Source organism: Perca flavescens, chromosome 11 (assembly GCF_004354835.1).
Source record: "Perca flavescens isolate YP-PL-M2 chromosome 11, PFLA_1.0, whole genome shotgun sequence".
In the NCBI taxonomy this organism is placed as follows: domain Eukaryota; kingdom Metazoa; phylum Chordata; class Actinopteri; order Perciformes; family Percidae; genus Perca; species Perca flavescens.
Window position 1 is genome coordinate 14,735,340 of NC_041341.1, and position 72,089 is coordinate 14,807,428.

Here is a 72,089-nt window from a genome sequence, read left to right on the forward strand (position 1 = left end):
AAAGGACATGTTGCATTCATGAAACAAACCAAGAAGCTGCTGCTCTATATGTTTTCCACTGTTCTGCTGTTTCAACTTTTGAAACCGGTAATTACATTATTGGTGCAGCTAAAATAAGTTGTGATGTCCCTTTATGTCAATGTTTTGTTCTTCTGTTTTAGTCCATGTTTCTGATTATGTCTCTTCTGGAGTTCAGTATCAATCGTATAAATATCGATTTCCTTATAGTCACTTTATACTTAAACCAGCCCTCTTGTTCGTGTCGGTAGAACAAGCAAATGAAGCAACTTTTAGATTTTTGACTGTGAATGTAATTAACAGTCAAATCTATCTTGTGTATTTGTGTGGAGTTAAAACATGAAATATTTTGTAAATTATTATAAATCCTTAGCTTTATCAAATATTCAATTATTCTAATAAAGGCCTGCATAGGCATTTATGAGCAAACAAATTGTCAGATTTGATTTCCTTTACATTACATTACATACTTTAAGCAGACACTGACAGGCAACCATCCACACTTGCTTATCAAAACGTTCAATTCTAAATTCCGACAGGCGCTGTTCAATATGAGACAGAAAATTGTCTAAAGTTTTAAATCACAAATCCCTAAATATATGGTTCATACTATTTTCCTGTTGGGATTTTGTCTCCACAATAAAACAAAAATGCTTCTATCTAATCAATGCTTGTACATGCTGATTATAGACCACAAGGCATTTTGTGCAGCCTGTGTTACCTTTGCAGTAACACAAGTCCTGAGTTTTGATTTGGCCATTCCATGATTGCTTTAGAAAGCCTGTTGCCGCATTCATCAATTACTTGTTTTACACAGTGATTCAATTTAGGGGGAATTTAATTACCCCTCTACAGTATGAGTAAAAAAAAAACTGGGATTAGACTAACGAAGGGGGTAATTGAGTGGACAGATGCTGTTTAATGATTCTCCTCGTACACATCTGCTCAGATCAAACACCCAGGCAGTCCCCGCCTCTTCTCTGCTTAACACTGCCCTCTCCTGGATACACGCTGAGCTGCCCTGATAAGCTGTTGAGCATGTTTTTCTGACTATGTGGTCCCAACTTAGTTTTTTACATTTCTTGTTATGTATGAAATGCAAGTAAGTGAGCAAAGGAGAATTGACTCAGTTCTAAGACTGCCGTGCAGGGCTGTTCTGTTTGATTACATTATATTGTGCAGTTTTTTTCCTCAACATTCTCTATGTTAAGTCATTGCTTATCCTGGTGCCCAGCACTTTTTTCCTTTTCACAGTGATGACCGATGATGACAGTCCTGCCATCACAGCAGCTTACTGTGGACATAGATGAGCTCACTTTCCAACCAGCCGCCCAGGTCAGCATGAATCTGCTGTCCACAGAATGAAATGTAGTTGATCCTGTAGACAGGCACTGTGAGTACACACACCCACTCACTCACACACACAAACAAATAAACTCATAAACAGAGGTGTGTGTGTGTGTGTATTAGTCTCTCATTTTACGCCTTGTGTTCCTTGATGATGTATTTCTTTATCCTTAATTTTTCAGACAATTGCCTCAGGTTAGATTTGAGCTAATTGACTAATGCACTCAACTGCCGGCTGCAGCTAAAGCATTTTTTTCTTAACAAGGGCCCTTGTTAGACACTGAATTAGCCTATTAAAAGAGACAGGGTCTTCATTTGTCCATTCAAAAGCCCAGTAAGTTTCACAGTTGATGGAGTGTGTATGGGGTTTGGCTGGATAATGAATGTGAGGGAAAGCAGAGAGAGTGGAGAGAATCAGCTGCCTGTGGGACGCCTACTTGCTCTATAGAAATCATGACTTACTCTCACGTTCCAGTCTCGATGATTGAGTGCCCCCCCCCTCCCGGCATATGGTCCTGTAGGGTAACAGTGTGACATCAGCCCTCTTGCCAATCAACTGTCTTTAATTTCTCTTTTCTCGTTCTTTCTTCTCCTCAACCATCGCCTCTTAAGCTCCACTTAGCTCAGAACTAGCTCATCAAAGGGCTTTTTTCTCTTTTTTCTCATTTTCGCCCTGCGTGGTTGAACACTTTTTGTCTTTTAATTGCCTCTGCATCACACTGGCTCTTACAGGCCCTGTTGTTTTTACCCTCTCTATTGTAATTTGCCCATCTCTCCCTTGTGCATGTCCACTTCTTATTTAGGGCCTAATTGAGGCACTTTGGTAATTGAGGAGGAAGTTCTTAAGAGCAGAGGGAGTAGAAGAGAGTCTGTGAGTCGAGATTACCTGTAATTAAAGTACATGATGGCTTTGATGGCTTGGTCCCCTCCTGTTGAGATGTCGCTTTCAAATCCTGGCAGCAGCCGCAGCATCACATAGACTATAAAATGCATTCTCTGCCTGAACTGCAGCACAAGACCACTACACAGACACACACACACACACATACTGTACACATGGATGCTAATACTGCAAATGCTGTATGCATGACAGACAGAGCCATCAAACAGAAATTCTTATACAAAAAGCATATACTTCACATACTGTACATCCCAAGTACAGTTGTTAATGGCTCTCGACCACAGCTTATTAAAAACTAGTTCTAGAGGAGGAAGTGTTGGAAATTAAATATAATTTAGAGCAAACTTGTCACCCTCCCACAGAAATGTTGAATGTATACCTCTGAGACTTCACACAGATAACCATGTTATCTGATTATTAAGCAGAAATGAGGTGTGATTGCCCTCAAATGTGTAAATGTTTCAAATGGCAGAGATGTAAGTGGTGAGAGTCCTCATGATCTGATTTATCATTGGCCGACAGATTCCAACACCTTTGCCAAGAGCATATAGGGTACTCAATGCTTGATTCACTTTTCATCTTGGCTGCAACTACTTTCCATCGTGTCTTTACTTAGAATCCGCTTCATTGTGTGTCTCTTTTGCTGATGTCAAAGCACCATGGCACCAAGGAGTGCGAAATAATGCACTCACTCCTTCACTCAAATAGAAACTTGCCTATAAACCATAAATTGAGCAAAGAGAAGTATAAAGGTGTTATGCTCTCAATCCATACAACCAGTGATGAGTGCCTCAACAGTAAGACTGATTAGAGTAAATATGAGGTGAAGCAGGTTAAAAACTTTCTCTCACTGAGTTCCTCATGGCTATTGTCCCTTCTAGACACTATTGAGAGTGTCTGTCTGCAGCCTTGAGCAATTAAGGGATACCGACAGGGGTTAAAGCAGGGTGAGCCTCATAAGGAGGCCATTGTTCCTCAAGGCAAAAATGACGTCTATTTCAAAAGATGCACGGGATTATCTGGCATGTGCATTTGTACAGAAGTGACTAGTCATTTTTTCGTTTTAGTACATGACTACATAATGAAGTGTGATTATGAATGAAGGCCCCTTTTTATATGTCTTTTGATGAATATTCTATTTTCATCATTTCAATGTAGCTTGCTCTCCATTTTAGATCCTTGTTGTGAATATTTCCCTCCTTTCCACACATTCTTGGCCTCATAAATAAGGTGGTGGCAGTGCAAATTAGCCGCCTGTATCTCATGTCAACATCCACCCCAGGTCTGGGCCTGATCCTGTCCCTGTGTTTTGAAACAGATGGCTACTACTACAATAAAAAAAGTAGCAAATTATTTTAGCAGCAGGCGGCAAAAGCAATTAACAACTGGCATAATGTGTTGATTAAAATCCATTCCAGTCTCAATGAAGGGAGAAAGAACTCTCATTTTCCACTCAGTCATTTGGCGTACATCCACCGCTCAAAGTCCACTCACCTTGACCTGACCACAGCTGTTGTTCACTTAGGACCATGATTCTTTGACCGCATTCACTTTCCACTGAAGATAGAAATAAGACCCACTCTTTTTATTACTCATGCGTTGGCTACAAAACGATTAAAAGTACAATTAAACTTTTTTTGTAAGTTACTATATTTAAGAAATTAAATGGCTCTTTCTTCCCCATGTGAACTTAAAGAACACTCGTTGCTCAAATTCAACTTCAGTTTCACTTTCCCACTAAAATTTTAAAGCTGTCATTTCATTTTCTCTGTGCTTTATAATCTTCACCATAACTGATCTGAGACTGGCTGTTTTCAGCATAATTAGAACAAACATCTTCTATTTTTCCATATAAGTTAAATTTAAATGCCTGTTTCATGCTTGAAATATATCTCTCAGATTTAGACTCACACTATGAAACTGCGGCTCCTTTGTAAATGTGATGAATGCAGGAAGTCATTTTTCAGGCCTTTACCTCCATGTTCCTCATCAACAGCAGTCAATTGCCACCCCACCGATCACCGAGCACCAAGTGAGAGGCTGTACTTTGTCTTTGAGCCAGAAAATCTCATTTTCACTAAACACCTAATCAGTCCCATTCATTTGGCTATGGTTCCCTAGTTCCCCAGTTCTACACCTGGCTTTGGCGTCTTTAATTACTAGAAGACGGGCTTTGTCTGATCTGTAGCCAAGACTGGAATATGAGTGACAAATGCGGAAGGAAATCATACAGGCTCAAACCAATTCAATTACCCACCAATCAAAGTAGAAAGGCCTGTAATTGCAGTGAAAGGGTAACAATGAGAGCCTCCACTTCAGTCTGAACATTGAGGGTATTATTAGCATGGAATAATGCCTACCTGCAGGGGGTGCTATGCTCAAACTATTAAATTTCACTGCAGCGAGCAATCTTACAGATCACTATAATGTGATTATAGCCCTCGGTGAGACATTACCTTATAATTTCATGTTTTTAACTCTGCCATTATGTCAAATTGTGCATGAATATGGTGTTTGCGAGCAAGGGAGCAGAAAATGGATATGACATTATGAAGAAGCAAAGCATTTACTCTGCAATGAGAATTAGGAAATTTGACTGTTATATACTAACAATGACAGAAGAAGCAGCATTGTGTAGGAATGATTTCACATCAGAATAGACAAGATGTCCTAAAGGAAAAATAAATAAACCGTTATCCATACCTTTCTAAACCGCCAACTCTGAACGAAATGACTGGCTACATCCCTGACTGTCTTGTTCTGTATTTCTACTCCAATATCAAACCAAGGCATTCTGTGAATTTTGTATCTGACCATACAAGTCTTCAAAGCAAACAAACAAATAGAAACCAGCATCATATGCTACAGTCAGGTCAAGCTGAAGAAGAATGGCTCTCAGACTCCATCATTGTGTGCTGGAAGAACATTGTGCATTCACACAAAAGAACAACATGCTTCCTCCTCAGCTCAAAAGGCATCCATACGTAGTTTCTTATTCTACTGAGATCAAAGACTGCCTTTAATTTCGGTCGGTCTGCACCTGCCAACATTTCCCTCCCCTTTCTCTGGAAATTGTGAATGATTTTAATGTATGTATTTGCCATCAGCCCCCTCCTCCCTCTGTGTCCAACCTACAGAAGTCATTTCAAGCCCCAGACCCAGAGATGTATAAAAGCCCAGACAGAGAAATGGAATGTCGGTGACAGAGGCAGAGAAATATAGTCTGCTGCCAACTGACAGAAACCCCCACTGGCTGCAGAATGGGATAGTTTGGGACAACTCAGGTACAAAGTGACAACTTCAATTTTGTCTTTCCTTTTGTTTTTTTTTGTTTTTATGCCTTCCTTTGTTTGGCTGCATTTGAAAATTGCCAATCACGATATCAAAAGAGAACGCTATTGTCATATAGTTTGTTTTCCGAACGTAACCTTTCTCTGCTCTGCAGTCACACTTCATTTTTCAGATTCCGAAAATTCAAACTCATGTGTGGGGTATGCGCATGCATGCCCGCACATACACACAGGCTGGCACGTGGGTACATGCGCAAAAGCAAACAAACAAAATCAAACAACATCAAACAGTATCAAAGTGAAAATCAGTGTCCTTCATGGAATGTGTGATGTTACTGATTATTTTCTACTTGGCTTGGCACAGTTCTGATTTTTTAAGACAGTGTAGATCTGATTTTAAAATAAGATTTTGATATTTGGCATGACAACTTCACAGCAATTAATTTCACACTGGGGACAGGACTTGCCAGGATACGTGTCTGGTCACAAGATTATTGGGATAAATCTGGTTTACTTGTTTGTAACCTGATTTTAATTATCCAAGGAAACCTAATTATCCCGCTTTATTTAGATAATAGCTGCAGTCATCTGACTTTTTAGCAGTTTAACTTGATAAGCTCCTGGGACACAGACTCAACATACATGTTCAAGCGACAGTAAGGATGCCGAACAAGCAAGTCAGTAAGTGTACCATCAAATGGTGTGCTGAGCTTGACCTGATAGTTGAGGATGAAGTTACAGTATAGTCTTCATGCTGCCAGAAACGGGCCTCTCCACTCTCCACACAATTCATTATTACTGATGTGGCTCTACAGGGAGTCTGTCTATGGGCACACACACAGATGCACACACAAGATGATACCAGAATTGTGGGATTACCAGAATGTTGTGTTAGTTTGCTAACTTAGTACATACTGTATATAAGTGGTGGGGAGTATACAGTGTTAGGGAGTAATGGAGGCCAAGGGATCCAGACTCACTGAAGTGCAGACACAGGCTTTTGTTGTATCAGTCTCTGGGTGAGAGAAGGGGAAGCATTCTGGAGTTCAGGCTGCCTCCATTTCTGTCCCTCGGAGTGCTCACAAACACACAAAAGTGCAGCATCTTGCCTGTGCCTCCATTTCTTTTGCAAGTTTGATCTTCCAAAGGGTTTATAATGAGACTGTAGAACACTGAGCAGACAGTTGCATATGATTAGCTCTGAATAGTTTCCATTTTTGTTTACATATCTGTACTGACAAAAGAGAATCTTAGTGATACCAATAAAATTAGCTCCACCTCTGGGATTTATTCATGTTTTATGGGTTTACAACTTTGCATCACTGACGAATTATTAAGTAGGAATGTCAAATGAAAAACAAATCTCTACAGACATCCAAAGTAAGTTCAAATAGTACAACAAGTATTTACTCCCTTTATGGTGCACCTAATCCCCACTGGTGGGGCCAGTTCCTAGAAATTGATGGAGATTACCTATGTGTAATAAATGTTTGATTAGGGATTTTAGGTCAGATACACCTGCTTCTGGAAGCTCCAGCGGCTGGTTAGTCTGTTTTCTGGCATGCACTCATGCATGTTGCCTTTTATGTCCACACAATGACACTCTCGCATGACCAGGGATCTAGGATCAGACTTTTAGGGGGGGCTCAGCCCTTAATGAGAATGTAACACGGATACAGTGCCTTGCTAAATCAGTAATTTCATTAGCCGATAATCTCTGAACTAGCTACTGAACAACAACGTCAGCTAACGTTTTTTTGACACATTTAACACTATGACGGAACTAAACCTGACACTTTATAAATCACAGTGATAACGACCAATTTGTGTGAAAATTGGCATAGAACACAGTGTTCTACGCCATGAAATTACCAACTTTTTTATTATTATAATTTTTTAGCCCCCCTAAAAAGGGTCTAAAATTGCCAATGCGTATGACCAAAAGGAGGAAGAGGAGCAAGAGATAGACAGAAATTAGCAGATGATTATCATTCAAAGGGGTGGCAAGTTTGACTTATATCATCAATTTTATTAAAACATTCCTGAAGACAAAGTCTACTACCCCATTCTCTCTATAGTGGTATTTGTTTCGTATTTGTGTTAAGTTAGGCTTATATGTTACATCAAATACCAGGGGGCATAATTGTTCATAATGGAAATATAAGACTAAAACAGGAAATAAACCAAATCAATATTGGCATTAAATGAATCATACTTCACAATAACTCCTGCAGATGTTTAGCCTATCGATATTTTTAGCTTTCGAAGAGTAGGCAGGAAGCATTTTTAATTTAAGATTGAGGGGCCAGTTAAATGAATGCAACTACTCTCTCTGGCTGCAGAAGGGTAATCTACAGTAAACATAGTGCAGGGGTCAAATCCGGCCCTCGCAAATTTTGATCTGGCCCACATATCAATATAGGTTCACAATAAATTTTGGCACGCCTAGTTGTGTGCCAAACCAAAACTTTTCAAACTGCAATTACACGACACTCAAAGCAGAATTTGGCAGACTTTGATACCCACAGAACCAGAGCGTTTGCATATTCAGGCTGTGAAACAGGTTGTTGTAAATCGGCTGTGTGGTAGCCTACTTTTAAATTGTAATAAAAAGGCGTTGTTTTGCTTGATTTGCTAAATTCTATGATGGCTAAGGAACATTTTTGCTGACATGTTAGGGCTTTATGTGGACCAACTTGTATGTGAGAAGGCTATATGAGACATGCAATAATACAGTCAAAAATATTTGACTTTCGATTAATAAAAGCATGTCAATAAACTATACATGTCTGGCTCTTGAGATGGGATTCTCATTTTCCAGTGTGGCCCTTTAGTGAAATTGAGTGTGACACCCCTGCATTAGAATATATTGTAAATCTGTTGTTCAAGTAAATGTAAATTGACTACATTAATATAGCACTTTTCTAGTCTTAATGACTTCTCAAAACGATTTTACATAGTACAGGAACCACTCTCTCTCACACACACACACACACACACACACACACACACACACACACACACACACACACACATAAACAGACATATAACATATAAGATTCAAACCCACAAAACCATTATCAGTTCTGTTTTATAACTGCTATCACGGTATTCTGAGCTACATCAGCTCCCAAACAAAAATGAACAATGTAAGGAATTAATTTATCATAAGTCTTATGCTTTCCACATTATCTTAGTCTACGTGCAATGAAGATTACAATTTTTGGTCATTTTTCCAGTGTGCCTGTGCTGCTTTTTGAATAAAACAAATAGCTAAAATAATGTGGTGAAAGTGCTATGAATACTAAGCTAAAGATTGATTAGGGTGAGTTTAATGGTAGTCTAATAATGGAAGCAAATCCCAGCATCTGCTCAGAGAGGAGTCTAACACACTATGAAAACAATACAATTTACAGATAAGTAACTAAAGAGCAATATTGTGTTTCACGCAAGTACCAATTAAAAGGGAGGTTGTCGGAAAAAAACAACCAGCATCACTAACAAATAAACAAGAATCTGTACAGGCAGGCAGCAGGGTTCAACCCATACTGCATGCACCATATTTTTAAAAGACAACAGTGAAAGTCATTAAACCACAGCAAAATGTCTGAAACTAAGTGAACAACACTACCAATATGCCAAAATCTGTTTGCAATATGACATGATGATTAGCCTAAGATTATGCACTATGTTAGCAGCCAAAATGACCTTAAATATATTCAGATTTAATCAAAAGTACATCTTTTAAAACAAGTACAACTTTAGTGGTGTTCATTTAAAGCCACCCCAAAACATCTTTCTCAATCAGTTTCTTTGAGCTATAGGATCCTACGTGAGTGGAAGTCACGAAGGCCGTTTGCTTGCACCAATTAGGATTTAGCTGTATTTGAATCAAAGTGTGATGCCAGTTGTGGGGTTATTTGCTTATTTGTGTTGCCAGGCAGCTGTCAATCAAATCTGATGAAACCACACCCAGGCCTGCTCAATCAGTACACTTTTGAGTGTTAAACTCTTAATTAATTATACATAAGAATGTTCTTTTTCTTATTTTTAATTTTGGTTGTTGCTTATTTTAGTCGTGAATAGGTAATGTTACAAACAAACTTACTAGATACAACATAAGTTTTCAGGAACTTTAACAAAGACTACATACTTTTTCTTTTCCTTGGGAATAAAACATGAAAATGTCTAAGGGGAATGGCGTAGAGAATAGGCTACTTTTTATAGGCACTGTATATGACTGTTCTTTTATGTTCATTGTAATATCTCTGTTGAATTCCCACTGCCTCGCATTGTTATTGATGGCAACTTCAAAAATAATTTTAGAATAAAGATGCACTTTAAAACACAACCTACATTCCTTAAATCAACATTTCTAAGCACCAACAACATGCTCAGAGCACCTAACAAGCAAACATTCTTATGGTCTGTATGTTTAATCTAGGCCAACTTCATCATATTCATAACAACGGCTGTGTTTGTGAGGAAACAAAATGTTGTAGAATGCTTCTCATCACTAGCTATTATTGGCAGCTATATAGAATACGTCACTTCCAATGTATATCTGTACTGTATGTCTAATATGGATTGAAACATAACTGAAAAACATTAGATTTACAGATTAAGCTAATTTTGTCTAGTCAGGAAGAAATGAATCAAAATGATTCAAATGTGTGCACTGAAATTTGTTATCACTGGGTGACCCATCCCTTGTAAATAATGCTGGGCAGATTTTTTTCTTTTGTCCTTTTCTCTTGTCCTACAACAACAGGAAATAAATACCTACTGTACACAGCACGACCTTTTTTGGACTATATCAGGGAAGGGCACGACACCTGCAACATCTATCACTCTGCATGGGCTAAGGTTGCTACAGTAACTGTGCCCCTGATTCTAAGCTCCTCTTTGATCCCTAATTTTTCTTTAAGTAACACTTTAGAATAGGGCCCTTAGGGTGCCTGGGTAGCTCAACTTGTAGAGTGTGCGCCCATATATAGAGGTGTAATCCTCAATGCAGCGGCCGCGGGTTCGACTCCAACCTGCGTCCCTTTGCTGCATGTTGTTCCCCCTCTCTCTCCCCCTTCATGTCTTCAGCTGTCTTATACAAATAAAGGCCTAAAATGTCTAAAAAATAATCTTACAAAAATATAGAATAGGACCCACAATGTACAGTGTAATTCTTCACATTTCACAGTGTCATTTTTTTCAAGTTCAATATGTTATGGAACGACACAGGAGGAGGGACCCAAAAGCAGACGGGCAACACAAAAAGTAAAGGTAAATGTTTTAATGCGTGAAATATATACAATAAATGTGCGGCTGGCACAAGAGGGGAAGTTGTGTTGAGGGAATCCAGTGGTGAGTGGTGGGTGCTATGTGCTCTCCAGAGCGTGCCCCATGACGTGGTGGGGGTGACCATGTGGTAGGCCTCCTCCAGAGTCCAAACAATTGAGTCCAATCCACAGAGAGAGAAGGGCAGGTGCGAAGAGCAAGCAGGCAGGCAGGCAGGCAAACGAACGAGCAAGGCAGGCTGCAACCTGAGACAAACAGAAAACTAAGTTAGCCACACAAGCAAGAACACAGGAAACACAGGGAACTAGAATTGCCACTATACCACGCTTGTAGACTGTACGATCTGGTAAGTACTGCAGGAGGGTGATGAGGGAATGAGCTTCACCTGGAGCCACCTGCCAGCTGAGCCACGCCCACAGCAATCAGCACAGGCTGTCATGATGACATCATGACACAATATGTACTGAAACCTACATGTAGGTAGAAGGTATGAGGAGAATAAGGAGGTAACATTCAGTGAACTTAAAAATAATTCATACTTTATGTATTTTTTAACTACTGGGTATCTATACAGGTACAATATGACCTACTAAGCAACAAAGCTGGAAGTTTGGGAGAAGATGTTTAGTTCTTATTAAAGGTTAAGTACTTAGTAACATTTAATAAATCTGTTGTGATTTATTTCAAAATTACTATATACTACTTACTTAAGAGGATAGGCAAAGTACTTTTCTTTTTGTTCGGGGTATTTACTTAATAACTTTGGAGTACATTTGTGGTTTTACTTTGAAACAAACAGAGGTGAAGGGGAGTAGAGTATTGTCAGGAACACACTGTAGGCCTATAGTCTATGGGCCCTATCTTGCACCCAGCGCAATTTAACTTTGTACACCGACGCATGTATCATTCCTATTTTGCACCCGATGCACTGCGCACTTTTCCCTCCACAGACTCACGTCGGTAAATTAGGGAATGAACTTGCACTCCCGGGGGCGGTACAGCGAAAAGAGGAGGTGTGTTCCGGCGCAAACTTTCCCTAGTGCTATTTTGCAGTTTCAGAAAACAATTCCTTCACAATTCAATCCCATTTTAGATTTGCGCCGGGCGCAAGAGTAATTTATCCTGCCGGTATAATAGCAACAGCGCCTGAGATCCGCCGACAAAGCTACTTGCTTTTGGCGTTTGATACTTGCGTTTCAGAACGTTAAAATAGGGCCCAACATGTCACTGTGTATGTTGGCTCTTAATGATAGTCATTCTTACATACCTCATTATAGTACTCAGTAGTTAAAAATCCTTACAGTATACCTTCTCTTTAAATTTATCCAAAATGCCAGATTGTTGCTCAGTAGTCCGTACTGTACCCTTTAATAATAGAATAGGTTAGTTAAAAAAGTTCCCAGATTGTTACCCCCCTTTATTCCCTAATTTCACATCTTGTTCCCTACCACTATCACTACATACACACTATATACTGCTACACTATTAGTACACAAATGTTTAATTTATGTTTACGGTTTACTTACTGCTACTGTAAATGTAACACTGCATTAGAATAAACAAATGACTTACTTTGTGCTGTGTGAAAGATGGACACAAAACACAATCAGTGTCATGCTCATTTCATGATATGTGGCAGTTACATGTGATCTTTACAAAGATTGCTCCAATTTACGGTAAAACGCGGCTGCAGGCTAAGGAACTCTCGACTGTACCCGAACACTAATGACTCATAAAGCCTCACTGCCACCTCAACTTGACAAATGGCAAATGTCAGCGGCATATTCTCCTGGTAGGCATAATTTTATTAAGTGCAAATATCACTGTGCTCCTTAGGAGACACTCAAAGGTTAGAACAACAGCTATAGCAGTTTCATGTGTTTTGCTGGGATTTTGCAGCAAGTCAGTCTCCCCTGAGCTGATGGACACAACCAGTCAAGCATGAGGATGGATGCTCTAACTAAATGCAATAAGGAGAAGCTCAGGCTAAGATCATGTTTATTTAAAAGCCTGGGACAATAACCAAATGGAGGTCAGTAAGGTAAGGGGGAAGGAGAGAGGGAGAAAAACAGTAAAGAGAAGAGAAGGGAAAAGAGAGAGAAAATAAGAGACTGGTGGCATATAAAGAGGAAGGTCATTTTTTCCCATTTATTGGCTGTGGTAATTTGTTGACTCACTCATCCATGCAGAGTCTTTATGTTTAATGCAGGCCTCCAGAGGGGAAAGGAGGGAGGAGAGGGGGGCAATAGGGGTTAGGGGTACCCTGAGAGATTAGTCTCCACCTCTCAGTGTGAGAGACGGAGGTGGATGAATATCCACCCTTAAAGAGGGCCTCAGATGCTAATGGCGACTTCATATTGGCCTGACTCTGCTCAATACACCTGCCAAATAATTGATGGGGAAAGATGAATGTCCCGATTCTCTGACAATGAGTGGTTTAGCTTACAGGTGGTGTATGAAATAAACATAATACATACAATTTAAATTTAACATATGTAAAATATCATATCATTATAGTTTATGAAAATGCATTTCACCGATAATAAAGAGGAACACAACAATTCTCCTTAACTCCCAGTTCAATGTCATCCAGCTGTCAGATGCTTGTCTAGTCTTTGATGTGTTCTGTTTTCTGACACCCATCATCCTCACCCAGCTGTTACTAGCATGCATGCCCTGACCTGGCCCTCGAAAGGGTCATACCCATGTGGACAAACATTGGTGGCCCAATGCTGGCAATGGCTCCCTGCGAATTCCATTTACAGAAAGAGTTACCACTGTCTGTTCTACTTAGAGACCTAAGAACATCAACCTGTCCTTAACAACTCCTGACGAAAACTGATGCCTGTAACATATCATATTTTTAGTGTTTTTTCGCGTAGTCACACTGTGAGGTTTCATGGTAAATAAACGTTAAAATAAGTTAGTTTCTGAAAATTGTGTGGCAGATGTTCAGAGCTACTTCCAAAAGTTGTCTGTTGAAAGTAAAGAGAATGCGTTGGCCTTGACAGCAGAGTTTGGGCCTGAGGGTTGAATATATACTGTGGCAAGGTGTGTGGAGAAGTTTGGGCTGAGGCTTTCGCTTAAACAGTCCCAAGAACTATGAAATTCCCCCAAAAAAAATTCTCATTTTCATCTTGGGAAAACAGTCATGACCAGTCGACGAAGAAAGCCGTGCAACCAGTAACCAGTAACATAGCTCAAACACAGCGCTCGTTGTTTGACTGGTCGTGACCGCTTTCCCAAGATGGCGCCCGCCTATATATGTGAACGGTATTGTCTTTATAAACTCCTTCTTTTTAATAAACTGTCTGTACACTTACAAAGTTCTCAATGCTTCGGTTTACATGTAGGGACCCTCATTATGCTACCGTGGAAGTGTGGTGCTACTTTGAGACTTGTTAGTGGTGTAGAAATAGCTTTTTTTACTTTACCCGTGCCCCGACAACTAGCGTTATAAGCTAATTAGTGTTTTTTAACTGCTAATTAACTGGTCACAGTTGATTAGTATGAAAACATATTCCAGAGAACGGTCGACTCAGTAATCATGTGTTATTAACCCCTAGGTTCATTTTGCGCCGGATTTGTCCTTTAAGCAATGCAAACTCCAACATGAGTTGCTATAGGCAATGGGAAAGTACTACAAAATGAGCAAAGTCTTCTTGGTTTGCTCTATCCAAAACCCAAACTAGGTTTTCTGCTGTCAAAATACAGGTGAAGTCCTAAAGGGTTCCTGGAAAACTTTTTGCAGTGGAAAAGGGCCAGTAGTGCTGATGTAGAGAGCGCATATGTTGGTGACTTATTACCTTCCAATTAAAGGCACAATTAATACTAGCCATTACATTCCTATTATTATACATTCCATTATACAAGATCATTTAGCATTAAAGGTCCAATGTGTAGGAATTTCTCCCTGCGTTGAGATCATATATCACAATCAACTCTCTCGCGCCACGCAGTTCAAAGTACGTATTACAGCTACGGTAGCCTTCACGCTTTTTTTCTGATGACACCGGTCTCTTGGTCTTTTCAATATCCTTTTTCTTTTTTTCTGGCCGAAGAAGAAGACTCCTGTTCCTGAAATTTGGATTTTGAATACATGTGGTCCTCAATGTTTCCTTCTTCAAACTTGCCGGGGCCGGGAAGCTACGATACCCATTAGCAGCATTAGCAGCACCTGTGAGTTTATCTGAGCAGTATGTCCTGTATGTCCCTTACCGGCTAACGTATTTCAAGATGGCGCATGAATATGGAGCATCTAAACCAGTTCATGCGAATGCAAATGTAAAATTTCAAGCCAAAAGGAATACTTGGAATTGATGGTGGTGGTAAATATTCATGAAAAAGGACAAGTTTGTCAACGGGCAACACAGATTTTGATAATGAACAACTAAACACGTTACACACTGGGCCTTTAATGCACATAATATAGTACTTTGCATGGAATATGCCCTCCTAAGCAGCAAGCAGTTTTTTTTTGTCAAATCTTCAATAAAAGCAGAATGTTACTGATTCAACTGCTTGTTATGAGTCTCCCATCATATTAAGATGAGATCAACATTTAACTCTCTTTGCTTGACTTTCATCTATTTTTAGACCTTGTTGTTCATTTACAACTCCTTGGTACATATGCCAGAGATGTTACATTGCTATAATGAATTGGTCTCTTGGGTATAGAATGACTTAAATAAAAGCCTGGAGCTACCTCTTGCCATAGAAACTGATGTTCATCTCATAAATGAAATCAGCAGACTGTACCATACACCCTGCTGCCTGAAATAGCATGTCTCTGCAACACGATGTACACAATGTGCAAAACATCTGCGCCACTCTATTACCTTGTAATAGAATGTAGCCTTGTGAATTCTGCCTCTAGAGCATTAGTACACACACACACACACACACACACACACACACACACACACACACACACACACACAATATACATGGCTGAGTTGTACTTCCAATGCCCAGCTTAAGTGTGTTGGAGCTCTTTAGGGTGCATTTGTGTCTACTGTATATGTATGCAAGCATGCGTGAGTGTGTGTGGGTGTTTGTGTGTGTGCAAGTCCCCAGCCACTTCCCAGTATCACTCCTCAGCACTCTCTCCCCACCAGCGCTGTCATAAGATAATGTGACAGGGTGTCAATCATGCTGGGGCCTGGGGTGCTATGGCGACAAGAGGGTTTTTGGCGGAACACTTTTGTGAGCAACACCAGTGAGAGGGCAACAGCAGGGACCACAGTACTGAGCAAATCAACCTAACCACTGCCAGGTCTCACACATCCTTTCTTTTTTTTTACAATCCCCCTCCGGCCACTCGATTCATCCAGCCATTATTCTGCTCTGAATTCTGACCCCAGTAAGAAAGCACTGTGGGAGTCACATACAGACAAAATGTTCAGCCGTATCCTAAAAGAATCATCCCAGGCATCTAGAGAATGATCTGAGTATCTATCCCATCTCCGTGCCCAGGGGCCCACACAGTACAGTAAGCTAGCTGGGTGCTGCCATTCTTCCACTCTGAGCTGTGATGTGTTATGATGGCTCCGTCACTCTGGGAGGCAGGGCCATAGACACCTGTGGAGGCACTGGGTAAAGTTGACACACTTGGACAGGACTTAATCTCTGAAGAGGGCTTATGACTGCAGGTGTTGAGGAATTGTGGCAGTTGTTGAATGCCTGGAGTTTAGTTATTATTAAGTAGATATTTTTCTCCATCCATCCATCCATCCATCTTTGTCCGCTTATCCGGTGTCGGGTCGCGGGGGGAGCAGCTCCAGCAGGGGACCCCAAACTTCCCTTTCCTGAGCAACATTAACCAGCTCCGACTGGGGGATCCCGAGGCGTTCCCAGGCCAGGTTGGAGATATAATCCCTCCACCTAGTCCTGGGTCTTCTCCGGGGCCTCCTCCCAGCTGGACGTGCCTGGAACACCTCCCTAGGGAGGCGCCCAGGGGGCATCCTTACCAGATGCCCAAACCACCTCAACTGGCTCCTTTCGACGCGAAGGAGCAGCGGCTCTACTCCGAGCTCCTCACAGATGACTGAGCTTCTCACCCTATCTCTAAGGGAGACGCCAGCCACCCTCCTGAGGAAACCCATTTCGGCCGCTTGTACCCTGGATCTCGTTCTTTCGGTCATGACCCAGCCTTCATGACCATAGGTGAGGGTAGGAACGAAAACTGACCGGTAGATCGAGAGCTTTGCCTTCTGGCTCAGCTCTATTTTCACCACAACGGTGCGATAAATTGAATGTAATACCGCACCCGCTGCGCCGATTCTCCGACCAATCTCCCGCTCCATTGTCCCCTCACTCGCGAACAAAACCCCAAGGTAATTGAACTCCTTCACTAGGGGTAAGGACTCATTCCCTACCTGGAGAAGGCACTCCATCGGTTTCCTGCTGAGAACCATGGCCTCAGATTTAGAGGTGCTGATCCTCATCCCAACCGCTTCACACTCGGCTGAGAACCCATCCAGTGAGTGCTGAAGGTCACAGGCCGATGATGCCATCAGGACCACATCATCTGCAAAGAGCAGCGATGAGATCACCAGCCCACCGAACCGCAACCCCTCTCCACCCCGACTACGCCTCGATATCCTGTCCATAAATGTTACAAACAGGATTGGTGACAAAGCGCAGCCCTGGCGGAGGCCAACCCTCACCTGAAACGAGTCCGACTTACTGCCGAGAACCCGGACACAGCTCTCGCTTTGGTCGTACAGAGATTGGATGGCCCTGAGAAGAGACCCCCTCACCCCATACTCCCGCAGCACCTCCCACAGTATCTCCCGGGGGACCCAGTCATACGCCTTTTCCAGATCCACAAAACTCATGTAGACCGGTTGGGCATACTCCCAGGCTCCCTCCAAGATCCTTGCGAGAGTGAAGAGCTGGTGATATTTATCTGGGTTTTATAATTTTCATAATAATAGAGTCAATTCTTTCTACGTATTATGTTGATGGTTTGTTGACAGAAGATCAAAAGAATTATCGGTGAAAGGTTTGATACTGGTGCCAAAACAGTATCTGAGCTTCAGTTCTGATAGCAATTTCATACCTTACTTTGCCAAGTACATTTTTCCACACCATTTTCAAACTACTAAATGTTACCCTTTTGTTTTGTTTTTGCAGCAGACTCACCACGGTCATCAGCAACAATTTCAGCAGCAGCGTTTTGTTTTAATCCAAAAAACCTCTGATACCGTAAACCCCAAAAACACTACCTGCACTAAATGTCTGACAAACAAAGTTAGTGACTACCTAGTATTTTTTCTTGGGAGTTAATGGAGACTAAAACAAATGGTGGCCAGAAATGTGACTTGGCTGCTAATGTTATGTCTGTATGTGTCTGAGTTCTTCTTTGCAAAAGTGGACAAATCTATTTAAGGTCCCATGGCATGAAAATATCACTTTATGAGTTTTTTAACATTAATATGAGTTCCCCCAGCCTGCCTATGGTCCCCCAATGGCTAGAAATGGCAATAGGTGTAAACCGAGCCCTGGGTATCCTGCTCTGCCTTTGAGAAAATGAAAGCTCAGATGGGCCGATCTGGAATCTTCTCCTTATGAGGTCATAAGGAGCAAGGTTACCTCCCCTTTCTCTGCTTTGCCTGCCCAGAGAATTTGGCCCACCCATGAGAGAGAGAGACATCATGGCTTTCAAACGAGCAAAGTGGCAGTCGGTCAAGGCCATAAATTAAGAGGGGTGGCTTAACGGAGTTTTTCACTATATGATGTTTTGACATTTAGGGTTCTAGTTAGAAAGACTTTTTCAGATGTGCTGTTGGTACTTGTGAAACAGTGATTCTCTATATTTGCAAATATAAATAAATACTCAAAGACCAAACTTTGGTTTAATTCTAAAAACGTCTTTATTCGTCTCATCGTGTGTTTTTGATGTACAACTCTGCTGCTGACAAGAAAAACTTCCCCTACAAGTGTCACTTTGCTATTAGCTTATATGTTCTAATGTAGTCTATGCATTTTTTTTTTTCTTGATATGTGGTCTTCTTTGGTGACTGGAAAAGGGCTCAACTAAATAAAATGTGTTATTTTTCAAATAAATTATTGTGTTTTTCTGTTTTCACTGATGAGGATGAACGATCCATAATGGTTGTCCTATAAGGTCAACATCTTTCCTGTGCTTTTAAGAATGGAATAAATGAACAACAATTAAATGGCCCCATCAGGTAGGCTGTCAAAAATAAGAAAGCTCTAAGTGCTAGTGCCCTTCACGAAGACAAGAGAACAGTCATACATGCTGTAGTTTTTACACAGATTTCACATTACTCCGGGATATCAGCAACAGCTCTGTTTTAAGTCCATCACATGTTTGTTGGTAGAGCCAGATGAAGACAGCATGTGTTGTCCCTAATACAACATGGATGTGACATTTGTGGCATGTATACAGAGATATAGAAACACATCACACAAGTAATCTGTGTAGGAGTACAGTCAGCACAAATGTGTAGCTATGTCATCACAGCAAAATGTAAATATGATGAGAACAGATGCCTGCCTGCAGAGGTCCTCGATGGTGACTCCGGGATGGACGCCAATCTCCTGGGTGCTCATCTTGATATGAAAAAAGCCCTTATCATAGAGGATCACCACTCCCACCTGGTTGTCCTTCGGTCTCATGTAGAGAACAAAAGAGTCCTTCCCCACCAGCTATCTACAAAGTCCACCGAACCAAACACACACACACACACACACACACACACACACACACACACACACACACACACACACACACACACACACACAATGGTTAAATTCAGTGTGTAGAAAGCTGAATCTATTTAGACACAGATATAAGGAATGACAGGGGCAATCATGAATATGGGAGCTGCATGATATATGGCTTTTGTGCATTTGAGCTTCAGACTAATGTTAACACATAATAGTGTAATCATTCCTTGTCTTATCTTTTAGACCGAAAGTACCACACATCATTGGATCCACACTGGGAATTGTATTTATTTCCGTTTGCTTCAAGATTAATCCTTTACTTCATAAACAAACACACACACACACACACACACACACACACACACACACACACACACACACACACACACACACACACACACATGCATGCACACAAAAAACTTCACAGTGGCATGGTAAAGTAATAAAATAAGGCATTCATATATATTGCTGGTCCAGAGAAAACACAAAGACAGCAATGCTAAGAAAGACCTTATGAAATATAAAAAGACTGATCTTCTTTTCTTGCCAACCCCCTCATCAACCAATTCCTTCTCTAGTCTTTAAAAGAATGAAGTTATATGTGACATCTTGGCAGCCTAATGAAGTTGCAAACTTTTCAGCAGAAAAAAATAATACTTCACTTCCAGTTTGTCGCACATATTCTTTAAGAACAAATTGACTTTGTTTTACTGTAAGATGCTTACTTTGCACTTATGCATCATTATTATAATGTGTCATCTCATCGTTTTTTCTTCTTCTTTTCTTTAGGCAATGGATATTAGCAGCCATCTTAGCTCTTTAAGTGAGTTTCTTTGCTCCTGCCTGCTGTGTTTCCCCTCATTAATGCAAGCTATTCTCCATCACCGTCCTCTGTGAAGGGACTCTCCTCATGCAGGCCACAGAACTCTGACAAGGACGAAATTACTTTTAGCTTTCACACCTAATTAAAGTGTATATGGATCACCTTCAATGGAGTTGACTGTATTGATGTCATTCTTTTACAAGACAAGGCTTTGACTGTAAGTAGCTGCACTTATGGTTGCTGGATGGATCCTGTACACGGTGCTTTTGAGGATGTTTCTCAGGTTGTCCTTCCGCTGCATCTGTCAGTCAGAGTCCAGCTGTTTTCCACTCAGCTGTAGAGTGTATAAATAGCCTAATGACGTGTTTCTCCACAGAACCAGAATATTATTATATCTACTGTATACATGAAGGTTGTAATCAGACTCTATTACACTTATTACATGGCATCCTTAGAATCTTTTAAAGAAAAAAGACAATCGGATATACACGTGTTAGATAACAGCTCTGTTCATCATGTTTGCCTGATAATGACTTTGAAAGTTGAAACATTGTATCATTAACCTGTGGGGAGCTTGCAGCATTCAGTGTGGCCTACCTCTGATTTTTGTTTTTAAATACAGAATTCTCTTTAAATCCCAATATCCCAATGTATGCTAAACCAGACTCTGTGAGCTTTCATTCGGCTAGAAGTTTTTTTTTTTATCTTTCAGTGGGCTTGTTATATAAAATATATTTCCACTGTCTGAAAGAACATGCTGTATTTTTCCATGCTGCTGAACAGAAGGAAATGAGAGTGAGCTGAAGAGAAACTGAGTATCCTCAGCTGAGAGATGAACACTCAGGGATATAAGAGAGAAAGGACAGGTATAAATAGGTTTCTTGCTTAAAGTCTGTGTCTACATCTTGTGTAATTCTGCACACGCTTTTGTGTGGGTTTATGTGCTGCATATGTGAGTATATAAGTGAATGACAAAAGGTGAGCAAATGAGTAGTTCTTACATGCAGGTTGGCAGGGGGAGCTTAAGAAGAGCCTTGAACATCAGCAGATCCTGATGAAGAGCTTGGAAGTGCTTGAAACAGTGTTTGATTTTTCACGTGAAGTCCCCATGGCTCAGCTCAATCGTGTAGACATTTGGATTCAGCACCTTTGAGGTGAACATTTTAAAAGGAGATGGTTCACTTCCAAAGCATCAGTAGTCGCTTACAAGAACTTTAGAGGAGATGAAACACATATAACAATACAATACTGTCTTTAAGGATAACTTTCAGGGATTGTGGTATTAAGAAACTTTTGATCGGAAAAGGTGACGCTTACAGCTTTATCAAAATAATGAGTGAAGAGCGCCTTTTATAGAGGTTCAGACAGGGCGCATGACAAGCGAAGACTCAGTTCCTGGTTTACAGTCAATTATATCTCACTCACCTTTGTTGTAGATGTCTGTTCCACCTCTGTTACCCAGACAAAAATAGGAATGTTTCCAAGAACACTTTGGAGTCCAGTGACTTTAATGAGGGGGAAGTTTATAGATAGTCAGAAAAGGAATGCTTCATGCGTCTAGAAAAAAAGAGACAACGAAGGCAAGTAGAATAGGTTTTACATTGTTAACTGGGCTGTAACAGACTTATGCATATTGCAAATAAAAAAAATAAAAATGGTTTTGGCTATCTCTGTTCTCTGTACTGACTATGTTTGATTGACCTTGTGGTTTGCCATCACAGCTATTTCCATCGCAGCAGCAGAGCACCATGTCCATGCACCGGGCAGATAGCAAAAGCCTAGATTGCCAGAGAAAGGAGTCATTGCAAATAGCAGCTTTACACACAACAGATATCCTGAACAGCTCCCATTCAAGGCAATCCTTAACATGTCACCTTCAGACCTGAATTTGCACCCACAAGATTTTTTTGGTCAGTTTATTTCCTGACCCTTCTTTTATGTGTGAATGAGGCTAAATCAAAAATGTTATGCCAAATAATGTCTTTATGTCCATTACCTAATGTTTTTTGTTACAATGTGAAACACTTGTTCTCATTTTAGGAAGTTTTTTGTTTATTGCAACCCCAAGAACCTCTGCAGCTGTCCCTAAGTAAAATATGATGGAACTGACTTGCTAACTTGTATTAAAATCTGATGATATCTTAAAATACTAAATATTGTAAAAGAAAACAGTATGTTTTAAGATTGAAATGACTCTCCTAACCTCATAAACCATCAGAGTACAATTTTTTTTATCAGCTTTCTGATTGTGTTATTAGAGACCAGATATTCAATGGGATAGAGATTCAATTTTGAAAACTTCCTGTGTTTTTCACATATAGAAAATTTTTTTTTAAACTAACAGTGGATAGCGTAAGTATGTCAATATTACTGCCAGTTCATGAAAGTGAGGTTTGCACACACATGCATATCTAAAAAGTTTCTCACTCTTTGAATTTGAGTTTGACTCTACTTAATAATGAGGCAGAAGTCAAATTTTAAAACAATGCATGTTGATTGGCTGAAAACCATAAATATTTCATGTTTGAGGTCTGAAGGGGATAAACACACATTAGCCCAAGAGATTATTTTGTTCCCGGGTGCAAATGTTGTTCTAGTACATCTATTTTTGCTACATCTGTAATCTTTAAAACATGTAAAATATTTCAGCACAAAGCATGTTTTACAAATATAAACTTTGCTCATCATTAGTAAACATTTTCTTTAATAAACAAGGCTTTGGAAAATATCACTGTATATCTCCCGCTGAGATCAGAGAAAAGAAAACTGTTCCAACTGTGATTAACAGCTAATGATGAAAAACACATGCAGACTGCATCGTTCATTTCAGGACATTGCTTGATGCTTAACCATTTCTTCACTTTCACGCCATTTGACCCTGACCTTTCCTTTCTGCTGTGATTCTATGTCAGACTGCACACAATCAATGTCTGTCACCTTCTGCATGATCACAAAACAGTGGACCCTCCCTGACAGGGTCTCCACTGGCAGCCCTGTCTCCCTGCATTTGGGCCACTAGATATTCTATTGGTGGTACTGGGACATCCTCCCTCATTATCTTCACCACCCCGCCCTTGCCAGCCCACTGGAAGTGATGCTAATAACATGAACACCAACTGACTGACATGGGTGAAGAACCAGGAGATGAAATCCATACTTCATGCATTTTGCATGGGGTGGTAATTTCAGGGGTACTAAATGCTTCTGCCTAAGTATCCGTGTTCCTGGTGTGACAGGAAAGATTCTGCTGTAAGCTTGTAATATCAAGACCAGATGCAAAACTCAGTAAATTAAGAATTATGTGAGCGCGCTGAACCAATTTGAACATTTTTAGTAGAGAACCAGCGACACCAATCTGAAAACCTTGAAGCTTCCCCAAACTGATAGCACCCATAACCATTGTATTTGACTGTGCAGATACCAAGGGTGATGTTTTGAAGCATGGCCTTAATTACATGTGCTTTCTTGCTGAATAAGTGTCTGCTTCTCTAACCAACCCTGAGACCCATTTTAAAGGTCTGAGAATGTGCCCGTGACAATATTTCCCCCCTCTCGTTGCCCTGGGCCCCTGGCTCTGGCCATTAGGGAGATTCCTTGTCTTCCCCAAGCAATGACAGGTGAAGTGGAGCAAAAAATCCCAAAGCCTGCCATGGGCCTCTCCACAACCTCAGCACCTCTAATTCTTACAGACAATCATCTTTCTATTAACACTTCTTTCTACTAACATATCTTATGACAGACAACAGATTACCAGTGTTTGAGACGACAGCCACACAGTCTGTGACAGAGAAATATATACACAATGTTGTTATTCCATGCACTGACAAAGGGAAGCACTACCAGACAGAATCACTTTCAGTTCAGGCCATGCCGATAATAAATGCACACCAAGGTTTTGCGTCCTCTGACAGTAAAGAAAAAGCTTACTCATCAGTTTCCTTATTTGATGGATTATTATGAAATTGAGATTGAGCTTCAAAGTTATCTTGCACGCACGCATGAAGGCATGCACGCACGCATGCACGCACGCACGCACGCACGCACAAACGCACGAACGCACACACATACTGTATATATATTTCAATGTGTATAATTAGTAACATAAATCTGTATGTGTGGATCTTTTTATTTCAAACAAACTTCTTAATATTCTAATAGAATGTAAAGTAACTTCAGATGCTTCACATGCATGACCAAATGACATGCATTTCACTTTGTCTAACAGTTACATTACATGCAGAAATGAATGCTCCTCCAGCTAGTTAGTTAAACTACTGTGTCATTTACATGCCCAAGTTATCCCACAACTCTCAGCACTAGAAACACAATTCAACTCAGTGTCAACCAACACTACGTATCTTGCTCACACCTTTCAAGGTGATCTCTTATAGAAACATGCATAAACCAAACCAAACCCCTCTATGTAAATGATATTGTACAATAGATGTTTCCTTTTTTATCCAAACAATATGATAGTATTTATAATGTGTATTTTTGGCTAGTGTTTGGGCCCCTATACACAAGCTTCAAATAGCTTACCAGGGCTTCCCATTTCACATATCTGCCTTATGTCTTATGATTGTGCTTGTCTTTTAACTTTTGTGAATAAATTAAACTTGAACTTGAGGGGAGAGGGAAAAGGGGTGGAGGATGAGATCCTTTTTAAAGCAAACAGTTGCATTGCAAGAACTGCATGATTCAACCTTTACAGAAATTTGAAAGAAATCACAGTTGAGGAAAGGCCAAATGAATAAGCCAAATGCATAAGATGCATTCAAGCACAAGGACAACCTGCATACTAAAAGGGGAGACAGTTTAAATAAAAAGTATGATCAGCAAAAGTTGTCATCAGAAATTCAAAATTAGCAGAAGAAAAACATAGCCTACATAGGCTACACATGCTTACATATAGAATGCATTTGCTCAAGGAACCTGTTGCTAAATCCAGTCTGCAGAATGAGTTTAAAAATCTCCAGATCTCCCTGGTCGAAGTGAAGAACATAGAAAGTAGGTAAAGAAAAGTAAAGAGCTTTTAACAGCTTTTTTTTTACCTCAGCTAAGTCGGTTTGTATTTTTTAAATAACTGTAAGAGCAATAAAGTTCTCAGAGAGACTAAACTGCATAATTTCTCTGTTTAACCTGCATATGGAATTTTGAATGAAACCTCTGTACCCCACTTGCTATTAACTTTACTTTGGAACAATCACTGCACACCAAGAAGAAGAAGAAGAAGAAGAAGAAGAAGAAGAAGAAGAAGAAGAAGAAGAAGAAGAAGAAGAAACAGCATTTCAACCATTGGCTGAAAATGAACACGTGACCGTTACGCTGGACAGGAAGTAATGTGGATTGAGCGTGTATATTTGTTTACAGTCGCGAGTTTTTCATTTACAACTCGCCGGGCCTGTCTTATGTGAATGAAAAGTATTTAAAATACATAGCGCGTAATATCGATACAGCTTCTACCGCGCGCCTGAAATGTTTATGCCGCATAGATGGGAATAGCACACGCTAAGAAGACATGCTAAAGTCACGCTTTAGTAGCCTGCTAACTTCCAAGGTAACGTTACCCCGTCATGTGTCACTGACAGGGTAATAATGTAACCTCTTTGTTACAAAGTGCAAATATAATCACCACGTTTGTGTGCATGTACGATTGTCGGCGCCTTCGGAGAGTTAACGTTATCGTTTGCTAGTTAGCCAGCTGGCAAAGAAGCTAACATGGGAGTTACACAGGACACGGTGACCTCTCACAACATGTCTCTCAAAAGATAAGGTATGAATCCACCCAGTGTATAAAGACCGTGCTTCCCTATTAAGCCTGTACTCAGTTTTTTTTTTACAACCCATGACTGTAGCAGTGGGCACAGTTTGACGCTTTCTCCCGGCTGTAACGTTACTCATCCTCTTTCCCTTTAGGGACTAACGTTAGATAATGATACAAAATGACCAAAGACCCGGTGCATCATGGTGTTATCTGAAGTTTATTGGGATCACCAGATACCCCTTCCAAAGCTTGCTCCAGTCCAAGCCAAGGCCACTGTCGCCCTGGTGGCACTCCTGTGCTTCATTAACAGTTATGACGGAGAGTTTGTGTTTGATGATTCCGAAGCAATTGTCAACAACAAGGTATTTTTGTCGTTCTAGTAGTTGATGTACCCCCTTTGTATTGCCTTTTGTGGCACTGGCATCTGTCTAATTTTGAGTTTCTGTTCAGGACTTGAAACCCACAACACCTCTGAACAACATCTGGAGCAATGACTTCTGGGGAAGCAACCTGAGTAGCAACTCCAGTCACAAATCCTACCGACCTCTCACTGTCCTTACATTTAGGTAAGAACTCAAACACTGATGTTAGACTATAGTTACAAAAATATGTTTTTCATCGTCTGGCAGGTGTTAACATCGTCTAACAGGAAACCACAACATAGTTCCTGTCAGCACTTTAACCATTAGGGTGCATGTACAGTACCAGGCAAAGGTTTGGACTTGTACTGTATATTAAAGGACTGTTTATTTCAACCGGGCATATTTCCTATACATGTGTCTAATGTGGCTCTATGGGTTGTGTTAAAGGAACACACTGACTTATTGGGACTTTAGCTTATTCACTGTATCCCCCAGAGTTAGATAAGTCCATACATACCCTTCTCATCTCCGTGCGTGTTGTAACTCTGTCTGACGCACCCTAACTAACTGAATGTGTGGAGAAGGGATCTATTACCTTAGCACTGCATAGTCTTCCTCTGCCACATATTGGCTGCACAGATTTGTTTAACTCAGGTGCAAAGGTAAGCATTCAGTTTTTAACAGGTACTTGTAGTCACTGGGATTTGGGAGGGGTGGGTTAGGTGTCATAGTGGTGTGATGCCACAGAAGAAACCCTTCCGTCTCTCGGCCTTGTCACCCAGGGCACCAGCTGGGGCCCTAACGGGCCATTCTGTCTCTGGCTGGAGGAGAAATAATGGGCCTTGGATTTACTGCAGCTCTGTCAGCTCTGCTAATTTCCTGCCTCAGCATATGTGGACTCTCCAAAGAACCGTGCAACCTCACCTGTCACCTGAGTGTGCTGACCTGTCAGCTCCTTGTGCCCACAAATAATTTTAAGATGCAGGATTCTGACTTTAACCATCATAACAACACTGGTTGGGTCTGACCACAGGGCAGTGGGAGGAGTGAGCTCATTTTTAAGTAGCTTACCCAGTTGGGCTCCATTTAGGGCAGCATTTAACTCAGGGCTTGTACTGTCCTATTTAACTGTGCCTACAGATACACACAATGACTGATAACACTTTTTTTATTTTTTATTTATTTATTTTTTTTTACACTGCCCCAACATTATCATGTCACATTAAGGCGCTGACACACCAAACCGATTATCGGACAGTCTGGCAAGGTTGGTGTATCGAGTCTGTTTGGTGTGTTCCGTGCCGGCATCAGTCAGAGGAGCCGTCAGCGTTCATCTCAAAATATCACGAAAATCTTTTAAACTGACCTTTGTCGATCTGAAATGAAGACAGATTCAGCAACTGCATGGCCAATTTCTTGCTTAAAATATTTTCAGAAACACGTTTTGGTGTACTATTTTCGTAAAATACGAGATCGTATTCCGAACGAGCCGCCATTATGGTCGGATTTGAAATCTGGGAGCAGCCAGACCCATGTGACGCGTTCGTCCAATCAGATTGCCGGTTTAAATTTTTTGGGCAACAATACAGATTAGCGCCGCCTGCTGTTATGGAGACGTATTATGTCTCGCGCACGCGCAGAACGTACGCTCAAGTCGGCGTCGCTTCGGTGTGTTCCGAGGCACTTTTTTGACCAACTCGGGGAGACTGATCAGTCCAACTGCCTTTTCTGCTGACGTTCGGCTGTCTGGTTGGTGTTTCAGAGCTTTTAGGCTTTGCAATAGCTCTTATCCCCCCTCACACACTTCTGTACTTTCCTACATCTGACGTACGTTTAGCATCAGGTATTTCCCCCTTTGACTGTTGCAGGTTGAACTACCTCTTGGCGGGAGGCCTGCACCCTGTTGGCTTCCATGTGCTGAACATCATCCTCCATGCTGTAATATCTGCCCTTATGATTGACGTGTTCGCTATACTGATTGGTGGACTGGCCTATGATGTGAAGGGTAGAATACTTAACCACGCTCCCAAGACCTCTCTGCTTGCTGCCCTCTTCTTTGCCACACACCCAGTCCACACAGAAAGTGTAAGTACAGTTCAAAAGTTTTTCTTTTTCCTTTCTATAACGTACAATTCTTACATGCTTGGCTCCCACAGTGACTTTAAGGCTACTACTAATATCTTTTGTTACGTTTACACTCACGTTCACACTGCTCTGGCTTTTCAGAGCCCTTAAACCGGAAAACCCTTCTGACCCCGTTAAGGTTTGGAATCTCCGGGGTTGTGTTGGCAGTCTCAACTGTCACAACCAGAGACCTTTTGGCAACTCCTACACAATGTTTCACCGCCCGATTGGGTCTTATCGGTCATGACGTCTCGTTCTTTAAGACTAAGCTACTAACGTTACCATGGCAACTACTAGCAACGTGCAGAGTATACAGTACATGCTGCCTCCGGTTTACCCTGTTTTCTTAAAATAGAATTAATATTCACAATGTTTAAACTTATGACTCATGATAACGAAAACTGTCTTTTACATTTTTTTTCTTCTATAGCCTGATGCACAAGTTGTGACCAACTGTGCAAGCACTGGTACACATTGCAATGGTTGTGATTGTGGGATACTTTACAACATGGATTCCATACAGCAGCACATCATGGCATATTGACATACTAGTCCAGAGGTTTTAATGCTAAACATGCAGTGGTTCCATGCCAAGAACAAAAGCCCAATCTCAGTTGGGAAGGCAGGGCCAAGGTGCGTGTTGTAGTATGGCCTGATTATTAGCTGTGTTGGGATGCTTATTGACTTGCCAGCATATGTGGGTTCGCTGTAAAGCCTGGCTGGAAGGCTGCAATTCCCCCTCTTCATTCTCTTTAATCATTCAGGTCAAGGACTGGGTGAGACCTGGGGGGTGGGAGGCAGGCAGACTGTTGGCTTAGGCCCGCTGTATGTATCAAAGCAGGCAACCGCAGGATGCCAACCATTCTGTACCCACACACTGTATACAACACACACACACACACACACACCAACCAACAGGCCACGCTGGTAATGAGAGATTTTTCCTCTCTGTTAATAAGCCTCCATTCGTAACTGGATGCCCCATGCAAAACAGAATGTAATGTAAGGAATGGAAGATATAAAAATGCAGTAATTCATGAAGGGATGCGTTTGAGAATTATGTTTCATAATGTATACTTGTTAGCCTTTTGTATCACATCTTTCATTCTCTTGGTTTTCTCTCTTCCCTTCTCCATCTCAATAAGGTGGCTGGTATAGTGGGTCGAGCAGATCTTTTGTGCGCTCTGTTCTTTCAGCTCTCTTTCCTCACCTACTGCAAAGCTTTCAGCAGAGGTAGGTATCTAACACAAGTATGATTCTGCATGTACACTTGTATGCTGTACTGTACAAAGGACTGTCCATATGTGCTGATGTGTATATAGTGCCAGCATTAAACATGCTGGAGCTGCTTGTTTTTTAATCCATCTGTTTGAACACCTACATGTTAGGCCTTAACTGTCCATAACCGGCTTGGTCTTGGCTTTGTGTTCCCAGGAAGTGACCGAGATGACAGGTTTTCTGTCCAGTGGGTTGTGGTCAGCCTCTTGCTGTGTGCTGCAGCGATGCTCTGTAAAGAACAAGGCATCACAGTCTTGGTACAAAGTCTTTTTCTTTGCAAAGCCATTTTGTTGTGAGTTGATGCTTTCATCACATCCAGTAAGAAGAACAATTTTAAAAGAGAGAGCTTGTCAGTGATACACGACAAATACTCGTGTCTTAACGCTTTATGCTCCATGTGAAAAACCTAAAAGTCTCATGTTTTTCATATGTATTATAGAAGCTAAATATTAATTTTGTTGCTGACCTAAATAAATTTTAAATGCCATTTCTCCTTGCTTCTCTATGTATTTTCCTTCAGGGTGTGAATGCAGCCTTTGATGTCCTTCTGATCTGTAATGTTAATGTGTATGAACTCAGCCAGAGGCTACTCCTTAGGAAGATTCCACTCGATGTGAGTAACCGTTTATATACCCTCCCCCTCCTTTCTGTCATACATTATGCACTCCCTTGTATGATAAATGCCATATCACATACATTGCCTATGTAAAGCAATTTGCATTTTAGTTCATTGTAGTCATGAAACAGTGTGTGCAAGTAACTAACGATCATTAATTTGTATTTGTTAGTGACTAGTGGTAATATTTTTCTGACAGGTGAGTGAGATACTGCGAATGGGATTGCTCACACGGTTGGCTCTCATGGGCCTTGGAGGACTTTTCATGCTCTATGCACGCTGGAGGATCATGGGAACAGGACCACCAGCATTCACTGAAGTAGACAACCCTGCCTCTTTTGCAGAAAATATATTTCTTAGAGTAAGTATGTTTTTTCGTGGAAGTTATTTAATGTGAGCTGCAACATTTAATCACACGCTGAAGCTAGACGCTTGCTACCTTAAATGATCTCAAACATTAGAAATCTACGTCAGGATCTATGCAACAATGAATTGACTCTAATGACTCTAATGGTCTAATCAAACCTCTAATATTAGGTTTGCCCCAAGTAATCTTCCTCATGAAACACAGTGATTGACTTTGATTCTGAATTTGAAATGCTTTTCTTCTCTCATCTTCCCCTACTCTCTCCCATTCTGCTCCTCCCCTGTTCCTCTTTGATTGGCAGATGGTGAACTATAATTACTACTACTCTCTGAATGCCTGGCTGCTGCTGTGTCCCTGGTGGCTGTGTTTTGATTGGTCCATGGGCTGTGTGCCTCTCATTAAGTCAGCCACTGATTGGAGGATGGTGTGGCTGCTGCTGCTCTGGTGCGTCCTGATAGGCTTGATAAGCCAAGCCTTATGCTCGCAGGACCGCCAGAGAAGGAGGTAAGCGAGCACAGCCATCTCAGACTCGCTGTAGTTGAGATGAAGTACATGTTGGCCTCTCTAGACTTACACTTGATTATCAAAATTGTACCATATCCACCGCAGTGTGACCAGAGTACCACGTCTCGATTGAGTTTTAAAATGTTCTGCTGGTTTAGAGACAGACTGAGTGTGTGGTTTACAAGGAGAGTTTCCTGTGTTTAGGATGGTTTTGGAGTGGGTTTTTGAACCTGCATTTCTCAGCCTAAATTGAATTACCATACAGTGTCAAACTGACATTTCTGAGTGTCATTGATTTGTATATAATCCTTTGGCATTCTGTGACCTTTTTCTTTCCCTGCCAGGACACTGACCTTGGGCCTAGTGCTGCTGGTGGTCCCTTTTCTGCCGGCCTGTAACATTTTTTTCAGGGTGGGCTTCGTCATTGCGGAGAGAGTTCTCTACCTGTCTTCAGCTGGCTACTGCCTACTGCTGGCCTACTCCGTGGGACACTGCTGCTGCCGCTGGTCCAAATACAGGGTAGGGCTAAATCATACCAAAAAGATTGCACCAAAGTAAAAGGTACCACATCGTGTTAAACCCTCAGTTTCCAGCAATGATTCCAACCCAGTGATCTTTCTATTTCTATACGCCACCAGGTCACACTGTCTTGGTTTTAAACTCTTTTATTTCACCACCTGTTAAGGCAGCTTTAACGATTCAGTACCTCAGTGATGTAGAGCAGGGACAGACATGAGAAAAGACCAATGACTCACCTATAAAGGGATGATAACAGCAGGTGCTGTCCATGTGTTAAATAGAATATTTGCAGGCTGTTAATTTATTTTTAAGCTCAACGGTAATAACGGTGTAATTTACAGTACATTGTTGTTAAATGTCTTCTTTTTCTGTTTTGTTTTCTTCCCCATTTCAGAAGCTACTGTGTGTGTCGGTGCTTGCGCTGTTGTGTGTGTTTGTAGCTCGCTGTGCTCTCCGCAGTCACCAGTGGCGATCAGAGCAAAGCCTCTTCACCAGTGCCCTGTCTGTCTGTCCATTTAATGCCAAGGTAAATATGTTTTTTGTTTTTTTGCCTGCCTTTTTACTGCATGTATCAGTAAAATATTTGTCCACATGTGGAAATGAACAGCAGCCAATCAATTAAAGTCACACTCTGATGCCATACGTGTTGATGACTGATTCCTCAGGTCCATTATAATGTTGGTAAGAACCTGGCTGACAGAGGAAACTCTACCGCTGCTATCGCATATTACAGAGAGGCAGTCCGGTATGTCTCCTCACGTGCATTAGCAATACTACAGCTACATGCTAGTTGAAATATTGTAGTATATGTGAGAGAGGGCTGAGTCATGTTAACTGCATTTTTCTGTGGCTTTCAGGTTACATCCTACCTACGTCCATGCCATGAACAACCTAGGGAATATCCTGAAGGAGAGGAATGAACTGATCGAGGCAGAGCAGCTGTTGTCCAAAGCAGTTTCTATTCAGTATGTTGCCCAACACATAGGAATACACCTCTTACTACAAACAAGACAACCACTTTAATTCACAGACTCAAGATATCTTGAAATATACTGATAGCTTTGTATTTTTTTGATCCGTGCAGGCCTGACTTTGCTGCAGCTTGGATGAATCTGGGTATAGTTCAAAACAGCCTGCAGAAGTTTGAGGAAGCAGAGCAAAGCTATTGGAATGCCATCCGCTTCAGGAAAAAATACCCAGACTGCTACTATAACCTAGGACGCTTGGTGAGACTTCAGGGTGTAAACAATGTTTAGCAGGTGCTGCTGTTAAAAAAAAAACATAAACAAAAAAACTGGCGGTATGCCTATCACAAACAGAAATAAGGGTTAGAGTCAGTTTTTGATGGGGCTCCTTTACAACTTGGACACTAACATTTAAACCAAATAAAAAATGGAAAAACAACTGTATATTGGTTGTTTTCTGCCATACAGGGAGAAAGGAGAATTTTATAACAATATTTCTCTCTTGTCGTGATAGTATGCAGACCTGAACAGACATGTGGATGCCCTGAACGCATGGAGGAATGCAACTGTGCTAAAACCTGACCACAGTCTGGCTTGGAACAACATGGTCATACTGCTGGACAACACTGGTATTGACAAAATGCACACACACGCATGCACGCACATACTATACATACAGTACAATACAATACCTGCTAATGGTGTTTTAAAAGACAGTTACACTAGACTTTACAACTTTTGAAAGGTGTGTTTACATCAGAAATATTAATATATATTTGTGATACCATGTAAATATAGTAGCAGTAATAGTAATAATACATCTATTACATTTTTGTAATACAATAATAATAATAATAATAATAATAATAATAATAAGTAATAAAACTTTACCCATTTGTGAATTGATGTGAGTTTTTGAGTCACTTTACTTTCAAAGAACTCTCTGTTCTGGGTGCAGTTTGTTCCAGCATTAACAGCCAAGAAACATAGCGTTGTTATTTTGGAAAGGCAGGAAATCTAAATGGCCAACAAGATTAGACCGGAAGAGCAGGAATCAGCAATGCTTGAAATTTATGTATTAAAGCTTTGTGTAGTGAGTTTTGAAGGCACTCTTCCCTGCCGTGTGGAGAATGCTCTGATTTCCAAACGCTCAAGCCGTTTTGTCAGAAGCTGCTCCCGTGGGGGCGGAGTCTCCCAGGAGGGCACTGGAACTATCCAATCAGGGCCCAGTATGTTCCTGATCAAACGTGGGCAAGCACAGCCAGAACAGCGCCCCCTCAGAGTCCCCCCACCGCATTTGTTCCCCAAATCTGACAGAAATAATTCTGCCCTCTCCCCAGCCCCCTACCAAACAACAAAAAAATAGAGAAAAGAAGAACAATAGGTGTCATTTTTAAAAAGCAAGGAATTGGGAATATTCTTTTCCCTTTGGTGTTCACCCCCCCTCCCTTTGTTTTGATCATTACACAAACAAAAGGCAGAATCAGTGTAGATCCAGGCAGAGGTGCTCAGACACAGTCACACATGTAGTCACATGTTGGCAAGCTGTGTCTGAAGGGCACAGGCCATGACTCAGAATGTGACTGTCATTGTCTCTCTGCCTGTCTCTCTGACTGTCTCAGTCTGTCTGTCTCTCTCTCTCTTTCTCCATTTCTGGCCAGACATCAGACAGGTCTGTGACAGAGATCAATAACCCAGTGGGCCTTGTGTTCAACCTTAATTAGGAGACTAAACCGCTCCTCCATGTGTGGAGAGGGAAAAACTCTGCTCTAGACACTGCTGACAAATACAACAAGCAGTCAGATTCTTTCTATACCAGCTGTTATCACAGTTGTATCTCTGGATTTGTTTTGTTGAACTGTATGAATGTTAATACACCGTTTTAGTAGCATATATGTTGGCTACCATGTTGGGTAGGTTACACTAAAAAATACATGTGAGAATGTACAGTACATCCAGGCAGTTTGTGTGATGTGTGTTACTAAAAATGTATATCTTGACATTGTTTGTCTGTTCTGTCTTCAAGGTAACTTGGGTCAAGCTGAGCTGATCGGCCGAGAAGCTCTGAAGCTCCTCCCCAACGACCACACTATCATGTTTTCATTGGCTAATGTCCTGGGGAAATTACAGAAATATAAGGTTAGTCAGTATAAACATTTCAACTCAGAATATTATTTTTCATGCATGGTGATTTTTTTTTTTTTTTACCCTTACAGGGTCCTAAGTCAGGAGTGCTACAAGTATAAGATAATTCTGTTATTTTTTTCCTCAGGAGTCAGAGGGCTTCTTCCTTCATGCTCTCCGAATCAACCCAAATGCTGCTAGTTGCCATGGCAATTTAGGTAAGCTACTGCAACTTTGGTTGTTTCACATATATTTTAAAGAATTGACGAGAGAATCTAGGCGATCAGGAATAACTTATAACTTATAAAGCTAAAAGAATAACTTTGAATGCTAGCAGAAGCAATATTGTGCAGCCCACCTGACCTGCATTGCATGCACTAAATTAGTAGAATGGTCGCTGCTTCTGAGCTTGAACAGTGTTTCTATTTTTCCTCAGCTGTGTTGTATCATCGCTGGGGAAAGCTGGAGCTGGCAAAGAAACACTATGAACTGTCTCTAAAGCTGGACCCTGAGGCTCCTGGGACCAGAGACAACTATAACATGCTGCGACGCAAACTGGACCAGCTTAAACGCCCCACGCCCTGAGGAAACTTACTGGAACCCCAGCCTGCCGTAAAACACATTTTTCCATTGTTCTATTTTGTATTATTTAATCTCACTAATTCCTGCTTTGTACCATTTGGAAATAAAGACCATGATCTGTGTATCATGCTCTAGTTTTGTTCTTTGCCGGGGGAAACGACTCTTAAAAGGGAAAACAAAAGGGAAAGAGCAATGTTGCACAGTTGCATGTTGTCCTTTGGTAGCTTTAACTTTTATCAGAGACTTTTTCATGTGAGAGACTGCTTGTGTATCAATTATCTAATTTAATTTCATGGGTGTTAAATGTGTATGGGGCAGGTGTGCTGGATGCCTGCGCTGGTTACATGGTCATCTGCACTGTGCTGTTTTGTTGCTCTATTTGAAGGCCATGTGGAACTGATCCATGGTGAACCCGTCCTCTTTTCATCTCATACCCTGTGTTGTGTCAGCTGGACAGAGCATCATGCATGTGTGGATCCAGAGAGTCTGTTATAAAACATTATTTGATTTGGCCCTTTTTCCAGAGTTCCAAATGTCCCTGCACTCAAAGGTTGCTACAGAGCGCTAGTCTGCACACAGCTACAATGTAGTCTTTATTCAAGCAGGAAAAACAAATCCTAACGTGGTTATCGTGTTTGTTTTTTAAATGCCCGTCTCTTTGTTCCTGAGCGGGATGGCACTCTGAGGTTCAGAACCCCCTTTGCCTCCCTGCTCCTAAAGCCTCTGTAGTTAATGGGAGAAAGGTGTTTGTACTGGGAAGTTTTTCTGAAGTGTCCACGAGGAGACAAGGGGTCAGCTGAGACAGGAAACCCACGGCCTGTGCTGTATGAAAACAGCTCTATAGCACAGAGCCTTCAAAGAGAAGGGGGATGATCTCCCCGGGGACTTGCATGCACGCAAACAGCTAGATACTCGCACACGGACATGCTCGTCTTAAAGAATGCTGCTGAGGTAAAAGGCGACCCCAGTGTGAAACATCAGTCAACAAGTGTGCACCCGAGGTCAAAGTTCAACGCACTTCTATTTTTTCACCTGCTTCCTACAGCTTGCAGGGAACTTTTGAAGCTGCGGCGGGCTGGTATGGCTTTGCTTTAAGGGGCCGCTAAGTTTGTTTACACATACAGTACAATACACCAGTTGATGCTTTGATGCTTGGAAGATGTTACTGATATGCACATTGGTGGGGGTGCCACAGCACACACAACCATCGATGTCCTCTGCATGTGACCACCTAAATATGCAACTAATAACACATGAGATTTCCTTGTTGCTCAACTCTGTTTTTATTGTTGCTGCTTTGATGTAAAGAGTCTGTGGTATATCGCTAAAACCACAACAAATAGCCTATATACACAGCACACTCAAAGTATTGTTTTGTTAAAGATGAAACCTGTTTCAACAAGACTCGTGTAAAGGTCAGTATGGTGAAAGGGCTTCATGCTATGGAGCGAATGCAGACAGAATAAGATCAAAAAGCTTTGGATAGGGACATTCAAGACTGAAAGCTTTTCCCTCATATTATTTTTTGTCATGCAGTGTAACATGCAGTGCGGCCGATGTACGGTCGGCTAGAAAACCATCAGCTATTCACTGTATGTACTTAGGGATCCTTTCTTTACTTTCGGTGTGATCCTTTCATTGGGTGCCTGCAGCTGACTGTCTAGCTGCACAGCTGTGCTGGCACATCAGTGGGGGAGCCCACTTTTATCATAATCATTCTTTGAATACCTTTCATTATCATAAAATATGTGAGTATTAAAGGGATGGATTCACCGGCCCCGCCAACATCTTCATTATCCATTCTGACTGACAAAAACCTGCAGTCCTAGGGAGTGACATTAATAAAAGATGGGATACTACAGCCTTATGAAGTCCTTTCCTTGTTCTCTGGGTGTTCACTGTACACCTTTTACCTGCTTGGATGCTCCATAACAATGATACAATGAAATTCTTTATTGTGTTCTCTTAATCACACTGATGAGTTTTGATCATTGTAATCAATGGATTTGGGAGAATCATGTCTGATTGTTCAGTCCAAATCTGTTATACTAAACTAAACAACAAAAAAAAAACATCCCTTTGTTGCAGCAGAATATTCAACAGAAGAACAAGAAGCAGGGGAGCACTAATTTGAACCCACTGAGGGTGTTTTGGAACAGCATGTGTGCTATTTTGCATCTGATAAGCACCAACATCCACCCCCAAACAAAATAAAGAAACACAGGGCTTATCAAAACTGCGACAATGAAATGTCCATTAAGCAGCAGAGCAGAGGGAATACGTGTGATGGTCGACCTGGAATTGAGTGACTGGGATTGCAAGAACAGGGCCTTTTGAATGTAGGCCTATACGTTTAGCTGTATTGTTGAGAAAACCTTGAAATTGTTGGAGGCTAATAATACTGTGTGTACATCTGTAAGAGCGGCTTTGACAGAGTTCTCATCAATGTGACAGGATGTGATCAAGGGCAGTCCTGTGATGTGTCCGCTGGGCCTCTGTACGGCCCTCACTGTCCCTCCCTCCCGCTCCCCCCTACCACAACAATCCTAATGGGCTCTGATGGGCACCTCCATCTTGCCTGTCTAATTGATGTAAATACTGCACATTTGAACCCAAAGTCCTTCCCACAATCCCAGCCTGCCCCTCCCTCTGTTTCTTCTAACAGTAGGGGTCAGAGGTTAGGCTGACTGAGTGATCATTCGAATGGCAGCCCTTATTAGGGGAGCAGCTTGTCTGACACCCCATCCGCATCCCGGAGAGGGACCCACCCTGTCCGCTTCATCTAGATCATATTACATGACACGACCTCTGAACAGATACTACCAGTGCACTTCAACACTGTAGGCCACTAGGGCACGGTGGCATTTTTGGAGGGGTCCCCTCGCCTGTCACAGCGCTTCCCTGACACCACTCTGTCCGTCTGGCTTGGATGCACTCTGTCATTTTAAGGAGGGCTACTGTCAGTGGGTATTTGGACCGTTGTGTCTACATGCCCTGGCATTTTCAGTGGTGTTCCCTGTAACGTAGCATTCAGCCACTCTCTTGAGAGTCTGTGATGTCGCGGCCAATGATTAATAGTTAGAGATGGGCTATAAAACGTCCAATGTGGCCAGATGCTAGCCAGGGCTTTGCTGAACTGATATAATGGACATAGTCTGCCAATTTGGCTCCCTTACAAAGCCTGGAAGTTCCCCAAGATTGATTCTGTTTCTATGTAGCGGTGCCCTGGGGGCTGAATGTTGAGGATGCACTCTTGTGAAAAATGTTGTGGTGTATTATCTTCAGCTGAGAAAAGCACTAAATGCTCATGGATATAACAAAAAGGCTAACCTACTCGCTGACATTTGCATGCAACAGTGAAATGTTAAGCTGAATTGTGATCATTTTATCATTTCTTAAGTCAAGGAAAAGCTTTCTGGCTGTGGATGAAAAGGGGGGCTGGGATAATTTGCAGCAGAAGCCTTCTGAGGCTGTTTTGCAAAACAAAACGAAGCAGCTAGACCCTTATTGAAAAATATAGTGCAGTGAGACGGAAATGTATTAACTGGCACCAGTTAATGTGTGCATTATTCATTTCTGGTGAGCATGAAAAATGATCTAAAGAGGTTTGAAATTGCAGACGCGCAGGCTGACTGCACAGTGGCTGGGCTTACTGGTTCGTTTCATCCTCTTGCAGGGGTGTTTGGGCAGAGAGGTGGAGGGACACAGGGATGGAGGGGAGGAGTGTGAGCCCCTTTCTGGACAGTAGGGCTTTCCAGTAACAGCTGTGCTTCTCTCACGAGGGGGCGGCAGCAGCACTGGGAGAGAGGCTGCTTGGGACAGATGGACCAGCCCAGCACCACCTCCCCTCTCACCTCCCACCACCGCTTCTCTTATTAAAAATACATCTCTACCACTATAAATGTGTGTAGCTGAGTGTATGTATTTGTGCACTTGTGTTGTATGTGAGTGATTGAGTAACTGCGAGGTCTCTTCCTCTGTTTTACTAACTGTATTTAAAGTTTAGCACAACATTTGAAGCTGCTCTTTCAGGTGATGGGTGTATGGCCACACATAGTGTGCTCATTTCTTCTCTTCAGTTTTGCTTTTTCTGTGCTGATTTCCCTTCCTCTTGTCCTCTTTTTTTTTTTTTTTTTTTTTTTTTCTCTTGTCCTCTTGCTTTGGAACCCAATCTCTCTCATCCTGCCATTCTCTCTGACTTTCTTCTTCTCCTTCTTCTCCCACCACTGCTACAGTAGGAGGTGGTGGGCAGTAGTCAGTGCCAGTGACATATGGCTTTCCACTGTGCTAAACATTCATACAAAAGACAGGCCCATCAGTCATGGCTGTGGCCGGATGAGGGGAGAGAGCAGGCCTCTGATGAATGGTGTTTAGGACTTACCTGCTGTTAAAACATTACCTCCCAAACACCAGCTCCCTGAAGCACGACAACATTAAGAACTGTATAATTTCATGAAATACGGCCCTTGTGTGCACACATCATGTACGCCAGGTTATAGCAAATTATAAATATGCTTCTTAAACCCCTTGCACAGAACCCCAGGTCAGGCCTTCATAGACCAATTAATGTAGAGCATCTGCTAAAGAACTTCCGAGCCATTTTAGGCAGTTTTTTAATAAAGAGGAGAGCTGCTTCCTGCTTGCTCCAATAGCTCTCATTGCTAGAGTAAGCGTGGAATGGGTCTCCTCGATTAGACCAAATTAATCCATTCTTCAGGGATTCTTTTTCTGGTTCTATGGTGAAACGGGCGCCTTTGTTCTTCCTTGAGCCCCGGTGTTTTTTCTGCCAAATTTAACAGAAGGCTCGGAGGGTAACAGGGGTCCAACCCAGTATCACCTTCTGGAGCAGAGCAACTAGCAGAGAAAGACAATCAGCCTGAACCCTGCTGTCTCCAGCACAAAGTGAAAAGACTCTAATTGGGCTTTTTTACGCTGCATTTTCCTGCAGGATTGCTGGATCATGAAAAAGCAATTAAACCTCAGAGCTGCAACTCATTCATTCTCATTTTTATCCTTTCATTGGAAAAATACAAGTTTGAAATCACTTATGTGAGTCAAGATATAGTCTTTTTTGTGATGTTTTTTGTTTTTAATGTGGGAGAGACCAGCTGTTGGCTTAAATGATCCTATCACATATTTAGAGAAATAGAAATATAGTCAAATTGCAAGAAAATCAAGGCGATTCAGGAAATTAAGTACCAGTAAACGAGATCTTGACATCTGCAATCATTTTTAACAAAAATCCTTATCTTTTAAAAACTGTAATGTAAATATTGATAGGACTGTAGTTTCTAATTCTACATCTAGAGGCAGTGCTGCCCACAAAACCATGGCCTCAGGACTGCAGTGAAAAAAGTCAGAAAACATTTAAGATGTATAATCTTTAAAAAAAAATTATATATAATAAACATAATATAATGTTTGTATTTTGCAATAAAAAGAAAAAAATATATATTACTAGTCAAAGAGCAGATTAGAGGTAAGAGATAACAGTAAAGCATTTTTTTTATGAAAGTACATCTTTAAATGGCATTTAGTTTTACTTTATGACAATCTTGGTGACTTCAGTTTAAAGAACTGATATAAATGGGTAATACATGCGTTCGTCATTATCACAGATTTATTAGGTTAAAAAACCTAAAATGACAATTGTAAAAGTTAGAGCATAGATTTCATTGCTTATATGGACAAATATAATATAGTAGAGGACTATTTGACATATAGCAGCTTGACAAAATAACAATCACAATGTAACAATGTCCTCAGAAATGATTTCCTAAACACATTTGAGTAAATATGTTTTAGAACCTATAATCCAGGGGAGCCTTAATTAAAGTTTCACTGGCTCTGTTGTAATTGGTAAAACAACTAATCATAGAAATCTGACGTGCTTTTGCATCAAGCAGAAGAATAAAAATCTACTTTATTTAGGGCAAGTTTATTTCCCTGAAATCTGTTGAAACAAAATAAAAAATAACAGCACCGCATCCAAGTGAGTCCATCTCAAATATTGATGCTCATTAAAAAGAACATATACTGTCAGTATCAATTTCAAAACATGTCAAATGAAAAACTAAAATACACATTAAAGTAAGGAAGTAAAAAAGGAAAAAATGTTACAAATAAATTTATAAATGACAAGGTTAAGTATATTATAACATCCAACTAATGGGGTTATTATGTGACAAATGATTTAAAATTGCATCATGTGCATATTATAATTACATCTTACTAACTAACCTTTAACAATTGTCTTACAAATTAATTATTTAGGCCATGTAGGCATTTTTTCTCTCACGGTTGACTTTAAAATTTCCACAGCAATAACTCATAATTAGAGACACACAAGATGACCACCAGCCATCCGCCCCATTCCAATCCGAGCATTGTTAACCAAGCGCTTAACTATCTCATAACTCCAAATGTTCCAGTCCGCGGAGTCCATACATTCTAAATTAGGTCTGTTAATGTACTCTCTGCTCCAAGACACACACAGGGACACTGGTGGGTGTAACCCCACACAAACACACACACACACACACACACACATAACACATAACACACACTTGCACAGACTATGCAGTAGGGCTGGCTTTGTTTGCACTTAAGTTTTTTCCCACCATGCACAAAGTGATCAACTATCACACCCCAGACGGTGAGATGTCAACATGAAATACCTTCATTTGCATCAGCTTTAAAAAACTGCCTGACTTCTTGTTATGCCAGTGACCCAACAGTGTCTCCATAAAATTCACTTTAGCCATGGGGGTCCTGAGACCTTGCTAAATACTGCCCCAATACTGCTGTCAACAGTCCGTCAATCACATGACAAATCCTTCTGATTAAACAAAGCTTCACTGGCTGCTTCACAATGGACTGGAATCAACTGAAAGTCTGGACATGTCTGTATTGCACAATTATGTCATTGTTATTTCTAAATACATTTCTACAGAGCGGTCACATCTTACATAATGCAAGATAAAGATTCAACTTTAAAATCTTAATTTTAAGCATTTAAAAATATCTTAAAAGCTATGTGTGAATTTGTAGGTTTATCAAATTTTTCCGGAAAACATATTAGGTATTTTTATATTTAAATAGTTCGAAATGTTCTTGCAAATGTGCCACACAGAACAAGAGTTGCCTTGTGCGTATAAACATGAAAACAGTTATAAATGCATTAAATATATAGTCATTAGCATTTGTATCAAATTAAAATCTTACAATAACTTTAAATAAAATATTACTTTTCTAAAGAAAATGTGAACACTTTCAATCCTTACTGTTTTCACTTTGAGTTGATTTAATAGGTAACCAGTGAAAACAGTGACACCAAATCATTATTTAAGGAAGAAGTGAGTGGACGCATCGTACAAATCAAGCTGCCTTGCTAAGAGCATCTAAACAGCCTGCAAAAGCCTCAGACAGACAGCTGACTAAAAGGCGGCTCAAAAGACAGGCTGTGGTAAGATAAGAGGCAACATCTAATCTGACTCGGATAGCTGATACAGCCCTGCCACATCTAAATCCTAGAGGTTTGGTCCGAAGAGGAAGGATTTAACTTAAACCCCTTTCAACGTGCTAAATGTGTTTTTGTAATTAAACCCATACAATTAACACTCGTCAAGCATGGGTCAAAGAGAGCACAGCTCCTCTGTTCAAACAGACCTCTGCAAGTGAAAAAGGACGGAGAAAGGGGACCAGAGGAAGAGAGATGAAGAGGGAAAGATAGAGGGAGAGAGAGAACATGCTGCCGCACTACACAAAGTTACTAAAGCTGCCGAGCGATGGCGAGAAAGAAAAAAAAAAGTGAATGAATGAAGGGTGAGGTGGGGAGAAGAGTGAGAGAGGCACCTTCATTGAAGCCGTATGGATTTCAGCATTCAGGCTATATAGTGTTCTGCAAGTTAACCTCCAGACCACAGTGTTTATTCTGGGGCTGTGTTCCAGATCTGGGGGGATATCCAGTTCCCTGACATCAAAGACACAGAGCTGTTGGAGCAAAGCTTTTAGCTGCTCCTTAAAGTTCGACAGTAACTGAATTTGAGCAGCTGTGGCAATTTGTGACAATATTTTTACTATAAATACAGCTCCACATAGCTGTTGGTAATGGATTACCAACAGCAGGAGTACTGTAATTATTAACACAAAAACTATTTGCAATGGGACAGAGGAAACAAAATCCAAATGTATTACTTGAGAAATAAAAAAGTGTAAATGCTGTTAACTGTGAAATGATGGAGACAAATGTACATCCTTTTAAAATTCAAAATAAAGATTGTAGACAAATACAATGATGTTACATGCATTACTGCCTTTTTTATTACATCTTTTAATGATTCAGGAGCCCAAAGGTATCTGAAATATTATGTTTCTGATTTGAGCATGTAAGAGCTTGTCTGATAGTTATTTTATTAATACCAATTTCATGTGCATCAATAAAACACAAAGCATATTTTATCTTGGTCTATATAACAAATAAAAAACAGTGGAATGTGACATTGAGTGATTCTTTTTTTCTGTAATTTCTCCTTTTCGTTTTCTCCATGTGTAACAAAAATAAAAGAGTCAGGTAATTCTAAGTGAAGCTAACAACATCTTTTAAAAAGCACACGGTTAAAACTCTGCCCAACCAGCCATGAAATCCTAATGGATCTCATTCAGAGGCTACTATGGTGTTCCACTCATTACTGCGGAACCATTCAAAACATTGGTACTTCTATTGCTGCCAGCACAACATGAAAGGATTTAATAGAGGGAAGTGAGGCCTGCAAACTAAAAATGAATAAAAGAAAATCTTGTTTTCAATCTTTGTGTTGACTGATGATCTATTTAATTAAAAGTATAGTTTACTGCCGCTCTATGTTATAATCCCTAAATGTTTTGTCTGTCTCTTTTCAAATGAATACATAATGCACAGTGCCAGTGACAATAAGGGGCTTTATCAGTGAAAGCAAGTCATGGATCTGTTTTTTATTTACACAATCACAATCTGACAGTGACTTTTTTTGAAGAAGAAGTACAAAGTATGGCAATAAAATATAATCAAAATAAACTGAATAATTGAACTATATGACAAATGATAACTGAAATAATGCATTTTTCTTTTCTTTAAATCACTGACAAACCGAATGTTCACTGTTTGTACGTGGGAGCCACTGCACATCTCCTCCCTGCGCAAACAGCTAGAAGAGCTGCCATGATCTTAGTGGGTTCTTAGTGTGTGACCGATGTCACGGACCTCACGGCCTGATGGACACAGCTGTCTTGCCGTAGGCAAAAATGAGGAAGGAGGAATAGTGAGAATAGATACAGACAGGAAAAGGAGAAATAAAGAGAGGCAGGAGGGAGAGCAAGAGATTGTGCGTGTGTGTGTTTGGCGGCAGCGTTGATTGTCCTCTGGCACTTTCTGGGGCATGTGCCCACTCAGCGTGGCATCCCGCTTATTCAGCACCCCACACCAGCCGACCCCAACAAAAAATACTACACAACAGACAGCAGAGAAACACACAAAGTAAAGTCACACAAATGCTTTTGACACAAAAGGAAACAGCACCTCTTATGTTGCTGACCACATAGAGCACGCAGACACACTCACATGAACACTTGGCAGGTAACACCAAGGCACACTAACACAGGTACTGGGCCTGGACACCTCACAGCGACATGATGGAACATAGCTGGTGAAGTTGCTGGACGCCATAAAGGAAGGCACACAAATATCCCAGGAGACATACTTGTACTAAACAATAGAATGAACACAAATGCCACAGGACTTGGCTGAGAAAGTCTGGGAAACAAGGTAGAGTGAGTTTTCTATTGAATAGATTCCAACTAAGAAAACTGTTTTTATAATGTTGGTGTCAGTGTCTGGAAATGCTTTAGTAAAAGAGAGCTAGATTAATGGTTATGGACATTAACAAAACAAGTCTAGCTGTATTAATTATACTTCTATGTTGCATTTAAGGTTGAGGAATATGTGTGTGATCACTATTGAGATATTTATTTGAATTGTATTCATATATATATATATATATATATATATATATATATATATATATATATATATATATATATATATATATATCTCATCATCATCATCATGAGATAGCAAATGCATTGGAAATCCCATATAAAATTGATGTTCAATTGAAAGAAAAAACAGTGTTCCACTGTTCACTATATATGTTTTTAATTGCAATTTAATTAATAAATTAATACATTTGGACAACTGAATTTTGCAAGACAACATGATGATAGGGTCATATCCTCACAAAATGATTCTACTGAAAGTCATTAAATTATAATATAGAATTATTGCCCAGCCCAGCTCTGGTTGTAGGTCTATAGAATCTAACATGCTCTCCTCAGCTACAGCAAGCGGCTGGCTCCTTGGTGAGGCCCTGTCTGTGGCGGACAGGGCCTCACAGAGCAAGCAGGGCTGGACAGGGATGGGGAGGCACAGAGCGCATGTTAGGAACAGAGGAAAGAGCCACTCAGACTGGTGGAGAGCCACATGTGCTGGGCCGCGGAGAGAGACTCCGACACTGCTCATGCTGTCAACATGCTGACATATACATACGCAAACATTTGTGTGGAGGTACAGACACACACACAGACACACACCAGTGCACATACACACTGCAGGGCCAAGCCAATTAACACCCTGCCACAGCACAGATCATTTCCGTAGCAGTGGTGGAACAGGAGGGCATATGTGGATAATCATACATGCAAATTAGATGAACAAGAAAGGCATCTAAATTCTGGCAACAACTCATGATAACACCTATAAGTAGAGCCTTGAGTCACCTATCAAAAATGTATATATTTTTGCATAACATTATTAGCATCATTTCATAATCTCATTAATAACATTTATTTATGATTCTTTGATATACAGTACATTTAGACCAAACTCAAATAAAAGTAATGAAGACACTTAAAAGTGATCCACTACTGAACCAATTTTGTAAATTCATTTTTACGTGAAACCAAGAAATATAACAACGCCACTGATCTTGAAATCTTTTAAATGTTATTCTGGTGCTATAGGGTTGCCAATGAAGAGACAATTTTTACTTACATTTAAGTCACAAATATGAAAGATGGAGCACTGAAGGTCTCAGGGCAAAATTGTCATCTTTCCCTGAAGTTTGACTCCAAAACCAGAAGATGGCAACATACCTCTGGCTCAGACACCGGCCTGCATCCCTGCTCCTTTACTTATTTATGCATTCATGTTCACCAAGTGCTTCATTTATATATTTATTTATTCATTTACTTGTGCTGCAATACAAACATTATAAGTCTTGAAGAGAGGAGCAGGTAAATATAGTGAATTATTCACTAGGTTCCTGACTTGACTACTGGTGGTTAGGCAAGATAAAAGCCCGACACACAAATCCTCAAGGTTGGGTTTGAGTGTGTGGTGTTGTACATGAGTGTGTGTAATCAAATGTGTGTTTCTTTGTGTATATTCAGACCCCGTAGGTAAAGGGAGATGGATTGCTGATGGACGGACGGTGTGCCAACAGCAGAATTTAGTGCATACATTCTTTGCTCTGCAGACATTCTTTATTCTCCACTGATTTCACTCACTCTTCCTCTTCTACTCCTTCTCTTCACTGTATGATTTTTGGTTTGTTACATAAGCAAATGAACAGAGACAACTACAGGGTTTCAACGTTAACACCCAACAGCAAAGATATCAGCGTCAGTCCTGACTAATGCAGAGTGGGTGCCTTTCCAACAAGAGTGTGTGGAACAGAGTGAATGGTAAATGAGTCTCTTACAGTAGTAGGTCCCTACTATACTACAAGAGCTGATCCACCCACTAAGTACAGCAATGACTGTCACTTCAAACAGACTGGTCTAAGATGAGTCTATATGCCATGGTAACAATTTAATATTTGATGTACAGAAAGCAACCCTCCTCTCATCTTTTTTCTTTCCTCTCTGCTGTTTGTTTTCTTGTCTGTGTGTGTGTGTGTGTGTGTGTGTGTGTGTGTGTGTGTGTGTGTGTGTGTGTGAGCGGGCGCTCTGGTGTAGTCAGCGAGGCTACATGAGGCAATGAGAGCATTTAAGTGCATGCATAATCTCTCAGAGAGATGACGATAAAGAAAACATGCTGGCTGCTAAGTAAACACTTAGATAGTGATAAAGAGATTTGAGTATGATAGCTGCCACCATGTGAAATTGTTTCATTTTACAAAGATATCTCTACAGTGATCAAGAAAAACGTTAATCACACACACTCAAAAACACACATATCTCCCAAATTTCCTGTTCTATTTAGCCATGTAGTTCTGGTTTTATTTTCCCAGATTTTACCCACTGCTTAGACTTCTGTCATCAACAATTTCTTATCTAAAAAAAAAAAAACACCCAAAACTAAAAAAACAAGGAAAATTGTTTTTGGAAAGAGATTTTTCAATCTTTCATTCTGAGCACAAAAAATAAAAACTAAATTCAGTTCACCTCCATTGTATGGGTGTGCCAGTGGAAGTCTTAGTTTGCATGGGTAGATACTACTAGAGGATAGTGAAAACATTTTGGCAATGAAAACACATTTTATTTGTACACCAAACACATCAGAAAATACTTCTTATTGAATTTAATTTCTTATTGAATCTTCTTTATTCTTGATGATTCCTGATAGCATTGATTCCAGGATGAGAGTTCTTTAAGTGCTACAGTCATCAATGGGCATTCATCCGAAAGAAATTCCACATCAACATCAAACTGTACAGTTGTATTAAATCCCTGTGGCTGTGGGTCCATGCCAAGGCAGCCCATGAGGGCAATGTGGCACGACCAGGAGGAAAGAGCCAGTTGGTTGGCTGAAGAAGAGGAGCTGGGAGCAGAACAATTACAGCAGTCACTTACCATCACAGTGTCTGGTTGAGGCAATGGCACAGCAGGACGCCGCAGGGCAAGAATGAAGCTTTCATCCAGCTGGTATCACAAGATCAAGCTGGTCATGCCAGAAATGACAAAACAATATGCTGAGCCCAGTAAAAGGTTTTAAACACGTTTTTTTCTTCTTACAGTATTTTAAATAATTAAAACTTACAATTCAGAGATATAATGGACTTACCTGTTGGTACCAGATAGACTGCTTACCAGTCATGCAAAATGCGATTAAGGATCTTATGTAAAAATCATATATATCATGTATGAAAATGTAATTTCTTCAACTTCTGTTCAGTATCTCTTCAAATCTCTTTTCAATTTGATTTTGCGTAATCAACTTTACTGTGTGCCATGAAGAGGAGGAAGAATTATGACTAATAAAGTCATTTAAAAAAAACATGTCCAGGCACTCAAGGTGGTGCCACTCACACCCTGAGGAAGGCTCAAGCCAATATGTGTTGGTTTATTTTTAATGTCTTGCCTTAAAATTGAAGGCCTTTTATCACTTTTGTAACCAACCTTGAGTGCCTGGACATGTTTTTATTACTTTATTAGTCACAAGTCTTCCTCCTTTCTATGTAATCTATTCCCTTTCATGAGCAACGTTGATTAAAACGATACCAGAAGCGCTCCTGACACTTTTTTCTTTTACCATGTGCCGTTTGGCATCTGTCACAGTTTTGGGAAGGTCCAGTTGCAGACATGACAAACATTTAGAGTTAAACTCTGTTGATATTTTGTCAGCTTTCAAAATAAAATGTAACATCCTACAGCTAATGAAATACTTCAAGTCCAGATGGAGAATGTGACTGGAGTGAAAAAAAAAGAAAAAAACATGACTGCGTGTGCCAAAATAACCACCCACAGGCATGGGCATTCAAATGCATGCATTTACACAGACACTTACATATCTGCATGCACACACACACACACACACACACACACACACACACACACACACACACACACACAGAGAGAGCTGAGAGGCAGCTGACCGCATTTGCCCCTCGTCCTCAGGTTCAGTGGTGGCCAGTCCTACAGCCTTACCTCCCCTGTCATGTCTGATTCTCCTGGTAGGATCCATCATCTGGTTGGCAGTCTGGGTGCCAGTCAGCTGCTTCCCAGGGGACTCGCAGGCGATGGGAGCGGCAGCAGCTGTGTGGGAGACGGAGAGAGGTGCGGAACAGATGTGGGAGTTGGAGCCAACAGAAGGTATGGCTGATTTCAACGTCGGCCATGTTTGTTATTCCACCTTTTCCTGGGAGGAAGAAGCAGGCCCTTGATCTGGCTCACAGCTAAACACTTAGCTTTTGTTCCTGAGATGAAAAACTGCAAGTAAAACGAGGCGTGAAGACTTGGGGGCCAGAGGAGAAATCCGGTGACCAAGTGCAGAGTGAAGCTGACCATTCTATACCCCGCTAAAGCTGAGGCCCTATTACAGAACAAGAGCCTCTGAGCCGTGACACACCTTTCCTTTTGCTACAAAGCCCTGAAGTTTAAAGTTACCCCTGAGGTAAACTATACATCTTCATATATGAAGATAAATCTGTTCACATGTGATGAACACACATTCTAGTACAATTAAATTAAAATTAATAGTCTACATAAAAATTTTGCATGAACGGCAAATACGTTTTTTGTTTTGTTTTATTATAATTCTCTTTAAAGTCTCATGCTCTCAGGGTGGGAAGGGATCCCACTATAAACAAACATGCTCTGCTGACTCTCAGTGGACCCATGTGATGAATAGTACCAGTCAAAATCATAGCCAACGCTCATAACCAGATTTTCACAGGGAATTTTGCACAACTTCATTTTGTAGTAACACTATCTACCTTGTAAAAATGAACACCCTCTCCTAACAGCACAAGTGAGAAATGGGATAGTTTTCCCACTGAGTTCCCAGATGTAGGATTGCCATTGTATTCACACACCCGGTGTTAGCCCAAGACGGCACCCTCAAATACAGCTCTGTCTTCGCTTTGCAGAAAAAACAAGACTGTGATATGGAAGAGGTGGCAGTGTGAAACTGTCAGTACAAAATGCTTGTTTATACTAGGATAACCCCGAAAGCAAAATTCGATTTGAAATCTGACATTCTCTTCTCATGTTGCATTTTAAAACCATTGTTCTAATAAATATTTGAGTTCCCATGATGTGCCTAATGCTAGAAAATGCTGTGCATGTGTGCGTGTGTGTGAGTGTGTGTGTGTGTGTGTGTGTGTGTGTGTGTGTGTGTGTGCAGTACAGCGGAGCAGAGTACATCTGCAGTGGTAAGGAAACAGGCTGTTAGCATACAGCTTTGACAACTCCATCAGGCCAGTCTCAAGGTAGCTGTCAATCACAACAAATCATCTCATCCCTCAGCGCTGCGAGGACCTCTCTCCACTACTACACACATGACAGGCCCCTACAGCTCTATTTATCCATGCACACCCTACGCGTGCCAATGGGTTTGTAATTAGAAAACAGGAAGAGAGAAAAGAGACGGGGGTAGGAGGTAAAAGTAAGTCAGTAACAAGTTTGGATACAAAGCAAGTGAATGGTGCCTTTTCACCAGCGACGTTGGCATTTGAAGAGTGGGTTGGCACTAGCATGGTGGCAGTGCATTGAAAAGCAAAGCCATTCTCATTCACTCTCCTATTTAGGGGACAATGTGAGTGTGTGTGTCGGGGGGGGGGGTTGGGGTGGTAGGGGTGTCACACACAGTCCTGATTTGCAAGACTCATTTTCAGCTATCTATAATTAGATTAATGTGGTGATGGCATAGCACAAAGCCAAGCTCACTCCACTCCCATCCCAGAGCATTTGAATTAAGGACTAAACACGTCTCTCTATTACAGGCAGAGAAAGTGGTGGTGTGAGTGTTTCCTTTATGATGGGGAAAGATGTTAATTGTGTGCCATTACCTCTAAACTGTTTGCTTGTTGTATTAATCACTGTGCTAATTGATGCAGAAATAAAATTGTTGCCACAGGCGAGGAAGGGAGTGAACCAGAGTCAGGGATGGTGGATAAAAGATTATCGTAGTGAACATATGGAGATGGCACTGCTTTGAATGTCTTCTCTATATGCCCACCAGCACCATATGGGATAATGAGTGGAGTGCCAATAGCAGTACCATCTCCTAATGTAAGGAAATCCAGAATGAAACAAAGCATATTAGGTTTGACTTCATATTTTGCAGCAGACAACAAATAACTGTAGACAAAGCGACTTTTATGATAATCTGGACCTTGTCTTTGCTAAATGAATAAAACACAACATATCATTCATATATTAAATACTGTAAGATTCAGAAAGGCTGTGCTCAGTTTCAATTACACTACAGGAGCCATGGAATAATTGACAGTCAGTGCCTTGCTCATGTGCACTTTTGAACAGATGAGTTTAATACATGCAATTACCAGCCTGTCAAATTTTCTCCTGTTAGCAACAATGTAACATATAATTCTGCCTTCAAATGGAACTTGTGAGGTTGTATTTTTGTCATGGAAAGTGAAGTACACAATATACTTGGCATTCAAGAGGTCATTTAAGTCAGGTGAACACTGAACACTTGATGTCTGACAGCTACATAGATTTTGCCAATTTTTCATTTTAAAAGTTGCTGGGTGATTTTGTCTTTGTAATTCAGCGTGATTTATATATATATATATATATATATATATATATATATATATATATATATATAAAAAAAGACAACAAAAAAAGATAAACAAATAATTAAAATATATATTAACTTGTGTGGGCGCAGCCATTTGAAAAATTGCCCAGGACCCTTAAGAGGCCTGGAATTAAAAGCTTGGAAAATAGCTGCAGAGTGGATCAGAAGCAGGTATATCACCAATAAGGCATAATAAAGACCTACATAACCACAAGGGGAAAAAAAATTCTACAATCAAACAAACACAGGACTTTTTACCCAGGAGACTAGTGTTTGTGTCCCGTAAATAAAAGTAAACAATGAGTCATTTTAACTTAACAGAGAAAACGGAACTCTCCCATATTCTCTGTCACGTTCAATATCATGTATGAATGCACGGAAGTGATGTAATGTAACAAATGCACTGATTTCAACCCAAACCACAATCTTTTTCAAAGCCTAAGTAATTTAGTTGCCTCACGGTAACCAAACTGCAACCATTTCACAATGTTAATGTCCTGTTAAAAACCACAACCGTGATGTTTGGGTAGAGGACAGAAAACGCTCCTGTGGGTGGTATTTCCTGCCACCACTAGTGGCGCTTATTTATGAAACACACCTATGGTTAGGAACATGGTTTGGAGGACTTGTTGACGCATATAGTATATACTGTATGGATTTTAAGAAATATTTGCTTACATTTTTTATAAGTAGTTAATTACTAATCAACCTAACTACAACAGTTGTATATGTTAAGTTGGTGATTTGGTTCATTCATGAACATGGATGCACTGAAGGTCGTCCACTGATACTGCATATAATGGGCCTAAATTTTTGTCCTACGCTCATCGACCCACTGATTCATGACTTTGTAAGTAAAAAGTTGCAAATAGCTCCCATCGGGAGAAACTTCTTGTGGACACGGTAAATGAATATGCTCCTTTCAATGTCTTTCTTCACTAATCTGTTCTGCAACCTTTTCATAACTTCAAAATTCATGAATTTCCAGAGTTTCTGTGTAATATTTAACCGGTAAAAGGATGTGCAGGTGCCAGCCAGAAGCACAGAGGATTTAATGTGCGGCTGTATGCCTAACTGCCTCACTTGCTTCCAATGTAAAAAGGGGATAAACAGAGGCGGCTATTTAAAGAATCATAAGTCCATAAGGAGCGGGCAGTGAATGAAGAGATTCAGAGAGAACTTCAGAGGCCCTCACCAGTGGACCAGCCGCTGCCTCTAAACCCGCTGTGTTTTTGTATGCAGATTCCCCTTGTCAGAATTCATTTATTCAAAACGAGTTAACTGAGAGAGCAGGTTATAAGACAAAAATAGTCGCATTCACATTCGTCTTGAAAAACATTTGGAATGCTAATGCCATGAGAACATGCCGTTGATGTGCTTGTGTTTGCGTAAGAATCTGATCCAATGCTCCCTTGGCTTGCTGGCCAAGAGCCACAGTTCACGTAGACAGGAGAGCACTGATACCACTTATAGGGTGCAATAGTCTAAATCTCTTGGGGAACACTTTTTATATTGCCAGGAACATTTACCATTGGCGCTCACCGTTTGATCCTCTAGCAAAAGCCAAAAAATCTATATTTTTTTTAAAGGGTCATTAGATCATTCTCTTCACAGCCAATCTTCATACAATTGCACCTTTGTTTATCAAAATAGATGTCCTTGGTGATGATGACAAAATTGTCTGCCTTAAACTAAGAAACGATAAATCTCCAGTGTTTGAACCATGGCGTCACAATCTTGTTCTCTCTGTCTGTTTGTGTCTGTGTTTCTCTCCCTCTCCCCTGCTTTCTCTTGCTCTGCACAGGTGGTAGGAGCTTCCTGGTAGAGTCTTTCTCATTCCTTTTTGTTCCCCTCCAATTGCTATGATCGGGAGCTGTTGATGATGATGGCAGTACAGGCTATCCATTGATTTGCTGTGGCCCCTAGTTGTGAGTTCACAGCAGATGACACTCTTCCTTTGGCTTTAATTAGAGCTGCCCCCATTTTCTCTTTTTTCCTGCCCTGGATGTGGTTCGACACATGAACACAAAAAACTCCTACACACAAAACTCCCTGCTAGGAAATAGCCAACACTCATCTACTGTGGCCAGTATTTAGTGCCTGGACTCTAAACCTGCATGGTCAAGAAAGAGGTTTTATTTATTGTACTATAAATAAAAAGGACCATACTGTAAGCAGATTCATGGTCTTCCAGCTTTTATACATAATGCAGACATGCACAAACAACTGCAGTATCCAAATGCATGAACATATACAGACATATACACATGCACTTTGGCAGCCATGCACTGTGCCTGATTATTATCCTGATCCACAGGAGTCTAATCATAAGAAAACAGCTATTAAACGAGTGGAATGACAAACTTTGTTAGTCCTTATATCACCCATGAGGCATTGTTCTTCCCCCTGATCTGCCAGGATATACAGGGGCCTCATCTTACCATCTGTCCAAGACATGAGCCACTCCAAACCTGGGTGGGAGTGGAGGAAAGAGTGGACAGGGAGAATCCATGGTCTGGGGTAGAGGCTATTATCTCAGCAGTGGTCATGGGTCCTTGCACATATTTCATGGTTGCCCCTGGGGTGTCTTCTCACAGCTATTAGCAGACCGTATTCATTTAAAGCACTTGTGGGTCACTTGCGGCCTGCATAGGCCTCCATCGCTGTACAAAGACAAATGAGATAAGAGACATATAAGATAAGATCTGATGGGCCATCATAATACACCAACATTACATTACATTTGGTACAACTCTGGCTCTCACACAATTGATCACTGTCATCTCCCCCTTCCCCCCCTCAGTTCCTTAGCCACTGAGTGAAGACACAAGTCCACTGAGACGAGCCGGCAGTTGTCCGTTAGGTGCTGTTAGCCTGGCATTGGATATCTATGGACAATATGGACTATGGACAATTGTCCTAAGATATTGCGGTGTGTCCAACACCATTGGCACTAGTCATGTCTTCTCAGCTGCTGTTTAGGTGCTGGACACTGGTTGGTGAGAATGCTTTCTAACCTCAGGAAATTAATGATTCCACTTATTTAGTGTGGTTTATCCTTATTTTGTGCCTCAAACATTTTGTTTTTTACTAGCACAAGCAAAAGCCAGTGAGCTTTCAACACCAGTACAAAACAAAGCAAAGCAAAATGTTGCAGTTCATGTTGCAACTTTTCAGCAGACATGTTCTTAATTTGTATTCCAGGCATGACAAGACTGTTAATGAGGTTCATAGTGGCATAAATATGCTGGCTAGTATACTTTTGAGTTTTTCTATGGCATTTTTGGATAAAGAAATACATACTATTAACTGGTTAATTCACACACACTGGTTCAGATCATATGTGCATGTTAAGGGTCAGCTGGCTGTCACCTACTCTTTGTGGTGTGTTCTAGTACTACTTTTGATGCAAAACATGAGGCATCAGTCTTCCTTTGTTGGCAGTAGTTCTTTGGCCAGGGTTAATAAAGATTCTGATGGCATAAGATACTCCTTACTGTTTGTGAAAATCTAAAGTGAACAGCAAAACTAGAGCTGTCTTACTTCCTCATGATGATTCTGATGATGAAAATGTTAGCATGACATGCAAGTACAGTACAACACAGAAACACAATCGCAGACACACTCACAGATCTCAAAACCTGTGTCCACATAGAGTATGTGCCGATGCTAAAATGCACATGCTTGACTGCATGCTTGCAGACAAGCACATAATCAATGCAGTCTTACAGCAGGGCTGACCAGTGGGGGGGCATGACCTGCCAGGTGACCCATGTATGTCTCCACTAGTGCAAGTGCATGCCTATGAGTGTGTATGTGTACAGTATGTGTTTATTAGAGTGAAAGTCAGCTGTTCATCCATGTGAGTACAGTACATTTTAGTTTACAAGTTTAAAGGGGTATGGTGCACCACTACATAAGCAGCAACATGTGCACAGTGCTGCAGACACTGACAATGTACAGTATACTGCTAACTTATACCTAACCCATTATTGTCCCCCACTAATTAACCCTTGCAGCAACTCAGCTCTATACTTCTGTATGAAACTACTTTCTGAGCATTACGCCTTCCAGTGCAGCCTCATTTTAGAGTTGAGGACCTCCAAATTACAGCAGTAGAGAGAACAGAGTGGAAGTCCTGTCATAAAGCCAATCAGGGGAGCCCTCGTAAATCTCCCGCTTTGTAGGGTTACTGGGAGGTCCAGGAAGTGAAGATTTCCCACTTATTATGCTCAGGAAACCCCGGACAACCTCCCCCTGAACTCAGGTCACGCAAGGTTATGACCTTGGGACGATCGTCATTGTTGTTTCAGTAACTATGGCAATCAAGTGGCTCAGAGATGTGAGATTCACACCCCACAGAGGGTGTGAATCTCTATATAGACCTTATATGATATGCATATGTAGATACACACATAGATATTCCCTATGTAATGATTGATTTCCCTTTGTGAATATGATGTGTTTGACATAATATAATAAATAAAATATATTTATTGTCTCTTCACCAGAGATAATGCAAGCTTAGTTAAAACTATTATTGTGAAAATATGTGATTATTTAAATGTACTTTCAATAAAGAAAATTATTTGTGTCTTTGTTTGTGTGTGAATGTGTTATGTTGGGGTTTTTATTGCAAATGGCCTCAAAAAGCTTTGTACCAATGTTCCTGCAAACACCTTAACAGGCATGAGACATTTCCAGTGGGACACCAACCATCTCTTTCTGTCTCAGCAGAGAGCAGTGCTCCAGTGCCAGCCCAGTGCCATCAGCATGGGGATAAGCTTTCTGACAGAACATTAACAGGCTTTCAGAGTCTCCTGAGGCCATTCCAGGCCCAGGGGAGGATCAGCAGGCTTCCAACAAGTGGTCTTCAGGTCAGCAAAGGGTTTTATACTGTGAAGGTCTCTGACAACTGAACCACAAGACAGTAAGTGACAGGAACTGAGGACCAATTACAAACTGTATCAAAGGCCCAATCAGTCTTGTCATATATGCAGCGCTACAGTTTGTCCCTGTGTTTTGATTTAGGCTACATACTATTGTTTCAATTCGTAAAAAAATGACTGCAAGAGTGCCATTTAAAGGGTAGACAAGCTCACCATACTGCACAATGCTGCAATAAATATATTGAAAAAAAAGCAGGACACAAACCTTAAATTGTTGAAGAATATATAAATAATATTCTGACAGTTCTAATATTTTTGAGAGAGACATCATAATTCCACTATGTGTCATCATGTTATACAACCTGTCCATTTTCCACATTTAGCAAACAAGAGATAAAGCACACCTTTCACCTCTAGCACTTAAAAAGTTTCCCTTAAAACATCAAAACGTATTTTTATGACTTCTGTTCCACTTCTAGTTCTTGTAAAAGCCATATAGGCCATGCCAAATGTGCCCAGAAATAAGCTGGGCCTCCCCACTGTCTCTGAGATTGCCCACCCAGGAGTCTGGCACACGCCACAGTGAGCAGGAGGCCCTCTGGATTACAGTAATACACACTATCTCATAATGGAAAGCTGCCTTGCACATTTCCCTCTCTCCGCCCTCATTGTCCACACTACCAACTGCACAATCAGGATATGAGACTGTGATTGCATCCGTTAGCATGTGTGAGTTTGCTGGTGTGCTGTCCCCCCCTTTTTTTGAGGTGGGCACTGCTTGTCTCCTTTAAGGTAAAAAAAATAATAGGTACTGTATATTGCTAATAACTATGGCATGACACATAAAATTAGCCTTAACACATCTTGAATCATAAACTAAAAAAAACACAAAAAAAAGTACTTGATATGGGAAAAAGTCATGGATGGCTTGATTAATTTTAGGCAGCAGAGGTCATGGCCATGGGTCACAAGGAAACAATGGCATGAACATATTTAACCTGAGATACTAACGTGGTTAAATAAACAGTCAAACCTGCCCTGTTTGGACCCGCCACACTCTAGGCAAACTCCGCCACTTTCCCTCTCAACCCGTAATCACCAGAGGCTGTAATTAATGGGGAGGCTGACCTATAGTTCTGGGCAGTGGAGAGGAAAGCCAAACAAAGTTGAAAGCCATTAAGAGGATAGGGAGGTTGAGGGGAAGACAGAGACACAAGCATGGGGGACTATGAACTTTTTAGCGACCCAGTCTTTCCTTGGTGGCTAACAAAGGTGCAGGTGGGCCAGGGGGAGCAGAGGTGCACTCTGGCCAGAGTTTAGACCACCAGGTTACCACAGACTGTACGTAATTACACCACAGAGGTCATTTACTCCACTAAGTGGCTTGCCTACCAACCCCGTTGGTGAGTGCACGCTAATCAGGCTTGGTGCTCCAAACAATGGGCCATGTGTGCCACTGAGTGTTGTGGGAGGAGCAGAGGTAACCAGCAGACCACCACTGATCAACGTGGATGAGATGTTTCAAAAGGACACAAAAGCTCTAAAAGGGGGAAAGCATGAGGAGAGGCCAGAAGCAGACAGACGGTCGGGAAGGGTCCACTAAAGTTGCAGACTGGCACGTCTTCAAACCTGTATTTATCCAGGAGGTTCCAGAGGATAAGGCGGATACAGTGACACTTAGGAAAACGTAGAACAGATGCTGTCTCACATAGGGACAAAGAGGATTTGAAGACATTAACAAACCACTAGTCTCAAATATCCACTTTATTAAAATGTTATTGGCCTTTGACTTTCATTTGCTGCTACTGCTCAGATTACTGTATTGCATTTTAGTGACATCCTTGTAGAGTAAACCTTTTTTTTAAAACACCGGTGAAAAGCAAATCTAGACTGCAAAACAAACAAATGAAGAAGAAGGGTATAAAGGATTTGATAGCCCTACACCATGGTGGTTTTGTCACAAGTTGTGCAGTGGTAGCACCAAACCGGCCATATTTGATGACCAGCCTTGAAAAGCATTACCGTTGTGACTGAAAATAAAGTTTGTCACTGCACTGCTAACTGCTAACATCTAGATCATATGGGCTATAGTAATTGTGTGAATGCAGATTCCGCAGCATTTACAGTATTGTTATCCGATTCTTCCATATGATTTTCGGTCACCCAATACTTCTGCATACTTTCAGCTACAAAAACCATTCAAATATCAAAATGTTCAGGTCTTTAAGTATATTTGTGCTTGTATTTAACTTTTGTCCACTATTTATAGTTTTTAAAATATTAAGCATTTTTCTTTTTACATTGAAAGTCAATGGAGCAATCTTTAAATCCTCTTCAGGCTTCTTCCATTTCTAAATGCTACTCCTCCCACTGACTTTCACCTACAAACGTCATTTAAACTTTAAACTTTTCACAAACCCTCCAGCTATTAGAAAGTGATTCAGTTTTGTGATATCTTTTACAGTTTTTACATTATCACTGTTTATGTTTAGTGCTTCTTTAAGCTTTTTCTGTGTTTTTATGGGCTGTTCAGTGTGGGTGATGTCACAGCTACAGTGCAGAGGAGAGAGAATATTGTCTTAAAACTTTCTCTTTAACTTGCTCTCATGGCCACAATTCTTACTCTTCATACACGATTTATATGTCAAAACATAGATATGCTTCTCTTCTTTCAGCCAATGTGCTCATTTCAATACATACATACAATACATTTGGCTCAGTGAGCCTCAATATTTTCTGGTGCTCATGGTGAGGTCACTATATTGATACCACATATTATGATTCAATGGGAAGTTTACTAGTGCTCTTTCAGTTAATCTCAGATAGATATGACGTTTTTATGACTTTTTTTGAAATACTATACTATGACTTTTTTTCTATACTATACTATGACTTTTTAATTACTTTTTTCGACATACTATACCATGACTTTTTTATGACTTTTTCCAACACACTATACTATGACTTTTTTATATACACTATACTATGACTTTTTTGATACACTATACTATGACTTAGTTATCACTATTTTTGACGTACTATACTATAACTTTGTTATCACTTTTTTTTTTAACATTCTACCATATACTATAACTTTTTTCAACATACTATACTATGACTTTTTTATATACTATTCTATGACTTTTTATGACTTTTTTTTGACATACTATACTATAACTTTTTATGACTTTTTTTTACATACAATACTATGCCTTTGTAATGACTTTTTTTATAAACTATACTTGCCTTTTTCCAACATAGAATAGTATGTTGAAACAGGTCATTATTTATCACTTTTTTCAACATGCTATACTATGACTTTTTTATAAAAGAAATGTCAACATACTATGCTATGACATTTTTATCATTAGGAATTTTTTCGACATACTATATTATTACTTTGTTATCACTTTTTTCGACATATACTATGATGTTTTTCAAAATACATAATATGAAAGCAAGGTGGCCCAATGGTTAGCACTGTCGCCTCACAGGAAGAAGGTACCAGGTTCGGGTACATTTGGCTCAGTGAGCCCTCTTCTTATACTTTTACTTTTTTATTACTTTTTTTCAACATACTATACAATGACTTTTTTAATCACTTTTTTTGACATACTATACCATGAATTTATTATCACTTTTTTCGACATAATATACTATGACTTTTTCCGACATACTATACTATGACTTTTTTTTGATAAACTATACTACTATGTTTTTTTTCGACATAGTATAGTATGTCGAAACAGGTCATTAACTTTTTTTTATCACTTTTTTCGACATGATATAGTATGACCTGTTTCGATACTATACTATGACTTTTTATGACTTTTTTTGACAAACTATACTATGAATTTTTAATGGCTTTTTTGACATACTATATCATAACTTTGCTATCACTTTTTTCGAAATACTATACCATGACTTTGAACCAGGTTCGATTATCAGCCTGGGCTGGCCTGCTTCATGACTTTCTATAATTTGACTTTTTTATCACTTTTTTTCCGACATGCTATATTACGACATTTTCATCACTTTTTAGAGAATAGAAGAATAGTAGAGAATAGTAGGACGACCAGGGTTCGAATCTGGTACCTTCTTTGAAAAAATTATTTAAAAAAGTCATAGCACTGTATGAAAGAAAAGTCATGAAAATGAGCAGTCCAGACTGGGAATTGAACCTGGGTAAGAGTCTGCATTGACTCAATGCTGGTTACATGTTGGAGCAGTGCTAACCACTGAGCCACTGTTACACAAAAGACATTATGTCGGAAAAAGTAAAGTATAGTATGTCGCAAAGTGATTAAAAAAGGAATAGTATAGTATGTCGAAAAGGTTTTATAAAAAGTCATAGTATAGTATGTCAAAAATAGTCATAGTATAGTATGTTGAAAAAAGTCATAGTATGGTATGTCAGAAAAGACAGTATAGTAAGTCAAAAAAGTGATAAAAAGTCATAGTATAGTACGTACAAAAATACGATAATGAATTCATAATATAGTATGTCGAAAAAAGTCATTATAGTATGTCAAAAAAGTGATAACAAAAGTCATAGTATAGTATGTCTAAAAACGATAAGGAATTTATAGTATAGTATGTCGAAATAAATCTGTATAGAATGTCAAAAATAGTGACAAAAAAGTCAAAGTATTGTATGTCGAAAAGAAAAGGTGGAAGACAATGCAAATAAAGAAAGTTTTTGTTACTACATTTTACTGTTGTCTTTTTCGTCAACGATATTGCGTTTTAATATCGCTCCAGTTTTGTTGGTGTATCTTGCAATATATATATCCAATATCCAATACTGTCCAAACTGCTCATAAAGCTCCAAATTCCAAACCCCAAGTTCACTGGGTACCCAGGAAACCAAGTGTGAAGTAGATTCGATGAACGGTTCATGAGATATTTCAAAGACAAACCACAGAGAGACAGACACACAGACACACACACACACACACACACACACACACACACACAGACACACACACACACACACACACACACACACACACACACACACACACACACACAAACACAAACACACACACATACATACAGAGGCTTCCTGATTTATTAGATAGATACATTATTGGTATTTTTCAACCTTTCAATAAAATTCGTACTCATTACAACCTTTCCCACTTTTCCAACTATTCTCACTACTTCAACTTCTTACGCAATTATGCCAGCAATCCAATTTAGCTTTAGCAATTTAGTTTTTCAGCAATCACAAGCATTTTCTGCAGGAAATGCATTTTCTAGTATTATGTTGTTGTTACTGCCTCTTGTCCTCATGCCTTGCTGCCTGCTGGTCAGTAGCATATGTTTTGTCTTAAAAATTATGCATTGCTAGACTGTCTAACTTTGGCCAACATAAAAGCTAACATAACACAACATAATAAATAGATCTGTCCTGATTAGAACTTTGGGGGCCCCACTACAACACTGTGAGTTACACAGGTCTTTGGCAGCTCTCTAGTATAATATATATGTACATTGCTAACAAGCCAATCAGACCTGCCAACAGAAGCAGTGGAAGCACAGAAAGCCATTAAAGGCCTCACTGCAGCTACAAAAACAAAACCTATCCACCTGAGACCACAGAGGGACAGGATGCAGGCTACTTATAGATACCCAAAACCAACCCACAAGAATAGCAGGAAAAACGACTCGGTACGGGAGCCGCACCAAGCCTTTTGAAGTGCGCCCCCTCTAAACTATTCTGATACGCCATCCCAGCATCTTTGAAGGCAGGTTATCCTCCAAGGCCGTGTGTCCTGTTGTGGACGAATTGTTTCCTCTTTCACTTTGTCTCTATTTTCCTGTAGAAACTGACACTCTTTTATTGTTCTCCTGGGCCACACTGTTGTCTCGTGGAGCACAGGGGACCGGACCTCTTGCTGTTGGTAAAGGAGGACCAGGGCGAGCAGTGCCTGGTAGATGGACAGTAAGTTGGTCACAGGTGACGCAGGGGTGGTTGTCCCAAAGAATAAGCAGAAGGATGACCCCCTGCTCATTGCAACCATTTCCTCTATCCTCACGGTCACGACCTTACAATGCCCTCTTGCCTAAGAATGGACCATTAGAGTAATTAATCAGTCAGCGGTCAGTGATGTCATTGCACAAACATGGCACAAGAATAGGGAGAACAGTGACATATTTAGTTGTTTTTGGTGTGGTGCTGATGGTTCCTCTTGTAAATACTTCAGATTTATGGTGAGGGAACATGCACCTGCCACTCTGCACAAAGAAAAACAAGTAAAACTGTATCACTTTCAGACTTTTAGAAGTAATTGTGCAGTAAAAACTGCATGCCCAAATTTGAACAATAATTTCTATATAATTCATGGCTCTGAGGCCGCACATTGGATATACTGTAGACAGAATGTGCCCTAAAATGTAATAAAATATAAGTAAAGTGTTTCTTTCAATACACATCAATAAAATATGTCATACTCCCAGGGAAGGCGATGTTGCATGCTGTACAAAAATACGTATATAAATATAAAGAGAAATGTTTTAACCTCTGCTGCCAATAGTGTTGTAACCGCATATTATCTGTGTAATCTGAGATAAAGGTACAGTACATGTGCTTCCCTTGACTCCTGTGTAGAAGGAAAGCTCACTTTAACACTCAATATCTGGGAATCTACAATCTACAAATCATACAAATCGTTCCTTTTGGCTTGCTTCTCTGGAATAAGTCTGTGGTGTCATATCACAACCCTATCTGCCTTATTACAGGCACCATTTCAGAGGTGCAGAAACACATCGACAGTGTGATATAGAATCTGATTTATTCTCTGTAGAGCTTAATTCAGGATGCCCAGCATAATCCAGAAATAGTAGATTTCTGATCATTTTATGTGAAAAAAATTAAATTGATATTAAATTAAATCAATATAATTACATTTCAATTAACTTTCTATTTATTTATTTATTATGTTTCTCACAATTCCCAGTGGTGAGCACTATTGTTTGTTTTATTTCAATGTTCTTTTATTTTAATCATTTATGTCACATGCTGTTTTAGCTGTTTACCAATCTAATTATTCTTGTTAGCTTTCCCTTCCTCCTGGTTTTGATTTTATTGTGCTGACATTATAATGACAAGGTTCTGCCTAAGAAAATAGGTTGGTCTGTCATGTTGTGATCATTAGCTAACACTGTGATGCCATTCTTACAGCCAGATCCCAATAACCCACCAAGGACTTGTGAGTGACATTGAACAAGGAAAGGAAAACAAGAGAAAAGCCAATTTTCAAGAACTCTCAAGGAAATAACGAATTGTGAAATTCTGTAAGACTCAAACATCTATGTTTCCAGTGCAAAGGCTTTTGCACAATGCACCCCAGGGTTCATATAGTAGCCATTGATTTAAATATAGCCAGTGAGAGTTTTTGATTCCTCAGTCATCACTCGCTTATATTGTTGTGGCTGTATAAAAAATTATCCACTACATTAGGCAAAGTCCTCACCCTCTCCCCCTTCTCTCTTTATCTTGCAACATTTATTGTATTGTGGCCAGAGAAAGCTCTGGTATTTCCTCTGAGGAGTCTTCTAACGTGCAGATCAGCACTGATTTTGTCTGTGCATGGGCACAGGATCAAAGTACAGTCTTAATGCTCACTAGAGCTAAAAATATTGTATTTGATTCAGGCTAGAGGTTAATTTCACCTCTGGCAACTACATTGTTTACATTCAACACAGACACTGATTGGGCTGATTAATTTCCTTTTCTTTGTTACTGTGAAGCCACTTTCACTGATATAGTTAGTTTTTCTCCATTGTTCATGTGCACTTCTGCCAATAGCATTCTAACACTGCGAATGCAGTGATACAATGATCAAATTAGTTTTTTTTATGAATTATGATTATTTTCCACAAGTATCACAACGAAACATTTGAAGAACATTTAACAAAAGTGCACAACCTATTTTCAATCTTGTTCCGAATGAAGTGAAATCTGGTTCTGCTACGGCTCATTCACTGCGTGATAATATACAGACAGACGTTTGACTCCATACGAAGTCACATATAAAGGGACACACTAGACCAGTTACCTGGTGTCTGTCAAAAATAGGAAATTCACCAGTCCGTGCAAATGTGCTGTAAGGTGGGCAATGTATAGAAGGTAAATCCTTCACCTTATTACAGTAACTATTCTTCCAAGATGGTAATTCTTTTACACAATGCTTTTTTTTTTTATAATCCAACGTGTATGATAGTTGGTGCTATGTGCGAAGATATCTATGTCCTGATGTTGGGCAAGATATGGAACAGTAAACAGACAGCCTTAAATAATTGCTCATTTTATATTCAGAAATTTTGATGTGATGCATCATGTTGAAAATATCTTTCTTTTAGCATTCGTAACTGAGGAATTTTTTATTACAGCATTGTCTTCTTGAGGCACCATTATGTGATTTGGGGCTGTTTTGTGAACTGAAACAGTTTTGGTGTTTGTGTCTCCTATTCTCAAAACTGGGCCTTATTGTTTTTCTAATGATGCATCCAAACAATGGAGAAAATCTCTTATCACATGACACATGGCCTTTGTGCAGATTCATTTTGTGTCAGTACTTGTTGGACAGGAAATTGCCATTCATGTAAATTAAGAGAGCTAAACAAGATAACTTAAACTAATGGAGTATTGCTTGCAATAATGACAAGAGATGAGTATAGTGGATTGTTAGTTTGTCTAATAATGAAGCTAGATAACTGGGGACATGTAGATATGCACATTAGAAGTCAATACTGTTAAAAAATAATAGGACGGCTCAGAGATAATGTACTCTCACAAGGGGGCCTCGACATTAGCAACAGCCCAGCAGGACTCTGCTTGCACGTGTGCCAATGACGCATTAAATCCCTCAATGACAAAAGATACAATAAAGATAAATCTGTAGGGATATTCTTTTGCCACCATCATACACCAGACACCATACTGTACACATGCCTGTAACACAAATGGATGTTGAGGTCGTTAGTAGTAGTTAATTGCATAGGGCAGAAAACAGCAAGAAGGTGGAAATGGTTGTGAAACATTATGTGTGAATGTTTATCATTTAGAGGCGGGCCTCTGGATTGCCAAAATTAATACAAGGCTCTTTGCTGTCTGAAAGACACAACACAACCAACAATGTGATAGAAATCAGTGTTCACTATTCTAAAACAATTAATTTTGGAGAAAAAAAACACTACTTACAAGAGTCAAAAATCTCTAATCAGCCCACACTGTGATGAAAGCACCATTCCAGCGTGAACCTCACTAGATGAAAACACAAATAAGACGAAAGAACGAAAGTACAGATGACATTAACTTCTGCTCAAATTATCACAGTAGGAGAGCACACAAAGTATTTAGCACCACTCTTTCTGTCTTTTGATGTTGTTTGTCAATTCACAGCATCCACTGCAGTATTTAGTGTCTTCAACCTCTATCTTCCCTGATGGCATGAGTGCAGGGTGAGTGTAATCGTGGCCCTCTCCTTCATTAGATATTAATTTATTCATTACATGTTAACTCTGCGAGACCTTGGAAGGAGACGCCAGGTGACTCTTCTTCATTTGGTCCCCACTGCTCTCCACTGGGCGGTGACTGGGCCCACAGTAATGCCACACAGTTGGGGAAGTGGAAAACAAATTATTCAGCTCCATAGAGAGGGACTCTTTGTGGTAAACACACAGTGGGATGCTCGTGCTGTCATAATTAAATCTGCAAATCTATAAGTGTAGGGTGCTTCCATTTTAGTATACTAACATGTGGAATGATAAACACAATCCAGCAGAAGCCCATAACAAGTACAGTACTTGTAAACCGCAAACACACATAAGTATGAATAATATATTGAACAGTTATAGAATATAGTTAAAAACATATTGCATAAATCATAATCATTTGTGGCAGAAATACACAAAGAGTGACATAAATATAAGAATAGGGATTGGAGGGGATGATGGGTTTTGTTACTTCCTCATATAAGAGCGAAAGAGCTCTCAATCTTCGACCAAGCCGTGGCAGATCAGAGAGAAAGACGCCAGAGAGCATCAATCCCAGCTTCTCTCAGTGGCCCATCAATGGGGGAAAATCCCCAGTGAACAGGCAGCCTGGCTAATCCACAGCTAAATGACACCTCCAGACGCTAATGCCCAGACTGACCACAGAAGCAATCCACGGCAACTCCTCCACACATGTACCCACTGATGCTTTTCAGCTGAGGGAACTTGAAAGGGCCAGGGCCGTCTCTGTGTGCCACCTGCTTAGCATCCCCACGCTGCAAGCTGCTATAGAGAGACATCTCCGGCAGCGGAGAAAGGCCCATTGTGTCCAGACGCCTTTGAGGGCATTGTTCTGCTTCACTGAGGCCAGGCCGACATCTGCACCATTCACACTGAAGGAAGTTGTAATCACTCCCCTGCTCTTAGCTCTGTGGCTCCAACTTCATAGCAAGAGGTCTTGTGAAGTTGGGCCTGTGGTAAACAACAAGGCGAGTGAAGGGGGAGTGGGTGCATGGGATTTGGAAGGGTGGCAGTTTTTGTTGAGAGGCATCAGTTTAAATAGAAACTCTTACATACCCCCATAGAGGCCCCCTGATTCCCACTCTCCTTTACAACCCCCAAATCACCCAAATGCACTTACTCTCTCCAATACAAAGCGGGCAACTGATTTACAGAGTTACTTCTCCATTAGTCTATATTGACGACGTTTCATTTCCAGGATTGTTCAGATGCCGCCGGAAATTTTCATTTTAATTTTTTCATTCTCGGCCGGATGTCCATCACCTTCCACTTACTTTGTGTTGGCATTCTAAACTCCGGTCAATTTATGAGGACTATGGTTAAATGCTCCTCAGATCTCTGCAGAGTAAATCCAGACAGCTAGCTAGACTATCTGTCCAATCAGAGTTTTCTGTTGCACGACTAAAACAACTTTTGAACGCACACGTTCCACCAAAACAAGCTCCTTCCCAAGGCTATTTTACAGAGGCACCATCATTATGTCCGGTGCTTAGCGCCGCCCAACACGATTGTGATTGATTTAAAGAAATGCCAATAAACCAGAGCACTTTATTCTCCCATCCCAGAATGCTGTGTGGACTAGCCAGACCTTCCTCTGGATTGCTTTGGAGAATGGTTTGGCAATGCGAGACTACCTCTCCATCAAAAGCATGGATTTTTTCTTGTCTTTCGCAAGTAGAGCAAAAGATTTTAAATGTGCAAAGTATAAAAACGTCTGTCTGCTGCATTTTCAAAATGCTCTTTTGCTCTCTTTTCATTAGTAAAAGTAGAGAAGAAAAAAAACGAGGCACTGAAAGCCAGGACTTTACTTGTGTTACAGTGGTCAATTTATGAAGGGGTTTTATGTAGTTTGCATTTACATATAATTACACGTTAATGGAAGTCTGACTGGTGTGGGGTAAGAGGCTGGCCATGCAGGCTGCCGAGGAGACCCCCTATGATACAGGATGACAGGCTGTAGCACTAGCTCCATCTCCGGCTAATTAAACGAATCAATTAAGAGACTATTGTTGTAACTGTGTAACTGATGTTCTCTAGTGGCAAAAATGGTCCCTTGGGGAGGCCTTCCAACCATATTAAAACCTCTATCCTCTACATCTCCATCTGATACCAATATAGACACTTATTTGCGCCTTGCTGTCATGTCATTGGAGGCGGGCACATTATGGAAATTGAAATGGAGGAGTTGAGGGGAGCAGGGCTGAGCTCAGTGTGAAGCGGCGGGGTTCACTTCCCATCACCCTCCAAGGAGAACTCGCTTCAGCAAACTCCAAAGTCCCTCAAAGTTCCCTAATAGCAGAGCTAGAGCCAGCACACCCAGCTGTGTGCATCCAGTCACTAGGTAAGGGTCGCGCAATTAGCATACTCCTCCCTGCCAGGCCAGTCGCGTTGATGCAGATAAATTATCATATTAGATTTACCCTCCTCAGTTCAACTGATTGGCTCCCAAATTGTTTTAGATAGCCGTCATTAATCCTTAGCATAGGCTAAGTGCTTTGGCTTCAGATCTGATTGCATAGAGGCGCCTAGGGTCAAATTAACAGAATACTAATGTCTGAACTCTATCTCATTTGCAGTGTCAGGATGCTGCTTCTATTATAGGAAACAGAAAAGAGTCAAGTGCCATTTATCTAATGTAAGACTTAGAAACTCTCAAGATGATAATTGAGGTCCAAGGTAAGAGCAGAGAAGACATTATCAAGTAATCTCTTTCTCGGTAATAGTTTTTTTATGTATATCTATCTATCTATATATATATATATATATATATATATATATATATATATATATATATATATATATATATATGAGCTAAGAAATCATCAAAGAATGCCAAGGCATATTGTAATTTCAAAGACAGTGTTAATGTAATGTTTCAAATGCAGCAACTCTTTTCTATATATTTTTAATAAGCAGATAACTAGAAAGACACTCAAGGCCACTTTTAAGTTGTGAAAAAGCAAACGAAGCAGTGTTAGTGCGTAGATAAAACAAATATGTTTCACATCCCAGCTGCTGTGAATATGCCTGTGTGCAGAGAGACTAAAAGATTTATGAATAAAGCAAATCTGAAGACTTGACTGAGATTCCAGTAGGTCCATGTCACCCGTTTGCCTTTGTGAACTGACCCTGTTTGTTTAAGGCCCTCGGTGCTGGCACCACATGAGGGGAACAGGGCTGCCTTGGCGCCTGGGCCATCCTGGCTCCTGTGGCCAAAGTCAGCATTGGCATGTTGCTGGGACCTTCTGATGGAGATCAAGGGATTATTCCCACCTCACACACACACAAACACACACACACACACACACACACACACACACACACACACACACACACACACACACACACACACACACATAATGCATATTCAGTAGATTTATACACATATATAGTTATAGTAAACCTGTTGTATTTCAAGCAACATTTGAAAAGTGACTTTCACATATTTTTTGCACAGTTGATCAGCCACACTGATACACCTGATACTGTCCTAATGTCCTATTACCCCCAACAGGCCACACATACCCCAGAGGAGAGCAATCTAAACAGGGGCATCAGATTCCTGAAGAAACAGTGGAGGACGTCAAAACCTTCCAAGACAACACAGACACTATATAGCTTGACTGTCAGTCCTTAGATCCTCAGATATCTGACAAGACTGCAGAGTGTAAGGTTCTTTCTGACTGTTCTGGGATGAAATTTGGATAGAATAGTCGGATTCACAAAAGCACATATACATTGTACATATGAATCTTTTTCACAGATAAAGTTAAAAGAAAATGGATCCATTACAGTATTATCCTCACATCAGTTACACTTATGTCAACCTTCTCCAAACCAATCAACAATGTTGCCGCAAAAATGACCATAGCCAACCTCTAGTGGTACCTTACCATGAAGATAGCTAAGGTTTTATGTGGTAAGGTGTTGCCGCTATTACAATATATGTACAACATCCGTATCATGTACATATTTTGTGGGACGTTTAAGGCAATTTGCTGGATTTACTAAATGCATTAGAAAACAAGACGTTATGGCTTGACTTTGTTTATGGCATGACCAGAAACAGCCATCGTGGCTGAACAAAACAAAAATAAAATGCTGGCTACAAAGACTCACATATCAACACAATATCTACAGAAGAAGATGTGACAGTGTTGGATCTCTAAGTAGTGCAGCAAATAATAACAACAGCAATGGCTGCTTGTAACAAAAACTGAAATACTTGCAGATTATAGTGTTAGCTGGTGCTGTAGGTGGCAGAGACAGAACCCTTTAGAAAAGTAAAACTTGCTCTTGAATTGGTTTGCTTTTTTTTCTGTGTTTGTACTTGTTGCTCTCTGATTAAATCACAACTCTCTTGAGGGCATTTATTCCCAGCTGTGTTTCTGAGATAGAACCCTAGTCATTGTCCTTCAACTGGCCAGGTATGTGTGAGCATGTCTATGTGTTGTGTGTAGGTGTGTTGATAAAGCCAGCCCTGTGTTTCTTTCTTTTTGCCTCCAGAGTCTCTCTCCCCGCCTCCCTCATACCTGTCATCTGGCAAGGCTAACCCCTGGTAGCTCCCCGCCAAATGCACACACGTACACACTCACACACATACACGTACGTTGCAAATCCCCGCCAAATGCCCGCCCTTCCAGCCCCCGCACACGCCAGCCGGTGTCAGCGAATCAGCTGAACCGTCTCCGCCCTGAGAATAACCCCATGACAGACAGCCCTAGTGGCCTCCCCTTGTCAACGCAGCCTGCCTGGAAAGCTGACAGCCAGGGCACAGGGTGGACAGGCTACTGTAGGCAGGAGTTTACACTGGGCTGGGCCTGTAGAGGATGGGCCTCAGGGTAAGAAGAGGAGAGGGATTGGATATCGGGAGTGGGATATACTGTAGTTTGGGATGTGTATAGATGTTATACAAGTACAAAGGTAAGACCAGAATAGAAAACAGGGGCTTATCATAAAGCTAAGGAAAGAAGCAGGTTTGGGGATGGGAATAGGGAGAGAGGCCTGGTGATGACACTTGCTAAAGCTGGGTTAGTTTTTCGCTCTACAGCATGAAATCAGCAAAAAAAGAGTACCAATACATCAGGAAATAAGGATTATAATTGCAGAGGTCAGCTCCTGTCAAGGTTACTGCAGCATTCGGCCTGCAGTACTTGGCTGGCAGAGTGGAGTATTCAGTCCCTGCAGAGCAAAGATTGAATGGTTCGATTTGGCCCGCGGCCGGGAGACTGTCATTCTTCTATCCTCTCCGCAACAATTCAGATAACATACAAACTATCCTAACTTCTCCTCCGACAAGCCTTCACAAGGAACCCTTACTTGAGCAAAATGTCATGTTGCATGATGTTTTTGTTGTGTTTTGACAGATAGTTGACATCCCATTTATATTTAATAATTTGGCCCAGCTTGAGAATCATTCCACATTGAAAAAAGGCATAGAACATCATGATACATTTGTGGGACATGGGTGACATGCGAGAAGACAAAAATAACGAACAATGACTTACCAAGTCTCTTTGTCAT

General features: G+C 40.6%; 2 protein-coding genes across 6 annotated transcripts in view; both read left to right on the plus strand.

Moving 5' to 3' along the window:
* Positions 1-419, plus strand: part of nalcn (sodium leak channel, non-selective) — an 84,668-nt gene extending 84,249 nt beyond the window's left edge. For all 5 annotated transcript variants that reach the window (XM_028591007.1, XM_028591012.1, XM_028591008.1 and 2 more), the window contains one exon: positions 1-419. This exon is cut by the window's left edge and continues 464 nt beyond it. The gene's annotated coding sequence lies outside the window, so the exon portion shown is untranslated.
* Positions 420-25,655: 25,236 nt separating this feature from the next.
* Positions 25,656-35,700, plus strand: tmtc4 (transmembrane O-mannosyltransferase targeting cadherins 4). Its single transcript, XM_028591019.1, has 18 exons — positions 25,656-26,141; positions 26,285-26,494; positions 26,583-26,698; positions 28,363-28,579; positions 29,764-29,851; positions 30,053-30,153; positions 30,417-30,509; positions 30,712-30,873; positions 31,181-31,383; positions 31,728-31,902; positions 32,297-32,428; positions 32,568-32,647; positions 32,760-32,867; positions 32,987-33,128; positions 33,382-33,496; positions 34,894-35,006; positions 35,140-35,209; positions 35,428-35,700. Exons 2-18 carry the CDS (start codon positions 26,333-26,335, stop codon positions 35,574-35,576), a joined length of 2,226 nt encoding a protein of 741 aa, XP_028446820.1. The 5' UTR covers positions 25,656-26,141; positions 26,285-26,332; the 3' UTR covers positions 35,577-35,700.
* The last annotated feature ends 36,389 nt before the right edge of the window (positions 35,701-72,089 follow it).

Bases quoted from the DNA above. Each gene is read 5' to 3' on its own strand.
- tmtc4 (XM_028591019.1), top strand. From the start codon at position 26,333: ATGGTGTTATCTGAAGTTTATTGGGATCACCAGATACCCCTTCCAAAG. The intron at 26,495-26,582 runs GTATTTTTGTCG...GTTTCTGTTCAG, and splicing joins AAGCAATTGTCAACAACAAG to GACTTGAAACCCACAACACC. The intron at 28,580-29,763 runs GTAAGTACAGTT...CATCTCAATAAG, and splicing joins ACCCAGTCCACACAGAAAGT to GTGGCTGGTATAGTGGGTCG.